The 72,089-nt window shown below is 42.9% G+C and overlaps 1 protein-coding gene and 1 long non-coding RNA gene across 3 annotated transcripts in view; one reads left to right on the forward strand and one right to left on the reverse strand.

Moving 5' to 3' along the window:
* Positions 1 to 21,486: 21,486 nt before the first annotated feature.
* On the reverse strand, positions 21,487 to 25,971 carry DUSP6 (dual specificity phosphatase 6). Of its 2 annotated transcripts, XM_036867098.1 has the most exons (3): positions 25,097 to 25,971; positions 24,041 to 24,478; positions 21,492 to 22,997 (listed from the first exon to the last, which is right to left on the reverse strand). In XM_036867098.1, exons 1-3 carry the CDS (start codon positions 25,494 to 25,496, stop codon positions 22,690 to 22,692), a joined length of 1,146 nt encoding a protein of 381 aa, XP_036722993.1. In that variant the 5' UTR covers positions 25,497 to 25,971; the 3' UTR covers positions 21,492 to 22,689. The 2 variants fall into 2 exon arrangements, with proteins under 2 accessions (XP_036722994.1, XP_036722993.1); XM_036867099.1 differs by lacking the exon at positions 24,041 to 24,478 and having other exon boundaries at positions 21,487 to 22,997.
* Positions 25,972 to 65,860: 39,889 nt separating this feature from the next.
* Positions 65,861 to 72,089, forward strand: part of LOC118902843 — an 18,520-nt gene continuing 12,291 nt past the window's right edge. Inside the window, exon 1 of the long non-coding RNA XR_005021603.1 lies at positions 65,861 to 65,960. This is a non-coding gene — a long non-coding RNA (uncharacterized LOC118902843). The remainder of the gene's footprint in view (positions 65,961 to 72,089) is intronic.

A 72,089-nucleotide genomic window follows, 5' to 3' on the forward strand; every position in this document is an offset into this window, starting at 1 on the left:
CCTCCCTGGCAGCTGCCTTTGCCACCAGTCATTTTCTCTTCCTCATCCCCACCTGCTTTCTCTCTTTCACTCATGTTAAGTTGCCTCTCCTTTGTTCATTTTTCTCAAATGTCTTTGTGCTTTCTTGCATAACTCTCTCCATTCCAAAGAAGCATCATCTTCACAACCAGGATTGGTTAAGAGCCCTCCTCACGGGCAGTGCCAATTGTCACCAAGGCATGCGGAAGGTACGCGGGCAGCCCTATAATAGCTCCTACACTAAGACCAGGCTAGTTCTAGAAAGATTGGGGTGAAAACCAGGGCCAGCTTCATGAGCATGCAGCCGAGCTTCATGGGCCATGTTCTTGGTTTAATGTTCTGATGTCACCATCCTAAAATTCTTAATAATGTTGTCTTTGAACTTTTTAAATGAGGTCCAATAGGACAATGAGGTGAAGAAGTACACACACTAGGCCTGTCCATCATTCCCTGCCACCCCATTCACACACGGAGCGTTTGCGATGCCCCATGAGCACAGAATTCATGGGCCCCTGCCATGTTTGGGAGTTCAGAGAGACTGAAAGCAAGTACAAGGTAAGCGTGTTACATCTATGGCTGTATAAGTGAGGGTGCTACCACACCTAGGGGCCACGCTTCCACTCTGTCCAGAATTTACTCCAAATGCAGAAAGAAGGCCAAGGCGTTCTAAAAAACCCAAACAACCAAGGAACCCTGTCATATCTTTGGTTACTCCTAGTACTTCCCTGTGTTCGCCAACCATTTACCCTGAAAACGATGACATAGCAAAAGGGGGAAAAAAGGCAACCAGTAGTTCCTTTGCCTTTTTAGTCCTTCTTTACCTATCAGTAAGCAAAAGGTAGAGTGTTGGTAGATGTTGCATATCAAGAAATAAAAACCATTGAGTTAGATTTGTGCAGGATTTCCTCTGTTCTGGCAGAAACAAAACACATATGCACGTATCGACTACAAAACATGAAATGTATAATTTCAGTGATTCCACATACAAGTAAAATGCTCTTACGTTTGCATTTAAAACTGGCATTTATATTGGCATTGCACAATATAAAGATTAACAGTAAAATTAATGCTAATAATTTTAAATGCTAATGTCTCTTTACTTAGAATTACATTAAATGGCAAATTTAAACCCCTATGACAATTTGAGAGAGAGGCTGCAGAAGAAAGAAAAAAGCTGTATATTTAAGAACCTTTAACTGTATCTTTTTTCCTACTATTTGAACAGACATCCTCATGTTTTCTTTTTGGACCAGGCCATGCAAGTTATGTAGTCATCCCTGATGAATAACAAAAAGAAAGTGACTGGGGCAGAAGCTGGGCTGGAAGAGGTCAGAGTTGGGCCATAGCCCAGCAGGATGCAGACATTTGTCAAAATGCCCTTTTTGACACCAGAATTCCATCCTCAAACACCTCCAGTGGTGTCCCATCTCATTTAGAGTTAAAACCAAAATCTTACGATGGCTCTATCCCATTGCTACTTCCCCTGCCCATCTCCCTGGCCTCATTTCCTACCACTCACCTCCCCTCTCAGCTCCCATCAGCTACCCTATTTGCATTCTCCCACCCCAGGGCCTTTGCACATGCCATCACCCTCCCTAGAATGCTTCCTCCCCACCCAGATATCTGGAGCTCCCACTTCCTCAAATCTTCATGTATCTCATCAAATGTCACTGTACCAGAGAAACCGTGCCTTACCATCTCATATAAATGCACAATACTTCATTGACACTTCTTACCACCAGGCCTATCATATATGTATTTATTTCTTTATTTAAATGCTTGGTCTCCTCCACTGAAATGTAAGCACCACGAGGGTAGAGAATTTGTTTGTTTGTTTTTCACTGCTATGTACTCAAACTAAGAGAGTGTAAATATTTGTTGAACGAATGAAGCTAATACACTTCCTAAAGTATGAAGTCACTTAGATTGAGATAAGAAAAGCTTCTTTAATGTGAGGCATAAAGCTGGATGGGTTTTCATATTACAAAATAATCTCTAACTTGGATCCACAAATGGTGCCTGATGTCCAAAGTCAGGAAGCATTCTGTTTAGGGAAAACGGCCCAACGAAGGCGCCAAGGAGCCTGGGGCTGGAAGAGGGGAAATGGACTCTGCCGTTAATGAGCTGTGCAATCATACGCTGTAACCAGAACTTACAAAGCCTCAAGTCTCTTAGCTAGGAAACAAACATGATTTAAGAATTCCTGCCCTCTTTATCTCACAGGTTTTTGCATGTAATCAATGAGATAATAAACATCTTTTTGCAAAGTTGCAGTGTTAAAGAAATGCTAGGGAATCACACTTGCCCTGCTAATTAAGGAAACAGTGGGCTGAGAAGAGGGGTATGGGGGAGGGGGTAACGGGCTGTTGAGCCATTTAGCTAAGCCCGGTATTTAGAGAGACTGGAATGAAAGAGGCAATGCAGAACAGCAGATGCCGGGCCGTGTTGATCTTTCACAGGACGACCCCCATACATCTCCCATCTGACAGGAATGTCACTGAGCCCAATTAGAATTAGCCTTTCACATAACACTCAAATTCCTGGACTTCCGAGAACAGCCATATAAGGGAGGAACAGACAGTACAGATAAGACGAGAGGAACGGAGAGGCAAAAGGTTACAGAAAAAAATGGAGATTTTACATTCCCGCACACAAAGGACAAGATGTTTCAACCAATCCTATCATTTTGGAAAAGATCTGACTAGGGAATATTTACCCAAGTTGTAAGCCTGTTCTCTTTCCCAGCATTTCTATGTGGGGTGGGTTTTTTTTTTTTTTTAATTAATTTGTTTTTACTTCCAGACCTTATTTTTATTTGCTTTGTTTTTATTTTTTCTTATCGTTATTTGTTTAACTTTTTATTGCCCTTTGCTGCACTCACGATGCAAGCTGATCTATTCCCAGCACGAAAGCTACTTTGTGCTCCCAGCTGAGTCTCCATCCACACAGAGCAGAACTCTTCATGTCAGGACGCTCGCCTCCGCTAGAATGTATTTTTAAAATTCATTTTCATGCTAACAATGCCCCTGCAAAGATGGTAAGGTGTAGAAAATCAAATTGTGCATGATTCTTAATCAGGAAACTGAAGCATTTTTTAAGGCGCCCTTAGATGCTGCAAATGAACCTTTTTGGTAATTTGGGGGCTCCAGATAACTTCAGCAGAACATTTTTTTTAATACAAATAAAAATGCTCCAACTTGTACCAAAGAAGGGAGGTAGAAGTGACTGTCAAAAGTGGGCAGCCTGACAGCATTCCCTGACGGGGGAAGCCCTGCAGTCTATTTTTAAACCAACCTGTGTAATTTCGTAGAGAAGTCACCACATCTCCTGATAAAGCTTTTGGGGGCGGCTGGAGGATAAGTCTGCAGTGCTGGAAATGGCAGGGCCGCCCACATTGAGAAGGAAGAGCCTCTAGATTTTGCCTTTTCGCAGGACCAAAAAAAAAAAACAAAACCCTAAAAGTGTGCATTTCCTCAGTAAAATGGAAGCAGCCTCTAAGAGAGAAAACACAGAAGCCCCAGATCTTCGAAAACTGGTATGAATATCACCTTATTAGTGTTAGTAATAGTCAAGGGATGTGAGTGAGGTAGAGTTTGACATGGGGAAAAATTGGTAGCAGATCATAAATAAACATGGTTGTTTAATGTAACTTCAATGAGAAAGATTAAATAAACAGTAAATATGATAGAGTTTGAACAGTAGTGCTTCCAATACGCCAGTAACTGGTCCTCAGAGAAATGGTGAGGATAGAGATTTGTCTTCACAAGGAGGACACAAAATGATTTAGCAGAGAGATTATAGAGTTCACCTCCTAACTTTCTTTTTTTTTTTTAATTAATTATTATTATTATTATTATTATTTTGGCTGCATTGGGTCTTCGTTGCTGCACAGGGTTTCTCTAGCTGCGGCGAGCTGGGGCTACTTTTCGTGGTGGTGCGCGGGCTTCTCATTGCAGTGGCTTCTCTTGTCGTGGAGCACAGGCTCTAGGCACACGGGCTCAGTAGTTGTGGTGCACGGGCTTAGTTGCTCCAGGCATGTGGGATCTTCCCGGACCAGGGCTCAAACCCGTGTCCCCTGCATTGGCAGGCGGATTCTTAACCACTGCACCACCAGGAAAGCCCACCTCCCAACTTTCTAGTTGACTGTAGTCTTAATTATTTAACCTCTCTGAGACTTAGTTTTCCTCATCTCTAAAATGGGACTGATCACATTGTACCAAGTAGGGTTGTTGTTAAGATTAAATAACAACACAGAGTAAGTGGCACTGAACAAGACCACAGTGAATGGCATACCCTAAGCCTCTGTCAGACCTTAAATTTGTTGAAAGAGCACTTAGTATGAAGAACCAGAAGGAGTTTCCTGCGGGGCACCATACTTATTCTTCTTGGAAATTCTAAATGGCTAGCTGCCTCCTCCACCTTCTGGTAAGACAAATGCCTGGTCCTGATTTAAGATCTAAGACCAGTTAGTACCCCCATCATCCCAACATCCACTCCCCCTCTACACACACACAAACACACACACACACACACCTCAGGCCACAGCCAAGAGCACACTGTGCCAGTACCCAGCCCTGATCAACTGACCCTGACACGGCCCTGAAGGGCAGTTGTTTGTCTGAATGGAACCTCTTATTAAAAATTAATTCCTGTCAAACCCGATTACATATGAACATAGCCTCATTGTGATGGCTACTGAAATTTCTGGAAACAAACATAGGCCTTACTGTCACCAAAAGCAAAGGGCATTTTAGGACAATTCTGAGTCTTGATCTACGAACATAGAGATACAGCCAGCGGATTCCCCAAGGCTCACAAAGGCATTTGTCCCCCAGGGACAGCCATTTGTCCCACCCTCCTCCCCCCTGCTCCTCCCTGCCCAACACCCACGCCCCCATTCCTTGAGGCATGTGTGTCAGATGAGAAGGCTGTTCCTTAATGCAGATACCCTATCACCACCACCACCACCACCTAATCCAGATTCTACACTTCTGATAGTGTGGGCTTGCCCTTTGAGAGCTTATGGTCCCTCCTCTGTAAATTCAGAATAATCGTGATAACACCACCTCCCAACTCACAGGGTTGTTGTGCGGGATTGAATGAGACAATAGCTGTAAAGCACCTGGAATATAGAGGGCTGGCCCTCAATAAATTACCCATCCCATCTCCACCCTACCCTGTGCATTCCTGTACTGGGATACTGTCTTCTGCAATGTTTCTTCCACATTTAGGGCACAAAACTGGGGGCTCTCGTTTTCTTAAGAGAAATGGGTTGAAGAGAACAGGTTAAAATACCCTAGACCAGATTTACACACCCCACATATCTCTAACAAAATTTGATTTTTCTCCTTTGCATTGTTTCTTCTACTTCCATCTCATGAGATCAAGGAGAAGCCAGAGTTGGAGGTAGAAAATTCATCACATCCTCCTCTTCTCCCTGCTTTTCATATCTTCAATATTTTTGCCATCAACAAGTTTAATCTGGCATTGCGTGATCCTCTAATTGTGGTGGAGAGAGCCCCAGCTTCTAAAATGGGTGCTACCCTACTGACTGAGACAGAATAAAAAGAGTAACAATGCCCAATGAGATAAGGGTGCATGTCTGAAAGAGGGCAAGCAGGCAATATGAATCAGATATAAAATGTGTGAGGTCATTGACCCAGTCATTCCACTTCCAGGAATTTATCCAAAGGAAATAATTAAGCCAGCATAAACCAATGATTTTCATTATAGTATTGCTGATCATAGTGAGAAATTGTAAACAAGCTAATGCTCCTCAATAACATGTCAATCATATAAATTATTCTACATTCATACCATTGAATACAATATAATAAAAAACATCTTTTTTTAAAGATGAAATAAAGCTATACTTAGGGAAAATGAAAGAAGTTCTTTATAAACTGTTGAAGTTGGAAAAGCTGGTTGTGGAAAAATATGTGACTATAATCCTGTTTATGTAAAAATACAAAAATCCCTTATGCATACTTTTAACACCCAAAGTATGTTTTGTCAAGCTTTTGACTGGTTTATAATTTTTCACTATGGTTATACTAAAAAACAAAGGCTAATATAGGAAGAGAAGTGAAAGGATTACTAGCCGAGATCCAAAGTGTAAGAAAAACACAGTTTGGCTTTTAACGCCACGTGAGAAGAAACAAACAAAACAACAACCAAACCAGCCAAACAAAACAAGGAAAACTGTAAATCAGTCAATCACCATCAATCCCTAAGAGCCTGCCTGCTGGGGAGGGGAGGAGGGTTATTGCCCGTAAAGGCTGGAGAAACAAGAAAGGAAGTGGGAAGGATTGCCAAATGAGTAAGGTTCTGAGCACCCATTAAAACAAAAGGAAAACTACATCCCACTGATGTGTAGATTTGAGGCATAGAGAGGACTTAAGCAAAGTAGGTGGATCTCCTAGGTCATCAGAAGGTCACAAAAAGACAGAGGAAGAAGCTCAGACAGCCTCAAGTCCCACCTTACAAGAGAAACTAGAGTTAGGCCACTTTTTTGACTTCACTTAAAGAGTGAGTACATATATATACACTACCAAATGTAAAATAGATAGCTAGTGGGAAGCAGCCGCATAGCACAGGGAGATCAGCTTGGTGCTCTGTGACCACCTAGAGGGGTGGGATAGGGAGGGTGGGAGGGAGACGCAAGAGGGAGGAGATATGGGGATATATGTATATGTATAGCTGATTCACTTTGTTATAAAGCAGAGACTAACACACCATTGTAAAGCAATTATACTCCAATAAAGATGTTAAAAATAAAAAAGGAATACATGTAAGAAAACTAGGGAAGAATTTTTTTCTTCTCTTTTTCCCAGTTACATATTTCATAATAAATTTAAAATAAGGAGCAGTTAAAAAAAAAAAGAAAGAAAGAAAAAAATTTGTGTGAGTAAATCAACTTGTAGGGAAGAAATGGGGAGAAGTGTGGTTTTAGGAAAGAGATTTTTTTTTTTATGTTTTGAAACCTATTCCTTAATCTGAACTGATGATCAGCATTTTTAGGATTTTATTATTTTATTTTAGGTACACCTGTGATTTATTTTGGTAAGAAGAACAAAGTTCTTGACAGGTGCTTAAATAAATGGATTTTCTCCTTTTCTTTCCTAAAGTCACCCTTGTCTTTAGAAGCCAGTTCTTATGTTTTGCTTGGTTGGTTTGGTTGTTTGGCGTTTTTTTCATCTCACGTGGGATTAAAAAAGCCAAAATTTTTTTCTTTCACTATCTTAGAACTTTGGGTCTCAACTAGTAATCCTTTGACTTCTCTTCCTGTATTAGCCTGTTTCTTAGTATAATTATAAGCCTCACTGTATCAGACAATCAGACTTTAAATTGGCCCTATCCTGAGGCTGAACAAATCATCTTGAAAAGTCAGACTCAATATAAGAATCATGCTACTAAATTAACATCACTAAGGCCCAACATCAGAAAAGGAAATATTAAGAAAGAAGAGGTTTTTTTTTTTAAATAAATGTATTTATTTATTTTTGGCTGTGTTGGGTCTTCGTTGCTGCGCACGGGCTTTCTCTGGTTGCAGCGAGCGGGGGCTTCTCTAGGCACGTGGGCTTCAGTAGTTGCAGCATGTGGGCTCAGTAGTTGTGGCTCATGGGCTCTAGAGAGCAGGCTCAGGAGTTGTGGCGCACAGGCTTAATTGCTCCGCGGCCTGTGGGATCTTCCCAGACCAGGGCTTGAACCCATGTCCCCTGCATTGGGAGGCAGATTCTTAACCACTGCGCCACCAGGGAAGTCCCAGAAAGAAGAGATTTTTTTTAAAAAGAGAAAGAGGAAAAAAAAAAAAGAATTGGAAACTGTTTGACTCAGCTGGCTCAAGCATCCAGCCTTCCTGTTTGTCCTCAGAGTGGGGAAGAAAAAGCCTTTGGTTAGAATAACAAGCAGCAGCAAAACCTTGCGATTCTGAAATACAACCACGCAAAATGCAAAGTGTATTTAGCAAAAAGGAAGTAAACTGCTCAGAAAAATTTGTGGTAGTGCAAGGAATTCTACAGCTTTAATAAATTACAAAGTATTTAACAAATTTTATCATAAGCTTTCAAAAGCCTCTCATACAAGGGTCTTCCGTGGCGGTCCAGTGTTTAAGACTCTGTGCTTCCCCTGCAAGGGGCGTGGGTTCGTTCCCTGGTCGGGGAACTAAGACCCTGCATGCATCGAGGTGCGGCCAAAAAAAAATTTTTTTTAACTGAAAACAAAAGCTTCACACATGTCTCAGTGGTCTCTAACGTAAACACATCTCCTACATGGTAGCATCTATTTCTATAGATTTGAGTTACTACTCTGAAATGATGTAATCGTCCATCTGGGGCAGCTTCCAAATACCTTTCCCAAATGATACAGGAACAGAATTCAACCTCTCCCTCTCCTTTCTTCCATTCCTCAAAGACCACGCCATGCGGGGCTGCACGTTAGCGCCCATAAACCAGGAAATACTTAGTAAACAGAATTTGTACTCCATTTATTCGGAGTTTACTTTAAGAAGCTACTTATCTCTTTCAGAAGGACTTCGCTTGCCAATCACCTTTTGGAAAAGGCCTTAGAGAGGCACTCCCTGAGGACGTGCAGAATCCGAGGTCAACAGCTTGTGTGATAGAAATAAACAACTAAACTATCTCCATCTTAAGATCTTCCCTTTTCCTTCCAAAGACAATCATTCTTTTGAGAGCAACTGAAAAGCTCAGCCTCTGTGTTCCGGTGCTGAATCAAATCTAGGAGACAGAGTTTTGGATGAAGTAGAAAAGAATAGCTTTATTGCTTTGCCAGGCAAAGGGGGACACAGTGGGCTCCCGCTCTCAAAAACTATGTGTCCCAACTCAGGAGGATTTGATGAGGAGTTTTATAGCAACGGTTCAAGGGTGGGGTTGCTGATAAGATTAGGGCGTGTGCAGGGCCTGCACTCCTCTAATCTGGTCTCAAGTAATCTTCTTGATGAGCGTCTCTGGTTCCTTTAATGTAGCCTCAGGTGGTCTTTCTCTGGTATGAAGAATGCTGACATCTTAAAGAGCTTAAAGAATTTGTTACGTGTATCCCCTGAAGTGGAACCAGGACCCTGCCCCAAGCCTGCACTATTTTTCCGGCTTCCCCTCCCTTGTTTTTGCATCCCCTCCCTTCCCGTTTTAGCACGTTCGAATTTGCCCTTTGGACTCAGGGAAGGTCATGGAGGCTGGAGTCAAGAAAGGGGAGACAGAAAGGCTTCTGTGCCCAGGAACCCCACAGGGTCTTGCTTGGTTCCACAACTGACCGTGTGCTCAGGTGTACACACATGGAGGAGTGTACACGAACACACATACTTGTATACACACATCGAAGTGTCTCCTCTGCTACATTCTTAGAAACATGACCATAACTTCTTCTTCAATGATGGGTTATGCTAAAACATCTAAAATACAATAATAATTTTGAGGTAGAAAGGCCCTGCAAGGTCATATTATTCAACACCTCATTTTGCAAAAATGATGAAGTTGAGACCCAGGTAAGTTAAACTCATTCCAAAGAATTTATATTCCCTAAGAATTTTGACACAAGAAGTTTCTCCATCTCTGATCTCTCACGGTGGAAAGATCAAAGGCTCTTAGGTCACGTCAGCTTCAAATCCCAGCTCCACCCTTTACTGCCTTGGTGATCTAGGTAAATCAATCTCTCTAAGCCTCCACTTGTCCATCTGCAAAATGGAGATGATAAGAGTTGAAGGGGTCCAGAATATACCACTGTGAAGAGTTTGTTCCCTAGACTCCCTTTATCTGCCTAAAAGCAGAGCCTTCCAAAAGAATTCAACTGTCATAAGCACCCTTCCCGGGAGTTTCACAACCAGGGAAGATTGACTTCTATCACTGGGGAGAAGTCAGCAGTAGGATAAGAAGTCACTCTAACAGACATTGGTCACAAAACTACCGTATCTCCCATTTATTCTCCTAAGGGACCATTTATCTTTCCTAAAAGTCATTTGTTTTCCCATAAGTGCCCTTCTCCCCCTCCCCTTCCACTATTAAGATGGTATATAAGCCCTAAATTCTAACCACTTCCTTAGTCATATTTTTCTGTGAACTCCCGCAAACATACGTGAATAAAAGTTTGTCTTTTCTCTTGCCAAGCTGTCTTTTGTCAGTTTAATCCACAAGCCTCCAATTATAGAACCTTAGAGGTTAGAGGAAAAGTTTTTCCTCCCCAACAGAACTAACATGTATTTGTTACTTAAAATGAGCAAGACACCATCCTAACACTGTGTATTAATTAATTTGTTTCCCATTAAGTCCCTATAGTATTTTCATTTTCCAGGTTAGAAAACTGAGGCATAGAGAGGTTAACCAAATTGCTTAAAGTCAGACAGCTAGTAAGTGATAGAGTTAAGATTTGAACCAAGGCTTCCAGCTCTAGAGCCCTTGTACTTAACCACCATGAGAGAGTAATCTCTGCCTCATGAAGAGAGTACCAAAGATTAGAGGAGATAGTCTGCATATAGGACACAACCTGGCACAAAGGAAGGGCTCAAAAAATATAGATTCTGTTTTTACTATCAGAAAATGATCCATCAATATGCTTCAGATGAAACTAGAGCTTTTCCTGTCTCTCATCAAGGGATTAGGGTAGAACAAGGAATCTAATCTGTAAGTAATATAACTAATTTGTGTTTGAATTAGCTATAGTTTATAGCTTGACTGATGTATGGAGGGTGTTGGAGTTCCTGAAAAAAGACAAGGAAAAGAGGGCCAGAGGACAGAAATTTGTCAGGATTGCTCAGCACCATCCAATGGACTTCAACATTCCAGTGACTAAAAAGGTGTGGGTTGGGTTTGGTTTGGTTTGGTTTGGTTTCATTTCATTTTGTTTCATTTCATTTCATTTCGTTTGTCTTACCACAGAGCAGGAATATTTGTCTTGACCCTAATATGACCTGGATGAAGTATGCCACAAACTCCCTGGACTCTGATTCACTTGCTGGTCAGCAATCTTGCAATGAGGGATTCAGCTCTCCCAGTGCCCTCATCCTCATGCTGGAAGGGAGAGACTGGTGAGATGGGCAATATCCACATCACTGTGGAGGAGGACAAAGCAGATGTTAAAAACCCAGGCTTTGGAGTCGAGCAGATCTGGGAACAAAGACCAACAAATGACTTAATTTAAACTCTCTGAATACCTGTTTTCTCATCTGGAAGATGGAAATTTCATATCCCTATAAAACCTACCTCAAAGGATAGCTGGACCAGCCTCATGGTAATAGCTCAATGTGTACTCTCCAGTAAATTTATAAATTGGCTTTGTGATTCAGCAGCTTATTGCAGGACGTCTTCCATGAGCCTTCCCTTCCCCACACAGAAAAACACATTCTCCTATTCCTCTCAGTTGCCAGAGTACTGCTTCTGGATCTCTTTTATGGAAATAGGTGACATTAGTTTCTATGTGTCAGCCAAAGTGCTGAACACTTCACGTACACTTTCTCATTTGATCCTGATAACAACACCACGAGGTAAATACTCTTATTATCTCCATTTTTCACCAGATGAAAAGAGGAAAAATTTAATGAGGTGCAGGAACTGTCTAAGGTTATACATGTAGCTAGTAATGAAGCTAAGCTTTGAACCTGCGGGAGTTAAATCCAGAATCCATGTTCTTAACTTGATGCTATTGTCACTCTGCACCCACAATGATTTATGTTCATTATTAGTTTCATTTCAAGGCTAAATGTCAAGATTTGTATCTAATTATCTTTTTATAGCCTCCAGAACGTTCCTTGAACACAACAGTTGTCTTTTATTAAATGAACAAATGAATGAATGAATAATTATATACCCTAATTCTACTCCCCAGAGCTTTACAATCATAATTTATTTGTACTAAGTGTTTTACATCAATTTCTCATTCAATCTTCACAACTCCATCAGCTAAGTGTTACTATTATTCCCATTGTTCAGATGAGGAAACCCCAAGGCTCAGAGAGACTAAGTAACTTGCTCAAGATCATATGGATAATAAGTGACAGATCAGGAAGACTGAACCCATTGATGGAGTTTGTAATCTTCATTCCACAGCTGAGAACCATATCCAAACTGAGATATTCTATGGTCCACTCAGCCAGCATCTTTTTTTTAAACTTTGAACTCTTGACTGATTTTGTCAAGGACTTAGGAGAGCCTTAAAAATATGAAACTTTGAATAAAAATCAGTGGCAATTCCAAAATGTCCTTATGAGAAGGATTTGGGAGTAGAAATTTCATTGGAACTGAGGTTGGGTGGGGAGCAAGAATTTTTTGAAATGATCATAAAGCTATATTTTCACAGGAGTCTCACTATGTTTAATCAGATTCTATTATTATTTGTGGATTGCCGATGGATATTATAGGGGCACATTAAAGGGATAATCACTCTTCTGTTTGAGGATATATTAAAAACTGTGTGTTTCATGAATCTGTATGTGGACCATTTATCATTTTCCAAAAGCAATGTAGACATCAGTAAAGTGAAATCTCAAATTTATAAATGATGCCAAGATTTTCTGGCAATTGAAATACCAACCTGACAAGAATAAACCCTGGGAAGATCTCACAGAGCTGTGTGAGTGGGCAGAGAACACTGACGCTCAGTAGAGGCAGTTGAACGTAATGCCCACAGGAAAAGAGAACCCACCTTGTTCTCCAGAGACCAAGGCCTCCAAGTGCAGACGTGATCCAGGAAAAGGATGATGGCATCATTGTAGTCCATTCTCTGCGGAAGGCGGTCCAAAGTATTGTGGCAGTCACAAAAGCAAGCATCATCAGGAAGGATGTTAAAAACAAAATAGAAAGCACAATCTCGTGAGTGCTCACACACACGCACACACATATACACACGGAGACACCAGAATTCATCCGCTCCAGAAATACTGGGTTGAATTCCAGTCATTAAACCTCAAAAATGTCAAAATGAAACTGGAATGTATCCAAAGAAGGTCACTTAAAATTAGTTAATATTAGGGTTTGTAAAGAAATCAGAGAGACTTTAAAACACGTCAGCCTGAAAAGACAAAATATGAGAGTTGGTGGGTCAGAATCTACAAAATTTTTTTCATTTTTTTTAGATCAGAGGGTTCTGATAGAGTTATAGACTGAACACAGTCCCAGCACAGCAGACCTAGAAGTCCTGGTGAAATTAAAGTATTTCTAGGACAATTTATATTTTCAAATGCTATTCTATAGGACAGGTAATAAGCTAGAAAAAAAGCATAACTCTAAGAGAGTCTAAAGTAGGGAGCTCATAAAAGCTTATGGTGCAGTTAGAGCTAAATTATATGCCCCATCTTTTGATGTCCATGTTATGAAAGACATCTAGCAAGCTCCCATTCACACTGTTCTTTGAAGACCCTGAGAGTGGAGATTCTAGATTAAATTAACTACTGGCTTAATACATATGGCATATCTGGTAATTCCCAAAGTGGCCAATCAAAAGAATCACCTGTGGACCTTTTATTATAAAACAGATTCCCAGGCCTCACATCCAGTGATTCTAACTTGGTAGGTCTCGGCTTAGCAACCCTAAGAGAAAATCCTTTCCATGGGAAAATCCAGAGTGTGATAGGATTGGTTGAACTTGAATCATGTCTTATCCCTGAACCAATCACTGAGATGGGAAAATGATGTACTCTTCTTGCCCTGCCCTGGGTCATGTACCTGCCCCTAGAGTGGGGGTAGGGTTTTCGCCAGGAATGAAGTGGGTAACTAATATTCAGTCTCCCCTTTTTTCCCAAGTAACAGAACCTCAATTATATGTTAGGGGAAGCACATGCCCAGCTAAAAGTCTGTATTCCCCAGTCTCTCTAGCTATGGTCATGTGGCTAATTCTGGGCATTGAGTACATAGAGTACAAGTCTGGTACGTGTTTTCCTGGAAGCTTCTCTGAGGGAACAGACTCTACAAGAGGGGCACTCTTTTCCCTTTTTTCCATCCTCCTTCCTACTGACTGGAATGTGAATGTGATGACCAGCATGGAGCCGCCTTCTTGTGACTGTGGGCATCAAAGCTAGAAGAAGCCTGAGTCTCAAATGGGCCTGTGAAGTGGCCCTACCAGGTCAGGATTTTACACCTCCTGACTTTTACAGACGAGAATAAATCCTCATGAGTTTTGATAATTTTTAGTTTTTGTTCTCTATTATAGGCCTCTGAACCTAATTCTCCCTGATACATTACAGTAAGATTCTGTAACCAGATGTGTGATATTGTGATTTACAATAAGAAATATATATATTGGCCTCTGTCCCCAATTCCTGACAGAGGGCTCTTGAGACCCTTGTGATTTCCTGGGTGATAAGACTACCTTTTGTTCTAATAAGAGGACTCTGGGTGGGCTTTTGGATGAGGGCCGGTCACAGGAAAGAACAAGCCATGAATAAATGCCTGGAATTTTCAGCCCTGCCTCCCATTATCTTGAGAAGGGAAAAGGACTGAAAATGGAGTTAATGATTGATCACCCTCCACGATGAAGTCTCCATAAAAATTCCAAGAGTATGGAGTTTGCGAGAGCTTCCCGTGTGGTGAACACATACTTACTGGAAGAGTGACACACCCCAACTCCACAGAGGCAGAAGCTTCTGCATTGGAGACCCTAGACCTTGCCCTATGTATCTCTTCACCGGGCATACATCCGTATCCTTTGTCGTATCTTTAAGAAATAGGTAAACATAACTACGTGTTGACTGAACCTGAGAAGAAGGTCATGGGATGCTCCGATTTGTGGCCATGTTGGACTGAAGTTGTAGGTAATCTGGACCTTCTACTTGCTGTTAGCATCCGAAGTGGGGTATGAACAGTCTTGAGGGATTCAGCCCTGAAGCGTGGAATCTGCCACTATCTTTAAATAGAGAGTGTTTAGAATTGAGTTTAACTATAGGACACCCAGCTGGTGTCACAGAGAATTGCTTGGTGTGGGGGAAAATCCTCTACACATTTGGTGATCAGAGTGTGAGAAGGGAAGTGTGTGAGTAGTAAAGGAGACACAAGAAACAGACACACAGGAGGAAAGAACAGGAGTTTTTCCAATTCAAGATGTAACTGGGAAGGGAGGCTAGGCAAATCAAAAGCCACTGTTTTTTCTACTCTGCAAATTCTCTTTAAATTTCACCCCCCATATCCCTGGGTATCCTGATTTTTGCTATCTGTTTTACATCTTGAAAAATACTTTTGCCATACCTTACAAAGAATTTGTCTTTTACTACTTCCAAATCTAGGCATAATTTATCACCTACAACTGTAGCATCCTTTTTACATGTCTGTGAAAAAAACACCACTCTTCAAAACTTGGTGCAAGATTTAGGACACCCCAAAACACTTCTAGACCAGCCCCACTTAAGTCCAGATAATCAAAAGTAGATATTCTTTCATCTCAGTCTCTCTGACTCTGTTTCCATGTTTGTTAAATAGATTCAGTGGTTTTCAAACATTTTTAGCCACAAGTGCCTTGATTCCCTAAGACTCCACGTAAGGTTATGCAGGTCGGCACTGCCAGTTTTGTCATTGTCTTTCTGATAGACACCTTTTAGAGTTATATAATATACAACCTGCCCCCAAATGTACCCTTCCCTGAGAAGGACCAGAGGGATAAAGTTTGAAAAGCACTGCACTGATATTTTCAATGTGTATAATCAATAAAGGATTAGTATTTAGGAGATCAAAGTATTCCTTATATCAATACAAAAACTAGAGGTAACTCAATGAAAATCTCAGCAAGAGGCTTGAACAGGAACTTTGCAAAATAAAATATCCTTTGCCAATCAACACCGCACAAAGGCTCAACCTCATGAGGATTCAGAATACTGAAAATTAAAATCATAATAAATAACAATTTCACACCTTCCAGATAAGCAAAAACTAAAAAAGTCTGACAATATCAAGTGTTGACAAAAATGCGAAATTATAAAAACTCAAATACCATTGGTGGTGTTTAAATTGGTACAACCACTTTGAAAACAATTTGTCATTATGTAAGTTGGGGATCTACACAACCTATACCTATTCCATTCCCTTGTGTATCCCCAGGGAAACATGTGCACAGGGGTATCAGGGTACATGCACAAGAGTCTTCTTAGCAATACTGTTCATAATAGTTAAATCTGGAAAAAACCCAACCGTCTATGTAAGGTGGTCTACTACAATGGAATACCATGAAATACAATAGAATACTATTTTGCATGAAAATAATGAACTATCACCATACTCAATAACTTGGTTGAATCCATCACAAATATAACATTTTCCCTGCCCAAATGAAAACATTAATATTCTTTCGTAAAACTATTTCATATTTTATTTCATGGGTCAATCTTTGTGATTGTTTCAATGGTATTACTATGTTGGGAACATTAGAGACAGATGAAAGATGAGTTAGATTAAAAGAATAATTGCAGCATTGTTGACAGCTATAACGTTTTCAAGATAGGACCATGAGACTAATTTGGGGGCTCGTTATTACTTCTCAGAGTCCCACATTCAAGCAGTTTCCATGTAAGATGTGGAAGGTTCTGTTTTCCAAAAATGGTTGCAGCCATATTGTCCATCGCACGTGCGCTCAGAATCTTGCCCCTCCTTCATCTCCTCACCTTGAACCATGGTAGACCTTTGTGTGACTTCTGAGCCTACGTCCTGAAAGTTAACACAGTTACCTGACTCTCTCACTTGGGGTTTCACCCATGGGACATCATACTGTGAGGAAATTTAGGCCACATGAAGAAGAATCAAAGTCCCTGACACAAGCCGTTGGCTGAGCCCCCAGCTGACAGCCAGCACCAACTTGCCAGCCACGTGAGGGAGCCATCCTGGAAATGGAGCTTCGGGCCTGCAGTCGAGCTACCCCAGCTAAGACAGCATTGAGCAGAGACCAGCCTTCCCTGCTGAGATCTGCCCAAATGCAGACTTAGGAACAAAATAAATGATTGTTGTTGTTTGAGCCACTAAGTTTGGTGGTAGTTTGTTATATAGCAATAATAACCAGAACTTAAGATAAAGGGACATTCCTGCTACGATTGTCCTTGGAGTTATGTGCTCCCAAAGAACCTCTTCGGTACCTTCCCCTCTTTCTTCCTTCTCCTGCTAGCATTTGCAATAGGAATTAAACTAGACTTGATGAAAAATGCTTAATGTAATAAATACTTAGTTTGTCTCCAAACGCAGGAAAAGAAGAATTCTAGCTTAGAAGAAGCAACTTTTTTGTTTTCTTCTTTTTTTTTAGCTTGGTGCTTTTGAGGATGTCATTATCAAATAATATATATTTCTTCTTGTTTCATTTGTGTGTCTGAGACTTCATTTTTGGAGGTATGGTGGTCCAAAACTTCTCATCATTAAAAGGCTGCACACAGTCTCTAAAGGTATTTTTCCATGACAAAATAGGGAAGTAGGTGGGCCAAATTGCAGACATGTGGACTAATAATCCTTTCCCCTATAAAAAATAAAATATAGGGTCTAAAATGTTATTTTGACCGTTGCAGCAGGTAAGGACATACAAGGACTTGCCCAATAGTTCTTTGGGGCTTTCGCTTTGACTTGAGGCACCAGCAGAAAGATGAAGAGGTAACACTTTGAAACATGACTTTGCCTTCATCAGCCTTTGAGGGCCTGTTAAGTCTTTGGCTGCCTTTTATTTTAACCTTGTTTCACTGAATCTGTGTAACACAGATCAAGGCCTGGATAAATATTTGTGAATTGTTTGAACTTTGTTCTGTGCCCTTAAATACTCTTAGGAAATCAATTTTGGACTTTAAAGAAGTTTAAAGATTCCGTCACCAAAACCAGACTAATTCAGGGCCCACTGTGGTAGAAACACAAGAGGAGTACGCGTATTTGAAAGAAGTCTGCAGAATCTTTTGGAAAATGACTGTTACAGTGAGAGGAACTGCATATAAATTTACACCCAAAGTAATCCTTCTGAAGCAGTTTAAAATCTGAAGACTGATTTTTCAAGATGACTTTTCAAGAATATTTACTTACGGCCAGCTTTCACATGATTTGCCCTTGTTGTGTTCTGCTTCTCCACTATTTTCTAATATGCCCCTCTTATTCTGCAGCCTTCCATGGTTCTCTCTCTCTCCCTCTCCCTCCCTCTTTCTCTCCCTCCTTCTCCCTCTCTCCCTCTCTCTCTCTCTCCTCTCTCTCCTCCTCGCCAGGCCAGCTTTCCTCCAAGAGGATCACAGTGAGGAAGTGACTATCTCTGGGGCCAGTTCACTTGTGTAATCCCGAAAGGGGAGTATGGGCAAGGTTCAGGGCCAGCTGGCCAGCTGCTAGCTGCTCTAGAGATCCTTAGGAACATCAGTTTTGTAATTTATGTGCTCATGGGTCCAAGATAGAGTAACTTCTCCGTGGAGAGAGAGGATGGAAGCTTCTAGGCAGACCTGACATCTCTCTGATGACCTATCAGCTAGGGTCCTCTGACTCTCTCTTGATTTGGCTGTCGAATTCGGGTTTGATTTGGCAGGTCACTTAACCTCTGCTTCCTCCACTTCCTCAGCTGTAAAACAGGGTCACCACTACCTAGCCAGCATCACAGGACTTTATAAAGACGAGCAAATACTGATGACAAGCAGTTTACAAGAAGAGCTAAAGCCTCAAAGCTCAGTTCTACCAATTCCCACGAGGTGACTTCAGGCTCTATTGGCCTCTCTCTGCCTCGGTTTCCTCGCTGAAAAATAAGGATGGTAATAGGACCCATCTCGGAGCTGCTCTGAGAATTAAATGAGATAATATTGTAAATGAAGTACAGTATCTAATACCCTCAGTAAATGTTATTTGTTTCCCCTCATCTGCACCTTGTTTTACCATCTAGTTTGTGTACCAGAACACTGGAATGATAAAAGAATCCTAGAATGAGAGGTTAAAAACTCTCTCATTTTATAGACAAGAAAAAAAAGAGACTTGGTGAGGTTGGGGGACTTGCCCAGGGCTTCTGATTCATTAGTGAGAGTCAGAGTTCAGGTCTTCTAATTGTTGGTTCAAGCACGTCTCCATTTTCACTCCTTTAAAGGCTGTGCTGTTATTTCTATCCCCAGATAAGCCTTTCTCAGTCTGATTTTAAACCTAAGACCAGTTCCGATCATTAAGCAGTACACCTTCTAAGTCTCCTGCAGCCCCACGAAACCTGCAGGTAACGTCCGGGAAAGGCCCCCCCAGCCCACTGCAGAAGGCCAGGAAAGGTACCGCTTGCTCAGAGACCTGAGCAAGCCACTAATGGAGACAGCAGGTGAGGAGGGAGGCCAGGGAGCGGCAGCTGTTGGCAAAGGTTGCCCTAGTAACCATGCAGGGCTCCATTCAGGAAGTGAGCCCAACTCCAAGATGCAAAATGATCGCCTTCAAGGGCTCCCGTGAGCACAAAGGAACCAAAGGAACTGAGGGATGGCCAGGAGAAAGGGAGGTGTGGGGTGAGATGGGGGCCCAGGCTGTCAGTTACAACCTTCCACCTTCCAGAGAAGAAAAATAAAGGAAGAGAAGAGCTGTTTGACTCTTCTGGCCTGTGTGAACCGTGAAAACACCCATTGAACAGGAGCCCCTTTGTGGCGATGGAGGGAAGCAGGCGCCCCTCTGTTCACCAGCCTTATGAAACAGTATGCCAGGAGAGGGGGGAGAAATCCCAAACCTTGCAACTTTATGGGGGCCCTAAACTCTTCTTGCTGCCTCTCTTTTATTCACACTGATGACAAAGACCATTTGCTACCAATTTATTGGAAACTTTTTTTTTTTTTCACAGCTTGAGCTGCTTAAATGCAGGGAGCTCCCTCTCCCCCAAATCGCTGTCAGACACTTGCTGAATGGGCCAGGCTCAATTATGCTCCTGCCACAGGTTCAGCTCACACTGTGACCCTGCATGGCTTCCTGCTATTCACATGTGTTACTTCCCCTTTGTGGTAATGGCTTGTGGCACTTGGCCAGAAAACATTATTAATTTCAGAAGTGGACTGACAAACAACAAACCCACAGTGAAACGAGAGGAAGTGCTGGGGAGGCCAGCTGTCGGCTTGAGCAGAGCTGTAGGAACTCAGTGTATGCAGGTTCTAGAAGGAAAGGAGACGATAATCCACAAAGAGGAAATGCACTAAAATTATCCACCGCCCATATTAAAGAAAAAAGAAAGAAAGAGAAAAGAAATCAGAGAAAAGTCGGGGGGGTGGGGAGGTGTGTGGAGAAGCACGCAGCTACTCGAGCTGCAGCTGGACAGGAAATTGCTAACGCTGCTTGCAAATCCCTACTTTGAAGAGGCAGTTTAGGGAATGCCAGGAGCGGAAACCGTTCAGAACTGGATTAACACGAGCCAAGTTGAACTGCAACCCACTTCTCCTTTCCGAGCTCTGGCTGACTTGGGGCACCCAAATGGGAGAGACTGACTTGGTATTTTTTTGCACTGTTTCTGCCTTTTATACATGCTTAGGTGCTAAAAGTCACACTGGACAGCTTGATAGGATTGTCATAAAATCCGGGCTACTTGCCTCCTACCAAATAATTCAACTGGCACCTCACAGGTACCGTGTGGGCGAAAAGCCCATCTTTCTCCCCACTGCAGACCAAGGGACCAAGCTCATTCAAAAAGGGCTGGAAATGTTATGTTCTAATTCTTTTGATTTCATACACCTGCCCTTTATTTTGATTTTGATTTGTGTATTTTGACGCTCGGGACAAGGAGAGGTATGTCCCAAGGAAAATGACAGGATATTAAGCCTTTACCTTAAAGTAACTGTTCAAAATAACCTCAACATAAAGTTCAGTAGGAGTTTCTGGCCCACATTCTAAATCAGTTAAGTACAAAGCACATTAGGAGTGGCAATGCTTCATTTCAAGTGCCAACGTGAAATCGTGGCCACATCTAGACTCAGGGAGAAAGCTTAGCTATGCCCTGCCCTGTACACGAGAAAGGAAAGGGGAGACACCATCCCAGATTCGTTATTCCAACGCTAGGAGAATTTGCAGGTAGAATTGCCAGACAGTTACAGACCGGAAAAAGAATCATCTCTACTTTGTCCCTGGCATGTCTAAGTATTATCGAGCAGAAGACCCTGACAGGGAAGGAAAGAGAGGTGAACACTGCAACTGTCACCTTGTTATTCTGGTGCCCCCTCTTTATGACTATTCATGACTATCCAAATCTTATACTTCAGCAAGCTGTGCTCTATGACTTCATTCTTCTTCAAGAGCATTACAATTTTCCTAAGTAAGCCAGAACTTATCATTAAGTATGGTCCATTGGAATGATGTAATCACTCTCTTCCTTTCATATTAAGTATTATCCATAGGAATGACATAGTCAATCCCTTATGTCACTTTTATTTGAAGCAAAAGATGCACCTGAAAACTTCTTGGAAATAGCTTAAAAGATGAAAACTTTGCCCCATTATTCCTACATGTACTTTACAAGCCAATATCAATCCCCAACTGAAAAGGTCCTAAAATGTGTCACTTCACATATAAGTACAATTAAGGAGAGATTTTTTAAAAATACACATTCAATAGCCAAAATAGTTATTTATTAATAATTTAAGGTTTTACATTCTTATAATAAATTTCAGCTCAGAACTTTACACCATGAACATAATGGAGCCACTTGTCTCCCTCCTTCACAATCATATGCATGTCGCCTATTGAATGGGTACCCATGCTCACACACACGCTTCCAGTTTCGCACAAATTGTTTTTAAAAAGGAAAGAGACCAACCCAAAGTATTGCATTTGAGGTGACACTCCCTGAAAATTTTTGTACAGAGGTAATATACTGTTTAGCACAGCTGAAGTTTAAAAAAAAAAGTGAGCCCATGATTTTGGTGTCTTTCCAAGATATCCCCTTTGAGACAATACAAGCCAAAATATTTACAAAAGTAAGGCAGAGTCAAACTACATTAAGAGAAAAAACAAGGTCACAAGGAAGATATATGAAAGAGACTAAGACTGCACCATAACAAGGTCTCTGTGATCATAAGTGTCCATGAAAACGTCATTCAGAATTGGTAAAGTCGAGCATGCTGCAAATATATCCTTTGGATTAGAAAAGAGCAAAAGTTTCAATTATTTTGTTTTAAGAAGTGGCATACTGCTCTTTCTCCCTTTGGATGATTTCTTTTAAACCCATCAAAGGAAAAACAAACACATTTCAAACAAACACTGTCAAATGATTTAAGATCAAATATTTACAATAATCAAATGGAGTATCAGATTCGATTGATTATTTATTTATTTATTTTCTTTCTTTTTTTTTTTTTTGCAAACTGATACTACAAATACAGAGCTGAAACCTCTCTTTGGCTCCTCTATATGCAAAATTGAGTCAGTCTTCACTGAAGACAATATAGAGTCAGTTCCAGATGCAAAAGGAAACAGTCATACAAGGCCCTAGAGAACACATGCTCCTACCCTACCATTTGGTCCTACCCTATATACCTGGAAGTTCTCGAATCCCAGTCCCTGCAGGGGTAGGCTGTACACATGGGTGTGGAGCAAACCTACTGCCTGTATCTATACAGCAGGTCCTGTTCTTCCAACGAGAATGGAGCAAATCTCTCCCTTTGGAATAACCAATTCCACACGTGGTAACCTTGTCTAATACAGACAGCTGGTGTCATGTTGACACCTGGGCCACATACAAAGAAAGCAGCCCAGCTGACGCTGCTAACAGAAACTGCTGAAGAACGGACACATCCCAGTGTGGGGCCTTTCACGTGGATTGCAGGGAGTCCACCTGGTACACATTCTGGTTGGAGGGCGTGGTGAAATAGAGCTGCTGTGCTGGGACCCGGTTGTCACAGGGGCTGCTGAGTCCCAGCGTCCTCTCGAAGTCCAGCAGCTGGCCCATGAAGTTGAAGTTGGGGGAGATGTTGGATTTCTTCATCTTCACAATGTCATAAGCATCGTTCATTGACAGATTGAGCTTCTGCATGAGATAAGCCACAGTCACAGTGACTGAGCGGCTGATGCCAGCCAAGCAATGCACCAAGACACCACAGTTTTTGCCCCGGGCTTCATCTGTAAACACACAAAAAGAAAGGCAAAATGTCAGTAGACTGAAAACCACCCTTTGTGAACGACCACTCTAAAAAACTGAATAATAATGATAATAATAAAAAAGATAAAAAATAATTGTGTGCAGCAGTTGAGCCCTGCAGGCAGCAGAAAATGTATCACTGCGAAAATACATGTACACTGGGCACAATTACATATTTCAGATATTTTCTGAAAAGGGAGCTTTTGTATTAAGTTCCTGCCAACAAAAAACTCCTTAATGTGTGCATTCTTTGCCCCAGCATGTGAATACCAGAAACCCTGCAATATGGTCGTGAATGCCTTTTATACAGACAAGCAGACTGCAAGGGTCTATTAAATTATTCTCCAACTGTTGTGCAGCTAACAATGGAGATATTCAGGCATTTTAAAAGAGAGAGGGAAGTCACAGGGGACAGCCCATTAGGAGGAACAGGATGTCGACATGGCCTGAAAATGAGTTCCTTTGTAATAGGAAATGCATTACAATGCCTGGAGATTCGCTTCTCCAGGCTTTCAGCCCACAGTCCTTCCTGCTGGGCTCAGGTTACCCTCACTGTCTCACTGTGAACCGGTATCACAGTAACATTCAGCTGGATTACAGCATCTAGCATTCACAGGGCTTTCCAACGCCTAACTTGGTGTTCTCAAACAACTCCCAGGTCTTTTAAAATTACAAAGTCGTGCTAGAATTTCTGCCTACCTTGAGTACTTTTATCTGGCCCTCCTCTAGTCCAAAAATTGTGGGAAAATTCTGTTGTCTACTTACGAATGGCCCCCCTTTCAAATGACTGAATTCAGAGTCAAGCAGCAGACAGCATTTCAAATACACCTGTGGTCTGCAGCCTTGTCAAAAGGCACTTTTTCTTAGCAAGAAGATAAACCAGAATTAAGAACGCCCTTAGAACATCAGAGATCGCCAGTCCCAGAAATTAGCAAGCAGCAAGGAAGATGAACAGCTTGAACTCTAGGAAGGGTTAGGAATTTTGCATTTAAAAGGCTGAGCGAGGACTGTTAATTAGTCTCACCTATGAAAGAAATGGCCTCAGGGAAAAACTGGGACAGGTTTTGGCTCCAGTGATCCGAGATGGGGATCTGCTTGTATTTGAACTCTCCCGCGTTCTCAAAGAGGTTCGGCAAATTGGGGGTGACGTTCAAGATGTACTTGATGCCGAACTCCTCCAACACGTCCAGGTTGGTGGAGTCCTTGGCACAACCCAAATAGAGGAAGGGCAAGATCTCCACGGGGAAAGAAGGCTGGCTGTTGGACAGCGGGCTGCCATCCGAGTCCGTTGCACTACTGGGGTCTCGGTCAAGGTCAGACTCAATGTCCGAGGAGGAGTCGGAGCTGATCCGCAGGCCCCCGAGCCCCAGCACTGGCAACGGTGGCGAGCTGCTGCTACACGAGCCGTCTAGATTGGTCTCGCAGTGCAGAGCGAACTCGGCTTGGAACTTACTGAAACCACCTGCCAGGACAAGAAAAGCAATCATGTAACCCGAGATGCCGTAGTAGTTTTCACAGCTTTGAGAGCCGCAGCCTCACGCAGAAACACACCACAGAACCCTTCCAGCCACCCTGCACACAGAGCCAAATACAAGAGAAAGACACTTAAGTGTGCACCCTTAGGAACAGAACGAACGGGCCCGCCTCCCCTGGGAACCTTTATTCTTTTGAATCCGGAAATGCACAAAATGGCAACTTTTCCGAATATCTTGAAGGGGTAGAAGGTGTCAATCTGCCCCCCCCAACGACCTCTGCCGTCCTGCAAAATCTGAACTCAAAATCGAACGACAGAAAGCAAGGAATGGTGGGGAATATCCCGGGTAGGAAGCAGAACTAGTTAGAAAGAACCGGCCCGTGCCCGCGGCCGGAAGCCGGTCGATTCCGCGCGGGCCCGGCTCGCGGGTGCGGGACTCTAGAGAGGTTCGCAGCCGGGAGCCGGCAGACGGCCCCTGGCGCAGCAGCGCGGCTCAGAAGCGCCAGCCGAGCGCTGCAGGGGCGCTTCCAGTCCGCGCGTCCCGCCTGCAGCTCGTAGCCCGGTGTCCCCCGCCCTGCCCCCGCGCGGAGCTCCCCCGGCTCGTACCTTCCAGGTAGAATGCCCGGCAGCCCTCGTCCTTGAGCTTCTTGAGCAGCAGCCCGAGCACCGACTCGCCGCCCGTATTCTCGTTCCAGTCGCTGCTACTCTCGTCGTAGAGCACCACGGTATCGGTGCCGCAGCGCCGGGTGAAGCGGTCCCGATCCTCGCCGCGCGTGAAGAGCGCGCGTACCGGCAGGTTGCCTTTCTGCAGACGCCGCAGCATGATCCCTGGGATGGCCACGTTGATGGCTGATTCGATGTGCGACGACTCGTACAGCTCCTGGGGCCGGCAGTCCATCAGCAGCAGCCGCTCGTTGCCCAGCTCCAGCTGTTCGTTGAGCCACGCCACGGTCTTGCTGATCGCCATTTCCGACGCGAAGGGCACGGGTCTGAGCGTATCTATCATGGGGGTCGAGCTGCCGGAGAGGGCGGGGGTACCTACCAGACGCCCCTCGGGGCAGGCATAGGCTGAGCGCGCCGCGCGAAGCCGCCGCTCTCAGAGCGGGGTTGAATTCCACCTCGCCCTTCCCAAACCCGGTTAGCGGTTGGGGCAGGCGAGACAGAAGTGAAGCCGGCGATTCCCTCTGCACCCAGCTGCAACCGCTCGCTCTTAGTGTCAATGAATCTCCCTGAATGAAGCTGCCCGGAGAGTTTTGTTCCTCCCCGGTGAATGAAATCCAATTAATTCGGACTCCGTGCTACTTAGAGGGAAGAAGAAAAAAACCCCAGCGGCTCTTAATCCCTCCCTCCAAGACTGCACCTCAAATCCACCCGAGCGTCTTTCTCCTAGGACTATTCAAGCCTCGATTTGCTCACTCTCCCTTAGACTCAGGGATCGCACACCCCCTGAGCGAGGCAGCTCCTCAATGGATACAAACAGCGAGCGTCTCAATGGATACATTCTCCAGGCCAGCCAATGAGCGCGCTGCGGAAGGGGCTGTTGCCGTGGGGACGGGCCGGCTGGAACAGGTTGTGTTGATGAATTGTTAATGAGTTTGTCATTCACAAAAACGGAAAGGAATTTCCGCTCCGGATAAGCCCCAGTGCAAACAAGCTGCAACAGCGGGCTCGGCGGGAGGAAGGAGAAAGAAGAGGAGGCGGTGGTGGAGGAGGAGCAGGGCACACAAACCAGGGCACTTCAGTTGTCTCATGTTTCCTTCTGTTGAGAGTTCACACTTCGCTTCGGAACTTTTGCGCACAAATGGTGCAATTAGCAGGCACAAAAGCCCTTGTTCGCGACGCCTGGGCGCGCAAGCTAGCTTTAGGGAAACTTGTGCTGACTTTTTCCCTTTTATTCCCTTTAAACTCATTTGGACTGGAGTTCACGTTAACCCCCACCCCCACCCCCCCTTAGGCAGTGTGTGGCATTTGTTTGCCAGCTTAAAAAGCCCAGCTCTGTTTACTCTGATGTTCTTTTAGCCGAGGCTGTGTTGGGGCTGGTGAACTGCCCGGGCTTTAGTGACCGATGAGGTGTTAAATGCTAATCCAACATCTTTTGAACAAACCAGGATTTTGTTGAAACATTTTTAAGCAAGCAAACAAACAAATGCTTGGTTGTCCAGAGAATAGAAAGCAAGCTTTTTCTTTAAAAAGAGCGTTTTAATTAATTAATTAATTTTTTTAAACAGTGGAGACTGCAGGAACAAACTCGTTGGGCAGTCCGATGCTTTTATTCCTCTCCGGGGGCGTGGGGCGTTATGAACCATTGTTATGGGGATCCAAATCCCCCGCCCCCGCCCACTGCGCCCTGGTGGGGGGGGGGGCGGGTAGCGCTCGTTAATCATTTCTGAGCAGCTAGCTCAGCTTCCGACACAGGAGCCCGCCGGGAAGGGCTGCCTGGGCGAGGTGCACCAAGGGCACGCGGAGCCAGGCCGTCTGTCCCCCCCATCCGCAAAGCCTGGGGAAGTCCTCCCGCAAGGCCTGCAGGCTCCGGGGGCTCTGGAGGGCTCGGCGATTGGTTACTGTAGACCTAGGCATGTCAAAAGGGAGCCTCTCTCCCGCCCCCCGACTTCCCGCACAGGGTCACCCCCTTCCCTGCCCGGGCACCCCCTCCCCTGCGAGTCGCCGGGCACTCGCGGAGCACCGCCCGCTCCTCGCTAGCACCCGCCGCCTCCGCCTCCTCGTTCAGCGGGCGCGGGGCGTCCGGCGACACCGAGGATCGGTGCAGGGCCGATGCGGGACTTCAGGCTCCGGAGAGGCCTGGGGTGGGTGTGGGGCGAGGAGAAGTGCCTGCTGGGAGCCCCTGCTCCCGAGGAGAGCTGGGAGTCCTGGGGAAGGTGTCTGCCGCGCTGCAGAGCCAGCAGGTAATTGGGGAGGTGCTCGCCAGGCCAGCGAGCTGCGCTCGGCCGGGGTACCGCGGGGCGGAGCGGGGCGGAGCGGGGCGGGCGGCGGGGTCCGGATAGAGGCGTGGCGGGCGGGGGCCGCGGCGGCGGCGGGTAGACGCATTCCAGGCGCGCAGAACTCTGTTGTTATATAAAAGTACCGGGGCTGCAGCTCCCGAGCGGAAAGCCACCTGTGTGCGGCCGGCGCGGCGCGCAGGGGAGGTGGAGGATGGGGGCCTGCGGCCGGAAGGCGCGGGCCCTAATCCGGCTGCCCCTCCCTAACCCACGGCGGAAAAGAGGGCGCGCATTGTCCCGCCGCCGCCGCCGCCGCCGCGGAGGCGGAAGCGGAGGCAGCGGCTCGGCGGGGAGCGGCTTTTCCGAGCGCCCTCGCGGCGCTCTCCGTCCACCGCTGATATCGCCGAGGGCACCTGAGGTCGCGGGGTCTCCCCAAGCCAGACGCCCCACACCCACGGGCCGGCCTGCTAACGCCCCCGCTCCAATTTGCATTTTTAGTCACCCGCCTCTTCTCTGGTTTGGGGAATGTAGGCTAAAAAAAGGCGGCTGCGAGGCCCAGGTTGCCAATTTTGGAGCTTTGCTACAGTCAGGCCGCCCCTGGAAGAGCGTGTTCGGTGAAGGTGGGAGCTGCAGCGCTCCTATCCCCGCGCCTTTTTTGGGCATCCCTTGGAACAGAGCTCCCATATTTCACTGGATATCATCCAGTTCCAGCTGGAGGAGGCCTGCGCTGGAGTTGACGCCTCCGATCCGTCTCCACCTGTTACAGATGTCCCTACCCCGAGACCTTTCTGTTACTGGGACCTGGAGGCGAGGAGGGGAGAAGCAGGATTCCTTGCAGCGGAACTGAGAAGTGCATAATCTTTCAGCCCAAGACCTCCAACAGAAAATGCAAGAAGGGAAATTGTTTTCCACTTAGCTATTTTAGAAGTGCTGTTACCTGAGCCTGGGCATCAGTTTGGAAAGATGGTTGCAACACTTCTCAAACCTGAAACATTTAGCTTTACCCATGCTTCTGAACCCTCCTCAGTCCTTCTCAGGACACTGTATAAAATGGCATTCAGACCGCTCGGTCCTAAAACGTGCGGTATAAAGAAAGGGCCTCTGGAGTGGGGCGGCCCGGGTTTGAAGTGTGCCCTCACCCCTTCCTAAATGTGCGACCTTGATTACATCATCTAACTCTTTTAAGCCGTAGTCTTCCACGCTGGCATACGGAAAATGACAGAATCGCTGTGATGACTGAATGGGTAAAGTGAGATGCCCTAAGACGTTGTTGGTGTGTCATTAACTGTTGATATTATTTTTACCTTTCTGAATTCTGAACCTGCAGAATGGCCCCCGTCCTTTCAATCCCAAAGGCGCCCTTTGAGGCCTAACAGCCCGCCTGAAATTCCCTAGTCTAAGGAGAAATCCTCTGAAGAACTGCCCTAAGCAGTTTAATCCATGCCAATTCAGCTGTCAAGCAAAGCAGGTGCTGTTACAGACCATGATCAAAATCCTTTAACACAGTTAAATACCGAAAATATCCAGCTACCTTTCTTTTTTTTTTTTTTTTTTAATTTTATAGCTACTTTTATTTTTATTTATTTATTTATTTTTGGCTGTGCTGGGTCTTCGGTTCGTGCGAGGACTTTCTCTAGTTGCGGCAAGTGGGGGCCACTCTTCGTCGCGGTGCGGGGACCGCTCTTCATCGCGGTGCGCGGGCCTTTCGCTATCGCGGCCCCTCCCGTTGCGGGGCACAGGCTCCAGACGCGCAGGCTCAGTAGTTGTGGCTCACGGGCCCAGCCGCTCCGTGGCATGTGGGATCTTCCCAGACCAGGGCTCGAACCCGTGTCCCCTGCATTAGCAGGCAGATTCTCAACCACTGCGCCACCAGGGAAGCCCCCCAGCTACCTTTCTAACTTCTCCCTACTGGTCCCCTCTTAAACACTCTGTACACTAAGCTGATATAATAGAAGTAATATGTAGTGGGTATTTACCACCTGGTGGGCATGGTCTTGATTTCTGTGTTTACATGCATATTTCCGTCAGTCTTCAGAAAACCCATGCAAATTATCCTCATTTACAGAGATTAAGGAATTTGCCTGAGGTCACACAGGAGCAAATGTTGGGGTCAGGGTTTGAAGCCTGACTCTTCACAGAGCCTCAAGGACTACCACATACCCATATTACAGGGTGTCGTGGAGACCGCGCCCACCACGCTGTGCTGTTGCTGCTGAAATCTGAAGGATTCAAGGTCTGCGCTTTGAATTTTGACCACCAGGCATTTCCGGGCTTCACATACTATGTTGCTCATTCCCCACAGATGTCAAGGATCAAAAGTTAGGCTCATTTCCTTCCTGCTCCTTTTACATCTGGCGGTTTTCTTTGACTGTATGCACCTTTTCATTAGTCAACCATTCAATAAATGTCCATACAGTTTTCTTTGTTAGAGTTTGTCTTAGATGCTAATCCTCGCAACTACCATTACTGATGTGTCTCAGTGTAGCACATGGGCCTGAGTTCAAATCTTAGCTCTGTCTCTAACTTGTATTTTGATAGGGGAAAGTCACTTAACCTCTCTGGGCCTCCATTCATTCACTCATTCACTCACTCATTTACTCTAGGTACCAGGAAAGCAGCAGTGAATAAAACAGACAAGAACCCTGCTCTCCTGGAGCTTACATTTTAGTAACAACAGGCAATGAACAAAATAAATAATTATACAGTATATTAGAAAGGAAACGTGCTATGTAGAAAAGTAAAGCAAGGAAAGGAATTCAGCAGTATGTAAAATGGAGAATAGTTACACCTGCCTCAAAGGACTGCGAGGATAGAGACAGCCAAGATGACACACAAAGGGCACAAAGTAGGTATTCAGTGGTTTTTTAACTCATTGCTTCATTTCTGCATAAAACTGACTCGCTATTGCTGGTGATCCTGCTTTGAATCTCATCATCCTGGCCCTGTTGCCGGGGCTCCCAGGAAAAACTTTCTCAGGAGAGCTCTAGTGACTATAAGAGCCACAGGCTTCCTTACTTCCAGAGGCCTCAGTTGCCTGCCTAGGGTATCAGTCACATGTAGAGAACTGTGTTTAAAGGTTGGAGAGTACAGCAGGTCACCTCTGATCCATTTCCATAAGTGCACAGAAACAATTTCATAGATCCTACTGTCTCTCTGTGTGATAGTGTGTGCATGCAATGAGCACTCGTGCTTGAATTCTTCCTGGTGTTTCCCCCTGGAAAGTTCCTTAAAAGAAAATCTTTCAGTTATAAATGTTTGCTTGGTTATTGGAGAAGCATTCCAACTTTGCAGGAATTTTCCTGCGTTTGAGAATGCTTGCGATTGATGAGACCTAAAAGGGTTAGTATGACCTTTAATCTTGGAGTAATCTCTATGAATATAATGACATTTATTAACACATCATGTGAAAATAGTTAAACAGATTTTCACCTAATAGGGAGAGCGTGTTTTGGAAGATCTGACTTAAAAATGGAGTTTTTTTAAATTTGTTTTTTTATTTTTGGCTGTGTTGGGTCTTCCTTGCTGCACGCGGGCTTTCTCTAGTTGCAGCGAGTGGGGGCTACTCTTCGTTGCGGTGCATGGGCTTCTCACTGTGGTGGTTTCTCTTGTTGCGGAGCACGGTCTCTAGGTGCACAGGCTTCAGTAGTTGCGGTGCATGGGCTCAGTAGTTGTGGCTCGCCGGCTCTAGAGTGCAGGCTCAGTAGTTGTGGCGCATGTGCTTAGTTGCTCCATGGCATGTGGCATGTACCAGGGATCGAACCCGTGTCCCCTGCAATGATAGGCGGATTCTTAACCACTGCGCCACTAGGGAAGTCCCTAAAATAGACTCTGTGGCATATCCAGGATTCAGGATTTTTAGAGGTCCCGGGGAGGCCCTCAAAGTGACAGTCAGTGGAGTGAAGTCAGACAGAGAAAGACAAATATCATATGATATCACTTATATGTGGAATCTAAAAAAAAGCGTACAAATGAACTTACTTACAAAACAGAAGTAGAGTAACAGATGTAGAAAACAAACTTACGGTTACCAGGGGATAAGTGCGGGAAGGATAAATTGGGATTGACACACACACACTTCTATATATAAAACAGCTAACTAATAAAAACCTACTGTATAGTGCAGGGAACTCTACTCAATACTCTGTAATGACCTATTTGGGAAGTGAATCTTAAAAAAGAGTGGATATATGTATATGTATAACTGATTCACCTTGCTGTACACCTGAACCTAACACAACATTGTAAATCAACTATACTACAAAAAAAAATTTTTTTTTTTTAAAATGACAGTCGGTGGCTTTCAGGACAGCTAAACCTCAGAACAGAATTTAACTGCATTTGAGAAATATGTTTGAAATAGTCCGACTTTAAATAAAGGGCATATGGGGTTCACAAAACTCATACTCTGCTTTCCTGACAGGTGCCTTGAAAAGACAGCAACTTATGTCAGACCGGTAGGAACCGTGGAACCCAAGAGGCCCAAAGGACTGACAATAGGAAACCCAGGTAATATACAATGATGGGCTGTGCATGGAAAAAACCAAAGGGAGCTTCAAATGTGAGCCCCAAATTAAAATACCATGACTGCAGATCCTGGTTTGCCATCAAACTGCTTCCAGTGTTGCAGCTTCATGCAGCTTGCCCCAGGGTCAGCTGCGGGGAGCTTATTGAAGGCGGGTAACAATGTCCCCAAACAATGCAGCTGTGGAGGGAAAGGCAGGTAAGCTTAGACGGGGACTAACAGGCAGCTAGACAGCAGCAGTTCCAGAGTCACATCCACAGTCACATGGAGGGAGTGGTCGGAGCTTTCCTGTAAAAGAGATGGCACTTTCACACCTTGCCGGAATTCTACAACCTGAAGAAAAATATGAACTACTGTGAAATTCAGACCGTGACCCCAATCGAAGCTTTTTAAAAATTAGGTCTTCATCAGCTTTCTTGGGTTTCTCTTTCCCCTCACCTGATGGAATACCTATTAGTGTACATTCAGGATCCCATAGAGACTCTATCAAGAATATTCTTTGGAAGTTAGTCTCTAGTAAGGAAATTCACTTACAGCTAGCAGCGTTGATTTCTTCTTTCAGATGCTTTTGTCCTTTTCCTTCCCGTGGGAAAACATTCCTTCATTCTTCCCTCTTTTTTATTTTCACAAAGTAGGAAAGTAAAAGCACATGTAAATGTATGTGTAAGAAATCATCAGGAGGTTGGCATCTCTGCATTTGCAGTGTAGCCAAGTTCACTTACTGTTAGATTTTCTGGTTTGTTTTTTGTTTTTTGTTTTGGAAAAGGAACGACAGCACCTTGCTTCCCATTGTACTATTTCCAAAGCCCCAGTGAGGATCCTTGGTGGGAAATTAGGCTTACATTTCCTTCAGGGGAGGTGAGGGACTCTATGTATTCACCTTTCAGGAACCTTCCCTGGTCGTGTCATGGGGCCTCATGTGCACAGCGTCCTGGGCATTGGCCATGCTGCATCTACAAGCAGTATACTTGCCCTGTGCCTCCTTGTGCGGGCCATGTTTCCTCGGGTGACATTGCTCCCCATCTTGTGTGCCCGTATTTACGCAGGTGTGAGCAGCACAAGTAGCTGTTGTGTAAGAGAACTCATTATTTTTCTAAGTAGGTACTATTTCCTGCCAGCCTATTTTTGCCTCAGTAGTCAGTAGAAATGACTGTGTGTCCACAATGCAAAGAATGCTTTCGCTCAGTTTATCAAACTTAACAACTCACAGATTCCCCAGGAATATATTTGTGGAACCCCAGGAGCTTCCAAACCCCAGTCTAAGCAGTACTGCTTTAGGGCACTTGGTGGGTTAATTACAAAAGCTATATTTGGATCTACCATGAAAATAACAACAGAAAGCTACAATTTATTCAACACCAAGCTTTGCACGTGTTCAGTCTAATTACGGTGATAATTCTGCATAGCAGGTATACTATTACCACAATTTTATAGTGGGGAGGGCCGGACTCAGGTAATTACACTGGAATTTAAATATCTCAGTCCCTTCAAAACCTCTTTAGTACCCCCTGCTCCCTACCTGATAAGATTGACTTCATGCAACCTATTATAAAATAGCAGCATCTACATTATTTGTTCAGTTTTATCTTGCTGGTCAAGACTGGGAGTTCTAGAGTCAGACCAACCTGGATTCTAAACCTTTCTAGAGTGTGACTCTGAAGGAAATCACATAATCGCCATATACCTCAGTTTCCTTATCTGTAAAGTGAGGATAGTATATCACAGGACTATTGTGATAAATGAGTTACATTTGTAAAGGGGTAGGAACAATCCTGAAACAATACTAATTCATTGGCAGTTACCTGCTTTTATTATTAACACACACCCCCGCACACACACACACACACACACACAGATCTTAATCAATGTTTACTGACCTTGCTGAAAAGGGATTATATAATGAAAAACACTACAGTGCCAGTTTTGTTCTTAGGAATAGAAAAAAAAATCAGTGCAAGATTCCGAAAGAAAAATGCTAAAGAACAGAGTCAATTGCTTTACCACCCCTCTTAGTTGCTGATGTAAGCAGCCCATATCTCAGTGTGCTGAGAGATCTGGATAAATTGGGGACCTTGGGGACATTGGTTGTCTTGGAGGGACTTCCCAGCAGTCTAGGACTGACTTGCTGAAGCAGCAGGCACTTTCCCCCTCCATCTCTGCTGCCTCACAGCCCTTTCTTGCACTGTGCAATAGCTTGCACGGTGTGCAGGAGGTGAATTGGAAGTCTACTGGCCCAAGTGATGTAACCATCCTCAGTGATCTGGGTTTGTTGTCGCTGATGGGAGCACCCATTGATATACTCAAGCTTTTAAGGCCTCCTGCAGCTAAGAAATCTCCTCTGGGAAGTTCCTTCCTTCCTCTGACGTCTTGCCTAGTAAGAGCTTTTCAGGTGGAGGGAGAAGGAGCTGAGTCAGAGCTGGGTATGAGAGCCAGTCTCCCGTGATTGGCAAGAATCTTCCATTCTTGGGTGAAGAGTGCTCTGCTAAAGGTCACATGGTAGAAGCACACCTAGCCTTAAGTAAACAGGCCACCTGCTCAGCACAGTTTCTATAGTAATTTTTTGCACATGCATGATTCCAAGGTTATTTTTATTAAATGTCTGACAAATGTCAGGTTTTTCTGGAGCCATCAGAAGTTTTAGATTCTTTACCAAAAGTCTAAGCCCTTGCCAGGTCATGCCCCACCCCCTCCCCCAATCCCTCCCTCTCGCCTAACCAGTTTCCCAGGGAAAAAGCCTTTATAATGGGGATTTCTCTGCCCTTTTGTTATGGTGTCTGTATGGTAATTTACTTTAAGTAATTCAGTATAGCTACTGTAGTACTCTAATGCTTTAAAGATGGAGAATTAGCTGTGACATTCTCTAATATGAACCAATACCTTAGACTCAGTGACCTGTGAGGTTTTTTTTTTTTAATTTGCATAAAAGATGTTAAAAAGTTATATCTGTTGCTGAAATTGGTGGCGCTTGCGATGTGTCTTGTTAGGGGAGGTGTGACAGGACCCGTGGATCTTGTATGACCAAGATATAAGAGGACAGCCAGACCACCTGCATAGGTAACCATACAGCCTCCAGCACTGGAGCCTGTGACCCTCCACTTCACCTAGGACCCTGCCCCCTGCCCTGTGAGACTACACCCCCTGCTGGGTTTTATTTTGAAATGCTGCTGCCTTTCCTTCAGCATGGGCCTCTCATGCAAGGTGCTGTTCCTCAAAATACTGAGGTGGAGAGAAGGACTCAGTTTGGATGACTGTACGTACTTGCTGAAACATTTGTGTGTGTGTGTGTCTAGTTAAATTTGGTATGAGATTTACTTTTATAGTGAGAGTGAGGTAGGGTGCAGTGAAGAGTGTGACCTAAATCTGGGGTCTCTAACCACTATGAAGCCTCTGATTTTTATCCAAAGAATCTGACATTTATCCAACATCCACCTTGGCTCAGAAGCAAAGCATTTGAAAAATATAGATGCTCAAATCCCAGCTCCAGTAAGTCTGATTTAAATGATATCTGGGTCTGAGGCATCGATATGTTTCAAAAGTTCCCCAGGGAATTCCAATACGCAACCGGGGCTGAGAACCTCTGCCTTAGAAGGATTCACAACACTCATTCCACTTGCCTAGGGAGAGGTTTCCAGCCAGATCAGTGGGTCTCAAAATAAATGTTTAGAAACAGCTGGAGGTACTTGCCTGTGGTCCACACTCCAGACTCCCACTCAGGGACCCTGATTGAGGTCTAGAGAGGGACCCAGGCAATTGCCTTTTAGTCCAGCAGCCAATAGTAGCTCTTACAGATGGACCACACTTTGAGAAGCTCCTAATAGCCTCGACAGCCAGGTTCTTCACCCACCAGCTCTGGTCCACAAATATAGAAATTTTCTTGAAGGTTACCTGGAAAGATGAATCAAATAGTACACTTTATCCACAAATATCAGAACTTCGTAACAGAAAAATGCAACCTCAGACATAACTAATCTGCTTGTCCTTGTCAACTCAACTCTTGAACTGGCACGAGCTCTGATTTCTTTCCAGGAGGGCTGAAACGGTACCCAGATCTGCCTGTGGTTTTGCCTAAAAGAGGTTTTCTCTTGACAACAGCATCAAGTCTTGTGTTGAACACTGTTGTGTGTCTAGATCTGAAGTGATTGCTGGAGCATATGGAAATCAGTAAGAGTCAGACCCTGCTGTCACAAAAAATAAGTCTGATTGGGGAGGTTAGACACATACCCAGTTTCCTAGAATGTAAGAAACTAAATATAGTAATTGCAATAGAAAAAATGTACAGCAGGAACAAGAGGACGAAATGGGTCCGTTGACCCTGGGTGTTGGTAAGTGTCCCAGAGAAGGCAATATTCGAGGCAGATCCCCGTGGATAAGCAGATTCCCCCCTCTCCATGGTCCCAGAAGGATAGAGGAAGAAAGGCACTCTGGGTAAAAGAGCCAGATGGCATGAGTGAAGGTTTGGAGGCATGGACGGACGTGCGTGAGAACTAGAGAGCAGTTGAGCAGTTATAAATGGCACAGAGTGGCAAAGAAAGAGGAAAGGTAGTTTAAAGCCAGATGGACCTGGGCTTTGGATGTCCTGCTAAGGAGTTTGGAATTTTTCTTTAGGCAGTGAGAAGTCATCACAGATATTTATACAGGGGTGTGGCATGATTTCAGAATATGGTTCTGGTAACAAAGCGAGTGAGTAGACTGGAGGGGAGAGAGAAACTGGGGGCAGGAAAACCAGTTAGGAAGCAATTGCAGTTGTTCAAGAAAATGATGCTCTCCACCATAATAGTCCTATTCCTAAAATAATGTACTAATCATCTTGCTTCATTTTATTCCTCTTATTTCTGGGGCTAGAAAAATCACTTAGCCTTTCTGTGACTCAGAATCCCTCCCTATTAATAGAAGATGACAAAATTCTTATCTTACCTCACACAGGGAGATGCTGAGAGATGCTTGTAAGCCAGGAAAGAGGGGGAAATGTTATTCTAAATGCCATTGGTGTCATTTCTCTCCAGGAGACAAACCGCCTTTTGCCTCTAACTTTTTATTCTGAAAATTTCAGACCTGCAGATAAGTTGAAAGTTGAGTAAAAGCGTCAGGAATAGTTAAGTTTCTGCAGAAGCTCCAAGTGCTCACTACCCAGGAAGTGGCATTTCTAATACAATCACCCGCGGCCTTTAGGATGAAAATGCCATTGTAACATGTGTGGTTAAAAACACTGTTCCGTAAAGTGAAATTTTGTAAAAATAAAAAGCTTGTCTCCCCATTGTTTTTCTTTTCATTAGAAACAAAAGTGTAAGGGATGTTCCTCCTGTTACTCCTGTTGCTGAAATGGGGGTGGGGAGTGTCCCCTGTCTGTAGAGGAGCTAAACATGGTCATTTAAGTGAAGAGTTGGGCATAATGCTTTCAAGTGTTCTTGTTTTGGGGGTCCTAGACTCTGGCCTGCTAGCAAGGGACACCTGGCTGTGCCTTTTCCACCTGCTGCCGGGGCCTCTCTGACAACTAGATCGCCATTTCACCACCCAGAACCATAGCAGAATTCTCTCCTCTTTTTGGAAGGGTATCACCGGTATCTGTCACAGAATGCAGTACAGACTGAAAATGCTTTCCATTTTGTCAAAATGACTGTCTTCTACCTTTTAAAAAATCCATGCTCAATATATCTGCTGAGTTGGGGCAAGATCTTCTGAGGAATAAAAAGATAAATCACATGGGGACACTCGCCTCAAGAAGCTAACAGGTGGGACCGTGACCTAAGAGAGAATGTTGCCGAAGTAGCATTCAGTGTGCAGGTAGAACAGTATCAAAGTTCAAGATCCAAAAGGATGGTGGTGTTAGGTGATGGATGGAGTCCTGCCAACCCAGGTGGGACGATTTAGACTTACAATGAGGAACTCCACGGTTCTTTGTTTTATATATGAAAACTAAATGATTATAGAGTGATATAATAAGGGTACATGTCAGGAACACATAAGGAGAAGATAATATACAGTACTTTCTAAGGAGTTACCTAAGGAACAAGTGATTAGTTCTCTCAAATGGAAATATTTGCTCTGGTACAGTAAATTATTCTGATTCATTTGTTCTCTCTTAACATGCATTTCTTGGAAAACTTACTGACGAAATTCATCACAAAGTAATTGGGAGATTACAAATTACAGAAGAATAACCCTTTTTAATCCTTACACAAATTAGTTCTTATTTTAAGGGCAGTTTAAATATCACAACATCCCAGTCTGCATTTGCATTTACTTGCCCATTACACGTTAGATTCTTTTACTTCAAAGAGCTCAAGGAAAACAGCTAAAAACATGGCTGTGCTGACAACAGAGAATCCGTTACAAAGGGAATTAATAAAGATTTATCCATTTACTAATAAAGTAATGTGACCATTTGATAATTCTAATTTCTGATTCGATCTTTAAAGGTGACTTATTCACTTCTTTTCAAAAAAATGTGCAAGACACAGACTGGGAGAAAATGTTTGCAAAAGACCCATCAGATAAAAATTGTTACCCAACATATGAAAAAAAAAAAACTCTTAAAACTCAACAGTAAGAAAACGAACAATCTGATTTTTAAAAGGGCCAAAGACCTTAATGGACACTTCACCAAAGATATACAGATGGCAAGTAATCAGGGAAATGTAAATTAAAACAATAATGAGATAACACTGCACACCTATCAGAATGGCCAAAATCTGAAACACAGACAACACCAGAGGCTGGCAAGGTTGTGGAGCAACAGGAGCTCTTATTCTTTGCTTGTGGAAATGCAAAATGGTACAGCCACTTTGGAAGACAGTTTGGCAACTTCTTACAAAACTAAACATACTCTTCATAGGATCCAGCAATCATACTCCTTGGTATTTACCCAAAGAAGTTGAAAGCATGTCCACAAAAAAAAACCTGCACGCAGATGTTTATAGCAGCTTTATTCATAACTGCCAAAACTTGGAAACAACAAGATGTCCTTCAGAAGGTGAATGGGATAAATAAACTGTGGTACATCCAGACAGTGGAGTATTATTCAGCACTAAAAAGAAATGAGTTATCAAACCATGAAAAGACATGGAAGGAGCTGAAAAGCATATTGCTAAGTGAAAGAAGCAAATCTGAAAAAGCTACACACTGTATGATTCCAACTATATGACACTCTTGGAAAGACAAAACTATAGAGGCAGGAAGAAGATCAGTGACTGCTGAGGGTTGGAGGGAGAGAGGGATGAATTGGTGGAGTACAGAGGATATTTAGGGCAGTGAAACTATCTGTACAATATTATAATGGTGGATACATGTCAGTATATATTTGTTAAAATTCATAGTATGTCCCACACCAAGAGTGAGCCCTTATGTGAATTGTGGACTTTGGGTGATAATGATGTCTCAGCATAGGTTCCTCACTTACAACAAATGTTCCACTCTGGTGGGGGATGTTGGTAATGGGAGAGGTTGTGCATGGGGGGGGACAGGATGTATATGGGAAATCTCTGTACTTCCTGCTCAATTTTGCCCTAAACCAAAAATTGCTCTAAAAAATAATCTTTTTTTTAAAATTAATGAAAAAATAATGTGTATGCTGCTTCCAGTTGACTTGAAACTACAGAATACAGTTTTCTCATGAATTAGATGAAAGCCCCTTTTCAAATGTCTACATATATTGTACAATTTTTTCTTCTCTTAAAAAATAAAACATTATTGAGTTATATTTGGATAGATGATACTTGTGCATGGAAAAGGAAAGAAGTGGTAGAGAGTAAAAGTAAGTCTCTCCTAGGTACCTAGTTCCTTTCCCTAGAGGCAACTTTTGTTAACTGGTCTGGTACATCCTCCCAAAGAGAGAGTCTATGCATATACAAACATACATTTACTATTACTGATGTTATTACCGATGTTACACAACTGTAGCAGACTAAACATACAGGAGTGCAATTTGGTTTTTCACTGAGCACATTTTGGAGATGGGCTTTGTAAATTGATACAGCTGCTATGGAGAAGAGTATGGAGGTTCCTTTAAAAACTAAAAATAGAACTACCACATGACCCAGCAATCCCACTACTGGGCATATGCCCTGAGAAAACCATAATTCAAAAAGGCACATACACCCCAATGTTCATTACAGCTCTATTTACAATAGCCAGGTCATGGAAGCAACCTAAATGTCCACCGAAAGAGGAATGGATAAAGAAGATGTGGTACAGATATACAATGGAATATTACTCAGCCATAAAAAGGAACGAAATTGGGTCCTTTTGCAGAAACATGGATGGACCTAGTGTCTGTCATACAGAGTAAAGTAAGTCAGAAAGAGAAAAACAAATATATTAACACATATATGTGGAACCTAGAAAAATGGTACAGATGAACCTATTGGCAGGGCAGGAATAGAGATGCAGACGTAGTGAATGGACGTGTGGACCCGGAGCTGGGGGGAAGGGGGAATGGGATGAATTGGGAGATTGGGATTGACATATATACACTACCATGTGTAAAACAGATAGCTAGTGGGAACCTGCAGTATAGCGCAGGGAGCTCAGCTGGGTGCTCTGTGGTGAAGTAGATGGGTGGGATGCGGGGGAGGGGAGGGAGGTCCATGAGGGAGGGGGTATATGTATACATATAGCTGATTCACTTCATTGTACAGCAGAAAGTAACACAACATTGTAAAGCAACTATACCCCAATTAAAAAAAAAAAGAAAGAAAACATAAGAGCTTCTACATTCTCTTTAATGGCTACATAGTATTCTGTTGCATGAGCATAGATAGCATGGTTCATTTATGCAATCTTCCTATCGATGGGCATGATGGTTCTTCATAATCTTTTCTGCTACTGCAAGCAATGACTGCAGTGAATATGCTTTTATACATTTATCCACTTTGTATATGAGTATGTTTGTGGGATAAATTCTTAAATGTGGAATTGCTTGGTCAGAGTATGCAAGTTTATAATTTTGCTTCATATCACCCAAACGCCCCTTTCAGAGATTGTACTAGCTTGCATTACTGCCACTCATGTATTTTTTTCATACCTTAGCTGACACAGTGTGCTCTGAAACCTTTTGCCAATCTGATAGATGAATCTTGATATCTCATGGTGACTTTAACTTCCATTTCTCTTATTAAGAGTCAGGTCAAGCATCTTTGCATATGTTTAAAGCCTGTTTGAATTTCCTTTCCTATGAACTATCTACTCATATTCTGTCCCATTTTTTTGATTGGTAAATAAATAAAATCCTATTTTATTTGTATACCTTATTTTTCAACCATAATATTAAGTTGATGGTAGCCACTGAATTTAAATACCATAACTCAATCATTAGTTTCAAATAGAAAAAAAAAAAAATGTGGAGGCACTTAATCCCTGAGCACACTTTGATATAAAACTCACTGGTGCTTGACTTTTCCTTTTCAACTCATTCTAAATGTCATCTTATAACGAAAACTGTTTCCAGTCCTCAGGCTTGCTCAGGGTCCAACAGCTCTGGTTTTTGTTTGTTTCGTTTTAATCCCAGAAGAGTGTCTTAAACTCAGCCTCAGACATTATTATCTATGCTAACCTTCTGAGGAATTTTAATTCATTAAAATAACAGCCTTAATATTCTCTTCCAGCATTCACAGTCTCTGCCTTTCGATAGTACCAAATATCTAAGCGCCTTTATCCTCACCACCCCCCTGCCTCTCAATAAGAAGATCCTATCTAGTCCATTAAATAGAGAAGTGAAAAAGTCCTTTTCTCTTTCTCAGTCTGGGTATGGTTTAAAGTGTCTTGTTTACAATCTCCAAATATCACATTGCTCTTGGTGGCTGATATTCTCTAGCTATTGATTAAAAGATACATATTTTACCCTAAACTGAATATCATGAATCAAAAGGATTTTGAGTATTACTTTGAACCGGCTTTATCACACATACATATCAGGAATTTGCTGAGAGTGAAATGGAAGGTGAAGACCCAAAGAAGACAGAGGATAGCATCAAAGGTAATACGATGGAGATCAGGAAGTAGGTTTGTAAATACCAGGCTGTATGTGGGAGAAGCTGCTATCGGTTGTTCTGGTTCACCACCAACCAGGCTGGGCAGAAGCAACCAATCTGAGAAAAGAATTGCTAGTATCCAATCATACTGTGGTGAGAGGAAGCCCACTTACAGGAAAGTTAGATGAGATTTAGAGACCATATTCTCAACCCAGAAACACTTCACTGGAGCAGCACTAGTTAACCTTAACGCAAACTTTAGATCTCCGTTCATTCTTCTTATTAAGAAGAAAATAGACTGTTGGCAGGATGCCGGACTGAAGATATAACATGTGATTTTTTTTTTTTTTTTTATCATTGTCTTAACCAAATTTCCTAGAGAATAAAACCTGCAGCAAAGATTACTTGCTAAGGCTATGTTGGATTCGGCAATCCCAGGGCTGCAAAAGTGAGAGAGAAAGAGAGATGAGGCAGGGGAGAAAGGAATGCAGACACCAGGCGGGCGTGTTAAGGAACTGGCCATAAAGTCACGAGGAATTACGGGCCAGTTGCTCATCCTGCAAGTCACCTTGAAGCAATCCATCAGGTAGGGGTGGGGGTGGAGGAAGGAAGAAGTGTTTATCTTCTTGGCCTCTAGTCCCTTGATTCAAAGTTTAAGTCCCCTGCAACATCTGGGTTGTTTTTCAGCCACTTCAGGGAGCCATTAGGGAAGCCAGATTCCACATCTTAGCAAGCTGCCTGGAAGACATGGGAGGGCAGCAACCACCCATAAGGTCCATGAGTCTTGTCTGGTCAGACCTGGGTCAGGAACCACTGAGGTTCCTGTTACGGCAGGTGAGATGTGGTCCCACCAGAACCACCCCCCACCCCAGGAGGCTCTCCATTCAGGACGAGGCAGAGGCTGGGGGTCGGGTGAATCTGGGGCATCCCGAGAGGCACAAAAATGAGCCCAGTATGGTCATGTTTATAAATTATGAAGAATCATTTGAAAGCTTTTAGGATCCAAGAATTAGTGCTTTTGTGAAGGTTAGTATGAATGACTTTCAGATAAACGAGTCATCACATCATGATGAGGGTGGAAATTCTATTATTAACAAGATTTATGATGGCTGAAATATTTTTTATGATTATTCAGATTGATTTCTGGACTGAGTTTACTCCTTCTTCATCAGATGACTTTTATTATTCAAGTGGATTCTGAAGGAGTGTTCATTAATAACAAATGCTCTTAACCACAATTCTTTGGTTCCAAGTGGTATATTTGTGTTAAGAAACATATCTCAACTTCTAGACACATATTTTACCAAAACTCCTATTGCACTAAAAATCACAAGCTCTTACCTCTCTGCACATTCATTCGTGTGCTCACAACAGGGTCCTGTGCTGTGGGTCTAGGGGAGGGAGGGCAGATGGTGGTGATGGAAGTGGGGGAAAAAAATCAGTGGAAGAGAGTCTGTTGATGGGATGAGTTTCATAATCTAAAAATAAAATAACCACAATTACTTATCCTAGTATGCCATCCAGATAACATTTGGAAATTTACGTAGAAGTAGCAGGAGGGCCTACATGAAGCCTTCTGAAAAAAAAGTCAGCTTTTCAAAAATGTATGTTCTCTTGGATTTTCGGGACTCTAGAAACTTATTTTTAGTTATCCAAGTGAAAAGACCATAGTTGGTGTCATCTCCATACAAACAGCAAGAAGCTCACTTTGGGGAAGCAACACATGGGCACTTGTCCCCAACATCGTAGTGTCTTTATGTCCTTTCCATGCACCCCACCATCAAAAGCCCCATCAAGAACAATTTGTGTTTTCCTGCTTCATGCAGATTTCTACGTGAATGTAGTCTCTCTCCTCCAGCTTCCCTCTAGGCATTTGCCAATCCCTTATGAGGTTAGGGAGCTTGCACTGTGGCACAGAAAGAATATTCATGTACTGACTTCATATCCGGCAGGAGAAAGAAGACAGCAGGAGAAATTCTGTGCCACTAATTGAAAGGAGTTTATCACCTTATCTTTAGAAGGTTTAATGTCAAAACTTCAAAGAGAGGATAAACAGTCCAATCTGAGTCTAGCCTGAGTTTCCCACTTTCCCTGGAGTTTCTGTGTCTCAGAGGAATCTGAGCGGATGTGGAATTACATGTTAGTACCTGAAAGCGGGCACAGCCCTTACCCTAAAATGAATGTACACTTACTTCCAAAGGACTCGTTTCCAGAGTGTGGTGGAAGGAACAACAGAGACAGCTACATGCCCACACGCTCGCCCATCTGCCGTTCCAACCGCACATCTCTCCCCTCCGTTTCCTGCAAGTGATTCATCTATTCTTTTTTTCCTTCTTTAAAAATAACTGTGTAGGTATTTAAGGAGGGGAAAGTCATTAAGAAAAGTGGAACCTGGAGTTCTTAGGATGAGGTAGAGCAGATTAAACAGTCTGGAATTTCACAAAGCAAACAGTGTGGGTGTGGGCTCTGGGCTCCTCTCTCCTGCTGGTGCCTCGTTTCATAACAGGCTCTCACCATCCATCATGAACAGGTCAACAAAAATGGCTGCATGTAAACTATGAGCACGTGAGTTGCTAAAGACCAGAAGAGGAGAGAACAGCGGAAGTCAGGGGAAGGATTCTGGATTTCCCAACTGAAGATGCTGTTCATCTTACCCACCATCATGCACGGCTTCTGTCTCTAACTTTACACCGATGAATGGCATCTTTGTGACTTTTTCTAATAAGCAGACCAAAAAGCTGCCACCACAGTCACACGTTAAAGGAGACCCTGACCAATCACCAGAGAAGGTGACTACGACCATGTCCCCGACGTCAAAGGGTTTTAGTGACAACATACCGCATATTGATGAACACGTCCAAAAGGAGGGGCTTTGTAGATAGTTATTAAATTGCATCACTTGGAGGCAGATGGGCCTTGGTTCAAATCCTGGCTCTGCGACCAGCTTCTGGGACATTAGGCAAGTTGCTAAACCTCTGGGACTCTCAGGTGCCTCACCTGTGTTTTGGGGGATAGGGACACCTCCCTCAAGGGGTTGGAGTGAGGACCGAGGAGGATGATATAGGTAAAGTACTTCCTGGGGTCCTCAGAAGAAGGTAGATACACAGATATCAGATGATTAGGGAAATGTCTTATGTCACATCATCTTCTGTCACACCTACACCTTGATGACAGCAAGGTCAAGAACTCAAAGGGACCAAATCTAGCCTATTCCAGTACAACCTCCCCCATCAGGAGAGGAGGGGCAGGCATCATGGGGGACCCAGCAATAGAATTGCATGGGACATCCTCTTCTTGTTAATGCAAGACACGGGGAGGGGAGAAAGAGGGAGGTAGAGAGACAAGGAGAGCCTGATGACATCTTCTCCTCCCAACCCCCACGGTCACTACATCCCCTGTGGCAAGTGAAAGGCCTGAGAAGTGAGTGATCCCTTTGCTGAGTAAAATAAACATTTCCCAGATCAGACTGACTTCTTAAAGACTCTAGCATGATGCTTCCATTTTTCTCATCCATAAAATGGGTGTCATAATAGCACTTATATCTTGAGTTGTTGTGAAGATGAAATAAGATAATCTATGTGATGGACTGAGCGCAGGAGCCCAGGACAGTCAGCAGTACATAGATGTTAGCGACTGTTACCATTTTGTGTCCCTTGTCAATATATGGAGTTGTTAACAATTACTTTATTCATTAACTTGTTTATTGATTGGTCAATTTTCATTTAATAAACACTTGCTCACTCCATTTAGTGAACTGAATCGTTCAGTGACTCATTCATTTATTTATCATCAAATATGTATTCAGATCTTAGGTTATGCTGATGCTATGCTAGGCTCAGGAGATGCCAAAGCTCATTTGGCAAGAAGTTCGAAGGCTAGTTGGGGAGAGAGACGTGTAAAGAGAAACAGGACGAGACAAGGTGTAGTAAGTGTCAGGAGTCAGGAAGGGCTTCACAGAGGAGATGCTTTCTGAACTGGATCCTGAAGGATGAGCAGCCCGAGGAGTCTGGGCTTGGGAATTTCAGGTAACAAAAACAGCTTGCAGAAAGGGATGAAGTTGTGGAAAAAACAAACAAACAAACAAAAAAAAAACAAACAGGGCTGGGAGCCACGAGGACTTTGGTGTGGGTGGTGCTTGGCCATCTGCCTGGCGTCTTTCCCTGAATCCAGGCTCAACCCTGGGCTGAGGCCACGGAGGCCCACCTGCAGCTCAGCCCTACCCCAGGGGTTGAGCCCAAACCTGCTCTTAGAGGAAATGTAAGTAGCTCACCTAATAGGTATCTAATCAGCTGGGCTCCGGCTTCTGTTCTGAGCTCCTGCTGCATTTCCAGCTGTGGCTGCTTGGTCCACGCATGGCTGTTGCCTGCCAGATTCCTCCTCTTTGCCCTCTCAGGTAGAACACAGACTGATGACCTCTTGCTGAAAATCTCTGATGCCAACCATGTGGCTGAACGGCCCCATCACTGCCTAAACAGGAATTCCCACCTATAACCTGTTTCAACCACCTGGGAGAACCGCCCCTAGAATCCTCACGTAAACAAACCTGGATTGGCTCACCACTGATTGAATTCCTAAACGCCATTCTGACGATTACTAATGAAAAATGCACTACCTTGATATCGAAGGTAGCGCCAAACATATGCTTTGGGGGATACAGGTTATGCAATATGCTTTCGTAAATTCCCCACTAGCATTTGGACTTAGAGAAGGTGTCCAATAAAAGCTCTCAGAATATATGAGCCTTGATGTTGTAGGCCCAGGCCTGTCTGTCCTGATTGGCCTTTGATGGAGTGTGTCATTTTCCTTAACATTGCTCAGATTAGGACACTAGTTATATGCTAGCAGCAGCAACTTTTAAAAAAACAAACTTGGGAATAAAGTCACGAGAAGAAACAAGGACCATTTGGAAACTTGAGAACCCATACGTTCTCTATGTGATTTTTTTTTCTTTCAGGAAGGATTTCAAAGTTTCAACCTGTTTTAATGCTAGCCCATCTGGCTGCTTTATTAATGAGAAAAGCAGCATCTTCTAATGCTCTCATGTGAGGCAGTACTTTCCAGAAACTTACAGAAAGAATTTTTGGATTTGATGTACCATATTTTGTCTTTTTTTCCCCCTTGGGGGGAAAGAAAACCCACAAACAACTGGAACGCATTTTAGAGAGGGTATGTGCATAGAAATATTCAGTGAGTCATGCCTTGTGTTGTAGGTCTATTCCGGTGCGTGGGGTTTCCAGAACAATTACATAAGTGTTAGCATAGCCAGGAACTTTTGACATTTGTGGCAGCTTAATGGAGTTCTTTTCTTCATTGAAAATATCCTAATTGTTGTTTCCTTAAATTTGAAATGCATAAAACGAGTGAAGCAGTATAAATTTGATTCTGAGGCATTTCTATCAAGTGTGCTTTGTTGGCAAAGAAACTGAAGAAAATTTATTTGAAATGAAACACAGGTGATCAAACTGTAACAAATATAATAATCTAATCAATTTTCTAAGCGAAAATTGTGTGGGAGCATCAATTGTGAGATATTTTTGTTTCTTCTATCATCCGTCAAGATTTCCTTCACAGTCTGAGAGTCTGTAGCACATTGTTTACTTGGACAGCCTTAAAGAGGGGAGTTATTCAATAGCATGGTTTTGAAAATGCTGAGGTTCCAAAAGCCACTAGAACACACCAATATCTTGCTTTTATTTTTCAGAAGAGCACCCAGTAAATAATGTGATATTCCAAGTGCCACTAACATGCTCGCTAAAAAATTTTTTTTAAAGATACTCACGTTCCAAGATGCTCAATCTTCCAAAAAGAGAAACTAGAGAAAGACCCAACTAGAGCCCTTGTCAATTCATCTTTTCCATCTCAAAAGTGAGCCCCCAAAATCCAGGGTTGAAGGGCTTTCCAGGGAGGGTGGAGCCCTTGGTTCCTATAGATGTTTGTTCAGTGTCTTGCACAACTTTCCTAACTGGCTTATTTTCCTGCAGATAAGAGGTTGTAGTTATGGGTGTTCCTGTATCTATTGGTTCAAAAGATTCGTGCAAAGGACAGGCGGGCAGAGCGGGCGCTGACTCACAGAGCTTGCTGCTTGCTTGTGCCCTGTGGGCTCCTTTTGAGGGGAGAGGGCACAGTCCACGTCTGCACACCCAGCACTGCTGGATTCTTTCCACATGACCACAGCCGCTTGAACACCTTTCCTCTGTAGCAGAGCCGATAGCACAGGACACCTTGGGAATCCCTACAGAGAAGGAGGGGTGAGGTTGTGTGAACTGCATGGGCTATGGTCACGTAGGTGAGGATGTAAATGGGATCACAAATGGAGTAAATATCCCTGTGACACCCAGTCGTCATCAGAGTGTGCTTGGTGTCACTGGAGTATGACGTGCTGTCCAGGACTGTTTCCAAGAATCTACCATACGTGTACCCCGGGGGGCTTAGAAGACAAGGCGAAAGGAGGAATTTGGTGTCCCTGCCAAGTTTCCTAAATAATGGAGATGACTTTTGGGGAGAAGGTGATGTGTTCATCCCAGGGCTAGGAGGGTGGAGGGGGAAGAAGGCAGCCTTCGCAAGTAAGAAAATGCTGCCAGAACCAAGGCCATGTCAGAACATACCCTCAGACCAACAGGAAAGAGGTGAGTGGAGCTGCCCTACGTGATTGCACTGGAAAACTCTTCATCTGACTCTTCATGTTCCTGGCTTTCTGCATCCGGTAGTCACCAAGTCCAGCTAGCTCTATCTCTTGATTCTGGAATCCATCTTTCCTTCTTTCGCTCTCCAGTCACTGAGTTCAGTCTCTCACCATCTCTCACCTGGATTGCTACAATAGTCTCCTAACTGGTGCCCCTGCTTGCAGTCTTGCCCCAGACAACCCATATCTCACCAAGGAGATCTTGTCTTTTTGTTGTTTAACAATGGGACTTTATTGGGAAGATTTCTGTCAGCTCTCTAGGGGGACCAGAAGATGCCTAAATTGATAGAAATTGGCAGGGAGTGGATGGGATAGGTCTAGGAACCATTCAACAGTGTTGTCAGTGCCCTGTCCCAGAATGAATGATCTTCTGTCATTTCTGGGGATTTTTTTTCTATCTTTCTATCCTCTTTTCAAGACTTTGATTCTAAGAAGTAAACAGTGTTCCAGCTTGGGTTAGGTAGCTGTTTGTTGGTGAGTAGAGGGTTGAGGGCACCTAGATTTAATAGTCTCACCAGGTTTTCCAGTGGGGGAGATGTAATCCTTCAAAAGAAATTCAAATTGGAGTGAATAACGAGCGGTCAAAAATCATCTTGTGCCCGACATGTTGATCATAGAAGGGGCATCTAAGGACAGTGAAAATATATATTATTCCACTGTACTCTGAAAATATATATTATTCCACTCTGACAGCTTGTTAACTTATCTCTCTTCTTCAATACACACTGAAGTCCTGGAAGGAAGAACCATGTCGTATTCATCTTTGTATTCCTGCCCTCTCATAGACACTCATAGATACATACAATATATATTCATTGTATGAAAATGAATCAGTGTCCATGTAAATGAAAGCATTGTTTTGTCTAGTCTGTAAGATTCCGCAATGACTTTCTGGTCCCCCAGCCTTCAGTGATCCTTCTCCCTGACCTAAACTGCTCAGCACTGAACTCAGTAGTACTCAGTCCACTCACTCACCCTCCGGGTGCTCCCAGAGGGAAAGAAAGAGAACCGAGACTATATATCAGATACAAGATTCTTTCTGCTTCCATTCATCCATCTCTTCTAGCATCATTTTGGTCTTGGGAACTCATAACATGCATTTGTTCCTGGAATGTGTAGTAGTTCTTGATGAGCTGATAGCTAACTACCTTATTTGACGTAACACAGTGGACGAAATGTGCTTTGAAATCAGACAGATGTAGGTTCCAATATGAACTTACCAATGACCCTGGATACTTTTTGACCCTGGACCCTTTGTGACCCTGGATACTTTTTTTAACCTCTCTGGATCTTGGGTTACACATATGTTCACTGAAGATACTACAAGTGTAGATGATGCTTGTCATAATGCCTGTCACATGACAGGTGTCTGGTACACATCAGCTCCATTCTGGGTTGGTGATTTGCAGCGACAGAGGCATGGGGGAAGCTTGTAGTGCTAGAGGTGGTCATTTGAACCAAAAGGAAAAAGAGAGAAAAGCAGAATGAACATACTGATTTGCTCTAACATGAATCAAAGTCAATGATTAACTTTTTGCTGAACTATATAAAACATACTGAAGTTTAAAAAGATGTAGCAAATAGGTTTAAGAGAGACCCAAGTCCTTATATTTTCTGAAACCACAACAGAATTAGATATTCCCCAAACGAAAACCTGCACAGGCATAACATTGGAAGAGATTTCTTCTCCAGTGTGTCTTGTTTTGCTCCACTGCAGGATGCACTGGGATGAAATCCTGGGTGCATTATAGGTTTTCTTGTTGTATCACCTAAGAGGTCACTTACATGGAAACCCTAGAGCAGAATACCTCAAGGATTGGAGAGTCAAATGAGCAAGCTGCCTTGGGGTTACCAGGGGTGAGGATGGCTGGATCTGCCCAATAGCTTCCCCACTTCTTTGGCACCCTCAATTTATTGTTATTGTCTGTCTCATCAATAAAAGAATATTTTCAATTAATTACACATGTAATAATTAATTGATTGACGTAATAAAAATTTTTTAGAGAGGTCAGTTCTAGCAAAAGGAATTTAAAAACACCTTTGTTTTCTCTTCACATCTGTATCTTTGTGTCTTTGTTTTCTCTTCACACCTAAAAAAAAATCACAGATAGCAGATTCAATGGTACTGCCGTAGACATATATTGAGTTTCTCTCAAATTAAATAAAAAATGGGTTGACCTGAGGAGAACTGAAACCAACAGCTCAGAAGGAGGGCATGATACCCACCCCACTCCTCCTCTCTCCAGTCTCATTCCTTTTACCCATTTTTTCTCCTTCTCCAAAATTCTAAGCTGCTCACACATCCCAGACTGTTCCTGAGGGAAGGAGTATATGCTGTCCTGGTGTGGGGGGATGCCTGGCGTGCTAACACGTGGTTTGGAGGAGACGGAAGATATGAGCTAGAACTGGAGGATGGTGAGTTAAAAATAGTATAACCCACACCACGCCCCTCCCTTTAGAACTGCACATTCTTCCCCTGCCATAGGGCAGCCACATGCCACAATAGCCTGAGGAGAGAGCCTTGATTTTTCTTCGGAGAACCACTTTCCCCCCGTAGCAGAAATGGTTTTCCATCATGGTGCCTTCCCCTCTCCTGGCCAAAGGGAGGTCACATACATGACTGAAACTAGGTCTACCAGATGTTCTTGACCTGGAATTTCGGTGCGGAGAGAAGTGACACAAAAACTGAGACTGGTTCTAAGTCACTTACTCTGGTAGCAATGGCCAGAGGGAATTATGTTATTCCTATAACCTGAATTCCTAGAGTTTCTCTTGTAATTTTATAAAGTGGATTCTCAGCTTCTCCTTCTGCTCTGTGAGCTCCTCTGTATCCTTCCAATAAATTTGTTTGTTTGCTTAAGATACCCAGACTCTGCCTCTGTTATTTCCATCACAGAATCCAGACTAAAATAGCTTCCCAGATGCCACAGACTTCAATATGCAATGCAAAAGGTCAAAATTTGGGAGGTGGGGAGAGTTGCTTGGGGTCAAACATTTACTAAGGCACCAAACTCATGTTTTCTCAAGCCATTCGAATCCCAAACATTGGCTTTACATCATCCCTCGCAAGCCTGGGAAGGAAAAGGAGCCCTTGAACTAATTTTCCTGGAGTTAATTTGGTTGAAATCACCAGATTCTCTAGTTCTATCAGTGCAATTCTAATAAGCCCCACAGATTCTAGGAAAAGGTCAGTGATGCTGGTCTAGGTGGGTAAGTTTAAATCAGTTTTGTACGAAGCAGAGCCAAAGTTGCACAGTAATTATATAACAGATTATGATGGAAAAGCAGCCACTTCAGTAAGGTCAATAGGCATTTGAAAAATCACTGCGTGGGAACCTTTTCAAACCACAACCCTCCATTAGGAGCCTACATTTCCCAGAAGATCCTCATTCCTTCATTTAGGCAGCAATTTTAAAGTCAGCAGGAACCACTGTTTCTGCACGACAGCAACTGAAAAAGAGACAGGCTGTATTTTACTTTCCTATAAGCAGTATCTCCTGGTCATAGCATTTGGTATCCCTAAGATGTCACATTCTTTTGAAGTTATTTTCAGCTTTGGTTTGAAAAGTATCCTAAATCAGCAATGACCAGCCTTCTCCCCATGGAGTTTAGGGAGCAAGAGGGAGCCAGGGAAAGGGGTGCAGAGAAGATGAATTTCCTGAAACCTTGACCAGAGCCCTCTTCAACCTGCTGAAACTTCTCCTCCTCCTCCTCCCCTTCCTCTCCTCCTCTTCCTCTTCCTTCCCCTCCTCTCCTTCCTCTCTTCTCCTCCCTCCTCTCCTTCCTCCTCTCCTTCTTCCTCTCCTTCCTCTTCTCCTTCTTCTTCTCCTTCTCTTTCCTCTTCTCCTTCTTCTCCCTCTCCGCCTCCCTCCTCCTCCTCCCCTTGTTCATGTTTGCTACATATGCCACTCCAGCAGCCTAATGAGAAAGAATCTCTGAGTATTCTTTCATTCAACAAGCATCTGTCGAGGATCTATTCCATATATATACAGAATATATTCTCTATATATCCTACCCCAGGCACTGGTAAACTAGGCAGACAAGGTGTTTGCCTTCAAGGAGCTTCTGTTCCAATGGAGGGAGACAGAAGCAAACATGATGATTTCAGATCTGCTTGGCTCATAGGTAGCCCTTGGGTCTAACCAATAAGAGAAGGGGATTCGAACGTCCTCATCTCCTAGCTAGAAATGGTTGTTTGCGTAAAGTAGCAATTAGTTCACCAAGCACTTCAGACAAGGAAAATCGAAACAGGAAATCATTGACCAGCTAGCTTAAGTGGACCAACCAGGCCTTCCCTTTCCTGGTCAGCACCACAGTCCTCATTCCTCCCCTTCCACCTATCTCATCACCTATAACTTTGTCATCTACCACAAAGTGCCCTGTTGCTGTGGGTTTGATTGGGATTAGCCATAATATTTTGATTAGGACACAGAACATTCCCCTGATGCACACACAGTCCTAGAAAGTACATACCTCTATAATCTGCTACTATCATTTGTCAAAAATTATTATTTTATTTCCTGGCTCAGAAATCATTCAGGAAAAGAACCACATTTCCAGTGGGGCATTGCCTTCCTTGTAGACATGGTCACTGGAAACCATCCAGAGAGGACCCCACACACCTAATTATTGTTTTGCATCAAAAACACTAGAAGCAAGAATACTGATGTAATATTAATAACAGCACCTCTGAATTTATAAAGTAAGAGTCTCGATCTTCCATGACCTATTTACCTGATCCATCCCCATAAAAGTTGATCAATTTATAGGAGTTTGGGATTAACATATACACAGTACTACATATAAAATAGATAACCATCAACAAGGACCTACTGTATAGCAACTATATTCAATATTTTGTAATAACCTATAAGAGAAAAGAATCTGAAAAAAGAATATATATATATATATATATATATATATATATCTGAATCACTTTACTGTATACCTGAAACTAGCACAATTCGTAAATCAACTCTACTTCAATTTAAAAGAAGAAAGAAAAAAAGTGGATCAATTTAGTGAAAAGGATGAAAACCACATACAAATAAACCATTTATTGTAATAATACGGCCTCTATGAATGAAAGTTAACATTTCTCCAACACCTGTAATAGGTCAGGCCCTATGCTAAGTGTTTCATGTAATTATCTCACTTAATCTTTACCCCAACCTTTTCAGGTAGGTGCTATTACTACAGCCATTTTACAGATGAGGAAATTGAGGCTCCAAAAGGTTAACTGTCTTGCCCAACAATCTGTAACTACTTAGGGATGAAGCCAGCACTTAAAACCACGACTGTTTGACTGCGGAACCCTCTTTCCTAATCACTGTTTTAAAAAGGGGCACAGATTATTAGGGCTAGACCTTAGTCTAGGCACGAGGGAGAAGAGGCCCCGGACGACGAAGGATCTGCTTAAAGTCACACACCAACAGAATGAGACTTGCTTCTACATTGCGTCTCCCAACTGGAGAAAAGCTAGAATGAGTCTTTTGGTATTTGCCTATAAATTTACAGAGGAATATCTTTTGAGAGTTTGAGCTGAGACTATCTATGCCACATAAAGTGGAATCTTGACAAACTTATACTCACAAACCCAATTATGAGACTATCTATTCAGTCATAAGAAACACTTCTAAACCTTTGGAAACTAGCCATGTTCCAAGTAGGAGTCTCCACTTCCACCTGGATCTGTTCTGATAAGAGCAAACCTGGAGAATGATAATCTGTTTCATAATAATATACTTATCTCAAGCTTTCAGGTGAGTCATTATTGAAAAACTCATAAGCAGAAAGTTAACTGTTGTAATAAGCTGATGGTGATGGTACATGTTTTTATTACTTTTGTTGTTTTGGTTGTTTTTCTTTTCTTCTTTTTAGGAGCTCAATAAACCACACTGAATGTTAACAATCCATTAGCTCTAAAGGGAACATTTTTCCCTCCCAGAAAATTCATTTTACCTCCGGAATCTGAACCTGTAAACACAAAAGCTTTTTTGTCTTATGAAAAGGCTTAGCATTAGTTGTTTCCACAAGATTAGCCCCACTGATCTGAAGCACCTGTGCCTCTAGAAAATGTAGGACATTATCAATTTTTACCATTTGTCCAGGAAGCTATGCTTGGACTAATGTTATTTATCCAGCTGGCTATACTGACCAGGACAGCAAAGATCAAAGCAGTTGGGGATTGGTGTGACATCGAAGATCTGCCCTGGTAATCAAGCCTGGAGCATATGGACTTGATTACAAAACTCCTTCTTATATATCCTTTTATGACCCTGATAAGTGGAAGGCTGTGCTGTCTGTAATGGCCATAACCCACTTCCAGGATTCCTAGGACCAATTTTTAGGTTGTTCTGTAGTTCTGCTTAGTTTTCTGCATGGTGAGCACACAGAAAGCATGAGATCAAAACCCCAAAATGCAATTTGCAGCAATGAGACCCTTGAGATTGTTAAGAGAACAAATTAAAAGGGGTGTGGGAGGAGGCCTGTGGAACTGTGTGTGCCCCACACACCCCCAGGATGGGCCTGCTTCCACCCTCACCAGGGAAGAAGGCTGGATGCAATTGCATCCACATTCCTGTCCCCTCCTCCTGCCCTCACCCTAATGGCAGGAAGGCAGTGGAAAGCACAGGAAAAGACTTTCATCAGGGGAAACAGCCTTGGGTGTCCAGTGAAAGCACTAGGGCTGGGGACAGGAGGACCCAAACAGGAAGAGGAAAAATACAAGACAGTCTGGCAAGAAAGGAAAAATTGAAAGAGCCAAAAAAAATAACAGTAATAAAAATGGTGGGATTATATGAAATCATGGGTGTGAAACTTCTGAAAATTGTAAAGCACTATAGAATTTCAAGAACCTTTCATTCAATTTTAAAAAAATGTGGAAAAAAGTTTTAAATAAAAAAATTGTTTTAATGAAATAAACAAAAAACAACAAAACAAAACCAAAAAAAGCTACAGGCTGTCTTGATTGACCTGAGAAGCAAGACACTGAAGGAAGCAATTGAAACTAGAAAGATGCAAAAGTGGCAGGAAGAGCTGGGAGCTCCCGCCACCTTCCCCAGGCAGGGCCAGGTCGCAGAGTGGGGGAAGCCGTTCCAGCCAGGCACCTCCCAGCCTGACAAACGACTGCTCTCTGAATGACCCCAGCCTTGCCCAGCTGCTTGGAAAGGAGCTCGCAGGAAGGTAGGAGGGAAGGGATTGCAGAGAACCTGCTAGCATGCCTCTTCCCTTTCTGAGTTTGAAAGCTGCTCAGAGAACTTTAAAGGCTGACAGCTAAATTTAATCAGAGTTAAATCATTGAAATGAAGATCATGTTCTTATGCAACACATGTGAAAGGTGGTTCTGCCAGCACTTTCCCTACAAGGTAATGGTACAGACTCCTAGGAGCAGCCCGGCAGTTTGGAAATGTTATGAATTCAGGGGAGGCAGGAAATGTGAAAATCTGGTTCACTGCTAATATTGTCTTCCAGGGACTTGGGGCCTGTGGGTTCAACAGGCAGCGTTCCACAGCTGGTGTTCTGTGATGACAGTGCTTGCTCGCTGGCAGTTCTGTGAACTTCTTCATACGTGGCATCTTAAGTACATTCTATATTTAAGACAGCCATTTTTTTCCCTCAGGAACTCCAAATGTTTTCTGCAAAAGGAACTTGCGTAAATGTTACAACCCGGGACTTGGAGTGAACGAAACATTAGTTTGTTTCCAGAGACTTTGACAATCTGCTTTTGTGCCAGTTCTGTCCTTTGAGGAAATGGACAGGTCTGGCTCTGGTTCAGACTAACTTGCCACATGATGTATTTTCTTTAAAAATAAATGTTAAATCAACAGCGATTTAACATTTGATAAACATAATCTTGATATGGTGTGATGAGAAGGGCACTTTACCACTGAGGTTGTCCTCCCCAAAACCCATCACCCCTGTCTAACCATGAGAAAAACATCAGATAAAGCCAAATTGAAACACATTCTATACATAACTTGATCCATACTCCTCAAACTGTCGAGGTCATCACAAACAAGGAAAGTCTGAGAAAGTGTCACAGTTTAGAGGAGCCAGAAGAGACGTGACAACTGGATGGGAACAGAAAAGGACATTAGGTAAAAACTAGGGAAATCTGAATAAAGTACCATCTTTAGTCAACAATATCATGTTATTTTTCGTTCCTTAATTGTGACAAATATTCCGTGTTGATGTAAGCTGTTAACAATAGGGGAAACTGGGTGTGAGATATATGGGAACTCTCTGTACTATCTTCACAACTTTTTTATAAATCTAAAACGATTCTAAAATTAAATGTTTACTAAAAACATACATGTTAAAGTTAGTTTGGCTTGTGGTTCTGCAAAACCAAACATTTAAGTCCACGCATGTTTCCTCTTCTGGTTGGTTTAAATTCCTGTCCCCAGTGTCTCATTATTACTGATAATTTACCAAGAGGAAAACTGAAACATAAAGACAGGAGTGAACCCAACGTAAGGGACGATGTAGTAAAGGGGAAATTGTTCTAGAACTCATCTACTTGCTTCATCACTCAGGTACCTGACCTATGGGCCTTGCCCAACTATATCCTGCCAGGAGGCTGTGTAATAAAGGAGTTTTAGGTGTTACCTTTTTAAGGGTCTATGTATATTTTGATGGGATATTTTGGAGACGAAAATCAAGTCCTCAGGAATGATTTTTTAATGGTGGAATTTCCATGAAAAGATACAGCTGGTTAGGGATAGAGATTGGCTCCATGGGTCCTCAAGCCCTTTCTATTCGTGGGCCCAGGCCCTGCTCAAATGACACAGGGTCAGCTAGTCAGTATTAGGGCTGTGGCCATAGATCCTGATGCCTAAGGCCTTGACTTCCCGGAGTCCATCCGGGATAACGTGACTTCTCATTTCAGGTATGTGTGACACAGCGAGGGAGGGAGTCCTGGAGTCCATGACAGCAGGGGGAATCAGCCTTGCAGAGGTGACCTGTACCTTGCTTTTTGGTCTTTAATAACCTGAACGTTGTTACAGGCTATCTAACCAAACCCGGCAGCTGCTATAACGACAACATGGCAGACTTTGGACTCATAAAACCCTGAGTTCAAGTCCTCACTTCTAGGTTTGCCACTTCCTGGCTGTGTGGTCCAGGTCAAGCTACTTAATCTCGCTGATTTTTAGGTTTTCCATCAGGAACAAGGCTGAAGGATTGGCTTGGGGATTAACTACATTGGCTGTGTGAATGCCCCTTGCCCAAAGTCTGGAATAGAGTAGGCACTGAACAAATATTCTTTCCCCTCCCCTTTTCCTTCCTTTCTCACGGAGCCGGGACCGTGGGGACAGACACAGTCTGGGTAGCTCAGCCCTTTCACAAATGGTTCTCCCTGTTCTCACGAGATTAACATTTCTAATAGGATCAGGAATTCTGCTGATTCATTGATCATTAATCCTGAGGTGTGCAATTAATCTCTTCTGATTTGTACAGAACCAAGCAAATTGAGAGCATACATTTATTTATTATTATTTTGTTGTTATTCAGTGGAAAGGTCTAATTTTATCCCACCAGAAATCGTCTGAGCAGCTCTCTTGCTGGACAATGAAGGTTAATTGAACCCAGGAGCTATACAAAGTGGCCACTGAAAAGGATTGTTTAAAGCAAGATAGGAACCGTCTGCTAACAGGACACCTTGCTGCGAAAGATGCCAGTATATCTTTGATAGAATTGTGGGAACAAATAAATAACAAAGCACCTGAGAAGGCTTAGGGTGGTAGGGAAAAGGATGCAAAAAAATCTAACTAATTAATTAATTAAAATAAAAAGCAAGTGGCCAGGCAGGGTGAACAAGAAGAGAACCCTTAATACAGAGACAATCTGAAGTTTAGAAAGGCTGGAGAAGTTTCCGATCTGAAAGCCTAATAGGAGACTAAGAAGGAAAGCTTTCCCAACACGCAGGCCATTTATATTTCTGATAGCAGCGCTTTCACAGTTAATGTGTTTCACAGTTAATGTGTTTCTGTTATGCTAAGTGTATCAAGTGTGTCTGTTATACTAGGCCTTGCTATGTTTAACTATTCCCATACAGTTGGGATATAGTTTGTTTCCAGATTTTGTTATTAGAAAAAATACTGTATCAAAGTAGCGTGGCCATAATATTTCTTTAAGATTCTAAAAAAGGTATGATTTTGTTACTTCAAGTTATTTCTACTTATAAAGCAGACATTTATTGAGCGCCCAATCTGTGCAGTGTGCTGGGATACCAAAATGAGTAAGGTACAGGCCCTGTACTCAGGAGGTTCCAGTGGAAGCAGAATTTAGTGGAGACAGATGCTTATATAATGTATTTTAGTTCACCTTGAGAAGTACCATAATAAAAGTAAGTGCCAAGTTCTAAGATCTAATGTATGAAAGTCATTTGCACTGTACCTGGCCTAGTAAGTGCTCAGTACCAAATGACAATGATGATGATGATTGCAGCCCTACCATTTCTGATAGAAATGCTGCTTCCCATGATTCACATTTATAGAAAAATACATAAAATCAGTGATAACCCACATACACCTAAGCTATGCCAGCAAATAGCAAAGATTATCAAGTTCTTTCTATTTGCTAAAACAAGGTTCCTCACGGAACAAAAACTTCTTTCATGGAGATGTTCTAATGGCACGATGTCATCCTAGTTCAAATGCTGTCAGATGGAATGACTTTGGTCTCTCTCAACATGACATGGATCAGATAGAGCTATCTTCAGATAAGAGATAGGTTAATTTAGTTGTACTTATATTTCTCTAAAAAATGTGTAATATATAAATATATATATATGGTGTAATACTTTTATGGATTAAGGCAGATAAGGGAGCTCTAAAGTCTTCCATAGGTAGGATTTGTTTGCATGTGATTCCAGATTCCCGTCACTGCCTTCAGCATCCAGGGCTACAGGCCTGAACAATGGTTAATGTTTAAAAAGGTACAGCATGTTCCAGTTAACAGCCCTGCTCCTCTCCTCTTCCTGATGGTGCTGCTGTGATTGCAGGACTCAAGTAAGGCTTTTCATTAAATTGAAAACACATGAGAAATGATGCTCAAATCATGTTAAATGTGAGATTAAAGTTGCTTGAAGATAAAGAACGTGCAGCCTTAAAAAAAAAAAAGAAAAAATTTGAATGAGCTTGGATATTTATGGGGATAGATTTACAGTAGTATGTAGAAATAATCCACAGCTACCACTGAAATATGCACAAGGATTTCAGATAGGAAATGAAGGAAATGCTGCATTAAACTGAAAGCCCAGCGGGATTTAAATAAGCCAAAGAGAGATTCTGTGGTGAGCATTTGATCAGGGCACTGCTGGCATTGGCTCACCCTCTCGACTACAGTAGTGGAAAGAATGATATGGTCTGCCCATCAAATCCAGAGTACAAAGTGCTTTCCACAGTCCTCCAGCTATTCTCTTTCCTTTTATTAATCCCGTTCTCATGAATCCCCTGTACAATGTTTTCTGAGAGTCACACAGTGTAGCTACTGACATTTCCCATAAATGATATGCCCAGTCTTCTTCCTACCAATCCAATTAGTTCCACTTCCTTCAAACGTTACTCAGCGCTCCTCTGAGAAGCTCTCCCTGGCTGCACGTAGTCCTTCCTCATCATTGCAAACCCTAAGCAGTTATTTATGGGTTGATTTGCTCTCTATTGCTGTGTATTCACTTGCACTGGGTTTGGTCCTGGAGCTACACTGATGAGTGAATCCTAGTTGCTGCCCTCAAGGAGGTCACAGGCCACTTGGAAAAACAGTCTAATAAAATGTGATCGGAGTGATGGCTGAGATAGGCGTGTGGAAGCACACACGCACTCATCTTCTGGGGTGTCAGAGGCTTCCTGGAAAAGCTGAGGCCAGGGTTGAATCTTCTGGGACGAGTACAAGTCGAGCAGGTAAAGGAAGGTGGGGAAGGGACAGATGGGGTGTGTGGTAGTTGGTGGAAGCCAGGAACAGATAGGACAGGCCTTGCGTGCCACGCCATGCTTGGATATATTAGTAATCTTCCATTTGCTGTTGAGAAGTTCTCTGAATTTAGGTTCTTTTCCTACAATTAAATTATAAGGTCTTCTAGGGACCATATTTTCAAATTATTTTGCCTTCTTCCCCTTGGGTCTGTTACAGCAAAGAGTACGTTCCACCATCCTGGGAAACACTGCCGACTCCCTGGCCACCTCCTGGGCACGCTCCACCAGCGCTAGCAAGACTCTGTGTGGCTATGGACAGACCATCATGCTCTCACCTGCAAGCCGAGACCCAGGAAAACATGCATGTCTTTGACTCAAAGCAAGTATGTGCTGCCTAAATGGAGGAAACATCCAAACCACTTACCAAACTCCCCAGTCCCCATCGAATACCATCGTTTAGCTATTTCATATTCTTAGCCTTTGTGATGATGCTTTACATTTTATATTCAAAAAGCTCTGCACCAATATTTCTATTAAGATTTCATTGGATAATTAAAAACTATCACTGAGCAAGTGTGGAATAGAAGTTCTAATGGTCTTACAAAAACAGAAAGTAGTCATTTTTTAAATTAAATTATTAAAAGGCCCCTTTTTATTGGTAGGATTGCTACCTCAAAAATTGCAAATGCTGGGTGAGTCACTTTCATCCCTTGATACATCTGATTTTATTTCAAGGTAGAAATACTTTGTGGGCACACAGGCCAGTATGTTATAAATCTTTGAGAGCTTAGTTGAGTCCCTCTGCTTCCCAACAAGAAGGCTGAATCTTTCAGACTGAGGTTGAGGCCTGGGATGTGTGCATTTCTGGCCTCACATTTGGCTCCTAGGTAAACAGACCACCACATTCCAAGGCTGGCACATTGCCATCTGTCATGGATGGTTAAATCTCAACCCCTTCTCTCATTGCCTGGGGTCAGGGGTAGAGAAGGAAGGAGAAGTAGAACAACAACAGGATAAACTGGAGAGAAAGAAAGAAAGAAAGAGAGAGAGAGAGGGAGGGAGGGAGGAAGAAGGGAAGGAAGGAAAGAGGGAAGGAAGAAAGGAAGGGAAAGAAAGAAAGAAAAGAAAGAAAGAAAAGAAAAAAGCAACAAACAAGTTTTACAGGCTTTGTTGTCTCAAAGCTGTTGTTTCAAGGTCTGGGCTTTACAATGACAGAGGGGAGGCAACTTTCCCCCCCCCGCCCCCCCCTCCCCGAGCCCTCCTTCATGGAAACGGCCAGCATCTAGCTTGCCCCTGGAAAGAAGAAAGAAAAATCCTGGAGTATGGAGCCAGGTGGGGAATTTTGGCCACTGAACCCAGAGCTTTTGGAACTACCAAATAACATATGGGAACCTCTGTGTCTGATGGCTCAGTAACAAGGCCTAAATCATATTTAGTGTGAAAATGAAACTAAGGGCCTGTTTTAAATTCCCCAACGAGAGTTTCCAAACCTTGGTGATATCCTAATAAGCAAACACTCCGTGGATGAGATGGTTAAATAAAAGCCACTTCTAAACCCAAGGCCTGCATCACTGAGGGGAAGAGGTAAGCAATATTCCTCATCTGGTTAAACCTCACAGATCCAGGTCAAGTAATGCATTTCAAATAATTAGAAGAACTTGTACGTGAACACTTTTGGAAAGCAAATTATGCTTCCTGATTGGCTTTTGCTCTAAGCCTAGTGTCCTTATTAGTGTATTAGAGATAGTAAGACTGAACTCAAAAAGAGAGTTATGCTAATAAGAACCTACTGTATAGCACAGGGAACTCTACTCAATACTCTGTAATGACTTATATGGGAAAAGAATCTAAAAAAGAGTGGATATATGTATATGTATAATGGATTCACTTTGCTGTACAGCAGAAACTAACACAACATTGTAAATCAATTATACACCAAGAAAAATTAATTTTAAAAAAAGGAAAAAAAAGACAGTTATAAAATTGCACAAGATAAAATTTCTAAGTCCTCACACACTAGACACTTAAAGGTGATTTGCTTCCTCCTTTTCTCCTACTCTTCTGACTCCTATGTTCTTACCTTCTTGGTAGTTGATCATCTAACTAACTCAGGGTGCGTCTGTGTTCATGTTTTCTCTCCTGGAAGAGTCTGAAAACTCACTGAGGACAAGAACCTTGTCTGAGGTGCTTCCCACAGAAGACTGTACGTAGTAGATGGACAGTTAGTGCTCCGTGGATACGTATTTCTATACCTGCAATGAATTGCTTCATTCTTATCTTTCTTTTCTTCTCTCTCAATCACATACAAAGGATGATGGGAAAGCATAAAATGCTTTTAAATACTTCTATGGCTTTCCCCAGATTTAAAGACAACAGACAGACAGGAATGGAACTGAAGGAGGAAAGTACTTCTTAAAGTATGTTGGTCTAATTAAAGGACAATGCCTATATTTCCCAACAAGGACAGCATTACTGGAGAAATTACCCTCTACATGGTTTAAAACTACAGTCCCAGCAACGTGTAAGTTTAAAGCAATTATCTGGCCAAGAGGACATTTTACAGATAACTCCATAGCTTTACTGAATACAGTGCTGTACTCTATCGCAAAATTACCAGCACGCTTGCAGCTGCCTTATTCAGACCGTCAACTAAGAGGCAGGGAATGTTTGGGGAGACCTGGGCTTCTACAGATGGATGATTTCTATAGACAGATACAGAAAGACAGTTGAGATGACCAGGTCTTTCATTTTACAGATGAGTAAGCTGAAGCCAGAGAAGTTATCATTTGCCCACAATCACAGGGCTCGTTAGAGGTTGAGCCAGATGGAAAAACCCATAGCCAGTAGTTATAGTTCAATTCATTTATTCAAAAAATGTTTATTAAATGCCTTCTATGAGCTTAATGTATTGGAGATACTGACTAGTATGACATGGTCCTTATATACTCAGGGAGGGTATAGTCTAAGAAGGGATGAGAGACAAGAGAAATAGCTAGTTATAGGACAACGTGGAGTAATGGATGTCAAGGGTACCAGGAGAGGCAGGTGAGGGGAGTGAGGCACTCACTTTGGGCTCAAAATTTAAAGGGACACCAGAAACTCAGTAATCAAGATAAAGAGTATTATCAAGATTAAGTTCAGTATGACTCATTTTTCCTTTTGTTTCAGGCTTCACTGTGGCTCAGCATGGCACCATTGCTGATCATGTCTCTAACTTTATCTAACATGTTAATATTTTGTTCATTGTGGATTCTTTGCATTAATTTTGATTGTTTAAAATATTATATTAAAATGCTCTTTGTCTTGATTACTGAGTTTTTTCGGTGCTCCCCTCTAAAATTTTGCACCTTAAGCAAGGGCCTCACTCTGATGTCCCGGGGAATCTAATGGGGGCTGCATAAGGGTGGGAGGAAAGAGGATCCTTTGTGCGTGAGTTCCAGCAGAGGTGCCAGGTTTTCAGATTCTGCTTCCAAGAGGCCTAGAGGTTCAAAAGAGCCCCATCAGGGGAGAAGTAGAACCTTTTCAGCCAGAGCAGCTCTGCCTTGATCTATTTTGTTTGCTAACATTTTGGATAAGTGTTTGTTGGATTGCTGGTTTGGTAGAAAGGGATTCTTAGGTCTAAAAAGTGTTTGAAAAGTTCCTACAGCAATGAGAAAAGAATAGATTCACACACATAAGACCCATCACATGCAACGTGGGGCTTGAGTTAGGGGTTGAGGGACAGAGTAAATAGATGAAGCAAACAAGGCATCAGGGTCCAAAGAGGCCAGAGGCTGACTGACCCACCAGAGATGTAATGGGTTTCAAAGCTCAGCTGTTTGCTTTCCTCCCAAGCTCCCCCCCGGAGAGACCTGTTAGCAAACTTATTTGGCAGACATGTCTGGTTATTTTACTGGACCAAATGGCTTGCATCCCTTTCCTTGTCCACCAGAGAAAGGGTCAAAAAGGATAATTAAAAATTTTTGACTATCACAATAGAAAGTGTGCTTTTCTTAGACAAATGCTCAATAGATCGTGAGGGGGAAGGGCAGAGCCAGAGAAAGAAAGCCTCTCAGAAACGATTCCTTAAAACTGAATTGAGTGTAATCTAGTGAGACCTTTTAGGGGGCTGCCACATTGCAGAACTCCCAGGGGGTGACTTTTCATTGTAGTCGGTGTCAATGGCACCCCCTGGAGTCACACAGTGCAGCGGTTGACTGTACAGGGCAGCAATCATTTATGAGAGTCGTCAAAATATCACAAGTCTACATTTGGCCCTCCTAATTCAAACTATCAGGCTTTCTGAGTTTTAACAAGCTAGATTCTGAAATTCTGGAAATTTTCTCCATCGAGAGTGTGCACTTTTCATTCTCTTGAATCCCTGCAATTATTAGGGAAGAAGGAGGTGTGTGTGCACAGTGAGAAGTGATGAAGGTGACAGGAATCTGGGAAGCCGCTGAAAGTAAAGTCGGCTAAGAAAGATTTCAAGATCAGAGGCACACTTATTAATGTTGGTTGGCTTATATACAAAACAAATCCTATAAGAGCAAGTTTCAGGGGAGAAGATGCAAAAATGGACCATCATAAACTCCCAGCAATGTATAACTTGGTATTTCTGAAAAGCTATGTAGGGGTATGTATTCAAAGTCTAAATTATGCACATGTCAAAAATTTTAAAGCAGGTTTTAAAACTATGTACAGAGTGACCCCACCAAAAATACATATGAATCCATGAAAAAGACTGTGAGTTTAATTGCGTGTAGACAATGGTTCTCTGGAGAGCGTGGTTATGGGTGATTTTTTTTCAGCTTTACTAAGATATAATTGACTGACATATAACATTGTGTAAGTTTAAGGTGTACAGTGTGTTGATTTGATAATTATATATTACAGAATGATTACCATCATAACGTTAGCTGACACCTCCATCTCATTATATAATTATCATTTCTTTTTTGGGGTGAGAACATTTAAGATCTACTGTCTTCGCAACTTTCAAGTATATACTACAGTGTTATCAGCTATAATCACCATGCTGTACATGAGATCCTAAGAACTTATAACTGGAAATTTGCACTTTAACCAACCTCTCCCCATATCTACCACCCCCAGCCCCTGGTAACTACCATTCTACTCTTTTTTTCTATCACCTTTTTTAGTTTATACTTTTAAGTGAGATCATACAGTATTTGTTTTTCTTTGTCTGGCTTATTTCGCTTAGATTAATGTCCTCAAGTTTCATCCACATTATCATAAATGGCAGGATTGCTTTCTTTCTCATGGCTGAATAAAATTTCCTTTTTAAATATATGGGTGATTTTTTTCTAACTCTCTCCTTTTACTTTTCTAATTTTTTTTTCTTTTTTTTTTTTTTTTTGGTGGAGTAATATTCCATTGTGTACATGGGCCACTTCTTCTTTGTGCATTCCTCTGTAGAAGGACATTTTCGTTGCTTCCAAGTGTTGGCTATGGTAAATATTACTAGAGTACAGGTTTGCCAGCCTGTGACTTTTTTTTTTTTTTAATTGATTGATTGATTGATTGATTGCTATGTTGGGTCTTCGTTTCTGTGCTAGGGCTTTGTCTATTTGCGGCAAGTGGGGGCCACTCTTCTTCATGGTGCGTGGGCCTATCACTATCGTGGCCTCTCTTGTTGCGGAGCACAGGCTCCAGACGCGCAGGCTCAGTACTTGTGGCTCATGGGCCTAGTTGCTCCACGGCATGTGGGATCCTCCCAGACCAGGGCTCGAACCCGTGTCCCCTGCATTAGCAGGCAGATTCACAACCACTGCGCCACCAGGGAAGCCCCCACTTTTCTAATTTTTTTGGAAGATTTATTCACTCAACAGACATGCGTTGAGCACCTGTCACTTGTTGGGGGGTTTCCAGGTGCAGGAGATACAACAGCAAATCTCATGGTGCTTAGATTCTAATGGGGGGGATCTAGGCAACAAAGGAAATAAATAAAGTATGTAGTGATATGGAGAAAAATAAAGTGGAGTAGCGTATCAGGAGTAATGGGGTGGGAGGACTGTGATTTTTAAATAAGTGTCAAGAAAGGCTCAGAGAAAGGTGATATTTAGGCAAAAACTGAGAGGAGGTGAGGCAGTAAGCCTTTCAGGTGTCTACACAGAAAAGCTTTCCATGCAGAACAACATTTGCAAAGGCCCTGAAGCGGAGGACGGAGCAAGCAAGAGGAGGGAAGGTAACAGGATCTGAGTTTAGAAAGGCAATGAGACCAATTATATAAGACTCTAAGGTCTTTACAAGAGCTTTGCTTATACCCTGAGTGAGATGGAAAGCCATTGTCTGATTCTGAGCAGAAATGTTATATGACCTGGCACGTTCTTCAATGGTACCCCTCTGGCTGTGTTGAGAATAGTTTCTGGGGGAGCAAGGTGGAAGCAAGAAGATCAGTCATGAGGCTATTTCAACAGTCCAGGCAAGATGTTCCGGTGGTTCAGACCAGAATAGTGGTGACAAATGGTATGGTACTAGATATATTCTGCAAGTGTGACCAACAGGATTTGCTGAAGGTTTGGATGGATAGCGTGAGGGACCAAGAGAGATCAAGGAAGACTCCAAGGTTTATGGCCCTAGTTAGAGCTTCTATTGACTGAGATAGGGACATCTGTAGAAGGAGCAAGGCCAGGGGAAGGGGGAAGGCCAGGGTTTCAGTCTTGGACATATTGTATTTGCAATGTCAAGGAGCGGTTGGATCTGGAGTTGGGGGTGGAGCGCAGGTGAGAGAAGGAGCCTAGGCTGGAGAGTTACATCTGGGCGTTTGTTAACTCCCAGAGACTGAATGAGATCACCAAAAGACTGCCTGTAAACAGCAAAGAAGTGTCCAAGCTCTGGAACATTCTAGAGTTAAGTTCATGGAGATGAGGAGGAGCCAGCAAGGGATGCTGAGAAGGATCAAGTGAAGGAGAAGGACAACCAGGAGCTCATGGTGTTCTGCAGGCTCATGAAAAAATACTCTTTCAAGGAGGAGGGATTCATGGTCAGTGTCAGCTGCTGTGGATTGGTTAGGTAAGAAGAGACGAAAAGCTGTCCATTGGCTATAGCAACTTGGAGGTCATGGGTGACCTTGACAAGAATAGTTTTGGTGGAGTGTGCACATGAAGGCCTTATTGAAATGGGTTAAAGAAAGAATGGGAGGAATTGGAACCAGTGAATCAAGTCAACTCTTTCAGGAGTTTGCTGCAAAGGGGAGAAGAGAAATAGAGCTATAGTTAGAAGTGGAAACGGGGCCAAGAGAAGGGTTCTGTTTATTTTAAAGATGGGAAAAATAAGAGTTGTTTTATGCTGATGAGAATGATCCACAGGAAAGAGAGGAAAAATTGATGGTGCTGGAAAGAGAGAAGAGACTTGCTGGAACAGTGTCCATGGAAAGGCAGGGGGGCTGGCATCCAGTGCCCAAAGGGAAGAGGAGGGAAGGCAGAGCTCACAGCAACAGATGTTGGAAGATGGTAGAAGTGGTGCTGGGGATAGTGGAAATGATCTGGTGACATCTATTTTCTCACTGAAATAGGAAGCAAGTGTTAAGAAGATGAACACATATTACTTAAGGACAAGGAAATAAGGAAAGAAAGAAAACTTAAATATGCATGAACTTTCACTTGGCAACATCACTTCCAAGAATTTTTCTTAAGGAAATAATTAAAGAACTTTGCCAGGATGTTCTCTGGCAGGATTATTTGTAAGAGCAAGAAGTTAGAAACAATCTAAGAGCCTTGCAGTAGCAGATTTGTAATAGTTAACCAATTTATTAAGCAGTGCTGACTTTCAAACATAAGCATTGATATTGAAAGCTATTGACTATACATTTAGAAGAAAAACAAAGTTCCCATGTTTGTAAAAATTATATGTTTATTTGTAGGTATCTATCTATATGTATCTACATGTGTGAAATTGGTAATCCATGCCCAATTGGATCATGGATTGCCGATACTTTTTGTCGACTATATTTTCTTATTTTTCCATAATAAGCAGAATGAGAAACTTGTAATGAGAAAGCAACAACACAAGAACTTGCTCAATGTATCTGTGCTGTGTGACACTTTTCGATTTTTTGGTGACTCTCAAGTGGTCTTGGGCCTCTTTGCCTTGGGTCCCTCCACATCATTCAGGACCCTCTTGCTTGATCTAACTCAAATGTCGCCTGTATAATCCTGCTGTATGTCAGCAAGTCTCCTTCAGACCACATCTGTAAGATGCTGGTTGTTATCCACAGCAACAGAGAGGGAGGTGTCCAAAGCTATGAGTCGCGCCTGCCTGCTTGCTAATATGTGTACACATGTCTGGCCTTTTTGCCCGAGACTTGCTTGAATTGTGACACACTACCTGGTTTGGATCAAGTAATGCCCACTAGCCTGTTACAAGAAACTGCTGAAATTTCTCAGGAAGAACCTCATGATCATCCATTGGCCAGATTGGTTTAAGCCATTTGTTACAACTAAAAATAATCATATTGCTTGATACGTATAAGGGACATTGTCTCAGTAGTATATGAGGCGGGTATAAAAGCCTATTTAGAGAATAATACTTTCATTGATCTGTTGTATGTAATCTAAGTTTTAAAAAGTGTGCTGCCTATACCTTGAAGACAACCCTTAGCCATCCCTCTTTTAACCAGATTGCTGCTCCAAGCCCCTGCTATCTAGGGATTCTGGTGCAGCCCCGACCCCCAGGGGACTCTGGATGTCCTTTAGAAGTCCATCTGCCTTGTTTCCGCAGTGTGCCACTTACATTTGAAACAGCTGCTCCACAATTGAAATTTCCAGCCCCAAGCTGGCATTTCTCTGAACCATTTGCAACTTATGCACTATTAATGTTTGGATTACACTGGATAACTTTGGAGGTTAAAATTGATTCATGCAAATAGATGACTGAGTAAGCAATAGAAACATGACCTAGAATAATCTCATGGTTTGCTATTGCATAAACATGTTTTATAATCTGTTTAACAGCAAACTTGATACTTCCTGAATGTGCCAACCATAACACACCCTTTTCTGTTAGACAAGAGAGAAAGAAAAACCAGGTTTTTCTTCTCATTCATAATCAAGGAAATTATTAAACTAAGAAAATCTGGTTGTCCTTAGTAAATATACTTTCTTGTGCTTTTCTTTTCATTCTGTATTCTTTTCTTATCTTCTTGTGCAGGGCTGGAGCAAAGGCAACCCTCATAGTTGCAATGGTAGCATTTGACCTCAGGTTTATTATTTTAAATACACCTGCCGGAAAATGACCAGAGATCAAAATAAGCATCGCCAATAATGGGATGGATTGACACTATATGTCCCTTGATATGACACACTAAGAGAAACACAGCCTCACTTCCATGATATTCCTGGCAAAATGCAAATAGTACTAATCTTAAGGAAACATAATACAAACCCAAATTGAGGGAGATTCTACAAAACAACTGGTGTGAAATCTTCAAAAATATAGAGGTCATGAAAGATAAGGACAGATTGAAGAATTATTTCAGATTGAAGAAGATGAAAGAGACATCCAAAGTGAAGGTGACACATTATCCTGGAGTGGAACCAGAAATAGAAGAAAAAAAAATCAGGGGGGTGGGATGCAGTATGTATTAGAATAATAAGTGAAATTTGAATGGTGTGAATGGATTACATGGTAGTACTGTGTAAATGTCAACTTCCTGCCCTTGATGGCTGAATTGTGGTTACTATGTGGGAGAATGTCCTTGTCTTTTAGTAAGTTCACATTGACACTTCCAGTGAAACTGGGGCATCACGTCTGCAACTTTCAATTATTTCAGGAAAATAGCTAGCTAGCTAGCTAGCTAGCTAGACAGATAGATAAAGATAGATACATAGATAGAAAATAATAAAGCGAAAGTATCAAAATGTTAGGAATTAGGGACTTTGGGTAAAAGGTATATGGCATTCTTTTCATTATTCTTTCAACTTTTCTGTGTCTAAAATTATTTCAAAATAAAAAGTAAAAAAAAAAAAAAGAGAAAGAGAGAGAAACATTAAAGAGTATCTTAAAGCAAGAGACATTAGGTTACTTACCATTTCTCTTAAAGTGAGAAGGTTCAATATTGCCATAAAACAAATATCTGTACCCATATCTGTTCTTATATAAGATATAGACATCTATCTATCTATTTATATCTATCTTACATATGTACATGTATATAATTTGTCTGGGACCCTGCAGGCTTGCTGAATTAGAATATGGGTAGGAGGTGGGGGGTTGGTCCTAGAAAGCCCAGAGGTGACGATGGTACACAGCCAGCATGGCACGTCACCCTCTAAGCAAGTCCTCTCGGTTCCGGAAGCTCTTGCGTGGGTCTGGGAAGGAAGCAGCAGTCCTGCTTCTTGTCCTGGCTTCTCTCTCTTACATTCCAAGTCCAGTACCTACTGTCTTCTCTCTTTTGCTACTTCCTAGAGTGTAAATACCTGACAATGACTCAGCAAAGCTTCCCAAACTGTGTTTCTCGAAACGCTAATGTGTTCTCAGAAAACAAATGAAAACAGAAACAAATAATCCATTTGGTTCTGAGTTGAATATGCTTAATATAATAGTTCCTTCCTGGACATTTATAAAAATGCATTTGTTTATAAATGGCTTACAAGTGGCTGCATTTTGTGTAATTCAATATTTTGCAAACGTTTTTGGCCACGGAACACTTTCCCCCCCACTTAACACCTATCACATAGCAGCCAGTGACACTTGTGTTTCTCCAGGTGCTTAGTCTCTAAGGCTGTGTGAACCGTTTAGGATGCTGATGGGAAAGGCGTGAAGGTAGTCAGCCTCGGGCACGGCTCCCTCAGGGCCTGGCTCAGGCCATTTGCTGTTATCCTCATGAATCTGCCTCCTTGTGTGTGTCAGCTTATGTGCAGAGTGACTTCCCTCAAGAGATTTCAAGATGCTGTAAGCAGCAACTGGGTCTAATACTTCTGCCTTCACAGCCAGGCAAAGAACATATTGTGCCCATCCTGCTCAGACGACCCTTGAGCCAATCACCAGATCCAGGGAAATGGGATTGGCCTGTTCGCATGGACCAGCCAGGGCTCATCCATCCATACATGCTGGCTACGCAATGGTGAGGGGGGTGGGATGGATGTTGGGGCCCGGGGTACCAGAACGTCCTCCACAATGTGGAATTTAAGTAAGCAGAGAACTGGGGTCTTGCAATTGGCTCGGGTAAGCCTCTCCCCACCCAAGTGTCCCCAGACAAACACCAGCTCCCTGGGTAGTTCTATACCCGGTTAGCGTGTCCTGGGGTGAGGAAGGGGCCCCCTGAGAGTAGAGGGCAGGGGCAAGGCTGGCCCAGCGGCTGCTCACTGAGGAAAGGATAAGCATGCCAGTGGATTGAGTTGCCTTTTCCAGGCTTTTCTTTTCTTCTTCTGTTTGCATGCTTTCCCATGATTGGATTTTTCTTTTTCTTTAGCCCCACCTGGCAAGCCCTGGTCTCTAGGAGCCCGGCTACATTCAGGACACTTTTGAAAAGAATACTGAACACAGTTTGCTTGCCAGTTCCCCCACTGGAGGCTGAATTCCAAAGGTTATTTTCTTTAAACCTTAATCTCAACCTTTTGCCTCGTAATTTTGAAGTAAAA

The sequence above is a fragment of the Balaenoptera musculus genome, chromosome 10 (assembly GCF_009873245.2).
Source record: "Balaenoptera musculus isolate JJ_BM4_2016_0621 chromosome 10, mBalMus1.pri.v3, whole genome shotgun sequence".
In the NCBI taxonomy this organism is placed as follows: Eukaryota; Metazoa; Chordata; class Mammalia; order Artiodactyla; family Balaenopteridae; genus Balaenoptera; species Balaenoptera musculus.

What these genes read in the sequence shown, in the direction of transcription:
- DUSP6 (XM_036867098.1), bottom strand. Translation starts at nt 25,496, where the DNA reads ATGATAGATACGCTCAGACCCGTGCCCTTCGCGTCGGAAATGGCGATC. An exon ending in CCGGGCATTCTACCTGGAAG is followed by an intron (nt 24,479 to 25,096) that starts GTACGAGCCGGG and finishes TTGTCCTGGCAG; the next exon opens with GTGGTTTCAGTAAGTTCCAA. An exon ending in TGAGGCCATTTCTTTCATAG is followed by an intron (nt 22,998 to 24,040) that starts GTGAGACTAATT and finishes GTGTGTTTACAG; the next exon opens with ATGAAGCCCGGGGCAAAAAC.